The sequence below is a fragment of the Oncorhynchus clarkii genome, unplaced genomic scaffold, assembly GCF_045791955.1.
Source record: "Oncorhynchus clarkii lewisi isolate Uvic-CL-2024 unplaced genomic scaffold, UVic_Ocla_1.0 unplaced_contig_796_pilon_pilon, whole genome shotgun sequence".
Lineage (NCBI taxonomy): Eukaryota > Metazoa > Chordata > Actinopteri > Salmoniformes > Salmonidae > Oncorhynchus > Oncorhynchus clarkii.
Window position 1 is genome coordinate 1 of NW_027257956.1, and position 72,089 is coordinate 72,089.

General features: G+C 40.2%; 1 protein-coding gene and 3 long non-coding RNA genes across 4 annotated transcripts; all 4 read left to right on the plus strand.

The window, feature by feature from the left end:
- Positions 1–1,140: 1,140 nt before the first annotated feature.
- On the plus strand, positions 1,141–26,070 carry LOC139394254 (tetraspanin-8-like). Its single transcript, XM_071142279.1, has 8 exons — positions 1,141–1,358; positions 17,586–17,648; positions 17,813–17,932; positions 20,554–20,628; positions 21,089–21,184; positions 22,034–22,156; positions 24,074–24,157; positions 25,095–26,070. Exons 1-8 carry the CDS (start codon positions 1,302–1,304, stop codon positions 25,161–25,163), a joined length of 687 nt encoding a protein of 228 aa, XP_070998380.1. The 5' UTR covers positions 1,141–1,301; the 3' UTR covers positions 25,164–26,070.
- Positions 26,071–26,877: 807 nt separating this feature from the next.
- On the plus strand, positions 26,878–27,458 carry LOC139394259 (uncharacterized). The gene is made up of 3 exons (XR_011629809.1): positions 26,878–26,942; positions 27,098–27,154; positions 27,361–27,458. It is a non-coding gene; the product is annotated as an uncharacterized lncRNA (long non-coding RNA).
- A 2,967-nt stretch (positions 27,459–30,425) lies between these two features.
- LOC139394258 (uncharacterized) lies at positions 30,426–34,704 on the plus strand. The gene is made up of 3 exons (XR_011629808.1): positions 30,426–30,448; positions 30,570–30,650; positions 32,813–34,704. It is a non-coding gene; the product is annotated as an uncharacterized lncRNA (long non-coding RNA).
- Positions 34,705–42,177: 7,473 nt separating this feature from the next.
- LOC139394260 (uncharacterized) lies at positions 42,178–42,854 on the plus strand. Its single transcript, XR_011629810.1, has 3 exons — positions 42,178–42,249; positions 42,564–42,623; positions 42,837–42,854. It is a non-coding gene; the product is annotated as an uncharacterized lncRNA (long non-coding RNA).
- Positions 42,855–72,089: the final 29,235 nt, after the last annotated feature.

The following is a 72,089-nucleotide window of genomic DNA, read 5'->3' on the forward strand; positions in this document are numbered from 1 at the left end:
GCAGTAGGTACAGCTTGTGAGCCTTGATATTGTAGGTCATTGGCAGTAGGCGTAATTAGTTAATTGGACTCAGATGATAATTGTTACTGGCTGATTACACTGATGAACGAGCCAGCAGAGGACTTTGAGAGATTGGCTGAATTCCAAACAGACGACTATCGCCTACTCCCTAGCCACTCCTGTAGATCTGAAGTTATTGGAAAGGTGTAAGCAAAATGGTGAAAACTCAACTCAGCCTATCATAAGGCAAGGTGAAGCAATTAACATATTATTGCCTTCACCTATCTGATCATTTAAAATATCCAAGCAGGGCCTAGGTCACGTGTCAAACTCATTCCACGAAGGGCTGAGTGTCTGTGGTTTTTCACTCCTCCCTTGTACTTGATTGATGAATTAAGGTCACTAATTAGTAAGGAACTATCCTCCCCTGGTTGTCTAGGTCTTAATTGAAAGGAAAAAAACTAAAATCAGCAGGTCCTCCATGGAATGAGTTGAACACCCCTGGCCTAGGTGCTAGAGGTTGATTTGGAATTGGTCCCGTTGCCAAATCAAGCCCTTAACACCAGGACTTCCCAACCAATCTAATGAAGGAAAACAGCCCATTGTTCTTCAGAGAGGCAGGTGATGAGGACCATACAGAAAGCATATTCAGGGCATCATCCGAACTCTTTACCCAGGACGTCGCTGCTGTCGTTGTAGTTTGTATCGTCTATGTTTTGGCGATCAGTCTGCCACTGTTTCGCCCTGTGCTCTGAGTAAATTGTGCCTCTCAAGCGAGAGTCAGACCTGCTTGAACTAGTCTAACTTTATTTAACTACAAACAGAGGAGGGTGTTTGCTCTGGGGTTTCACTATCTAGAAGACTGAGGGTCAGGTTTTCAGAGGAGGGTGTTTGCTCTGGGGTTTCACTATCTAGAAGACTGAGGGTCAGGTTTTCAGAGGAGGGTGTTTGCTCTGGGGTTTCACTATCTAGAAGACTGAGGGTCAGGTCTTCAGAGGAGGGTGTTTGCTGTGGGGTCTTTATGTAGGAGACTGTTGTAGCCTGGACTGGACTGAGTAGTCGGTAACCACACCCACAGCTTTTAAATACGAGCTAGAGAGAGGGGACTGGTAGGAGCCTGGACTGGACTGACTAGTCAGAAACCACACCCACAGCTTTTAAATACGGGCTTGTGAAAGAACCCTCTCTCATACACACGCGCACACCTGCAACACCAGGGTGGGTCTGGAACAGAGGAATAGGGATTAACTTAACATTGGTTTGTCACATCACGTCTTTCCTGTCTGTTGGAAGGTTAGAAGATGGCTGTGAATAAGTGTATCAAGTACTCCCTCTTTCTCTTCAATCTACTGTTCTGGGTGAGTCCTATTAATCTACATTCTTTACTTTAACTATAGTGTTCTCCATTGGTTTGATGTAGGTTTTTAATCGTGTGTGTGTGTGGTATAGTGATGTTTGTTTGTTTGTTTAGTGATCAACTAGTAGCCAAGTACACATAGTAATCCATTTTAAAATCTGTTTACATGTCTGCTATGGAAATGAGATGACGTTCAAATTTCTATGGAAGCAATGTGTGAACATCACATGACTAAAAATTCATGAAGCCTTAGACAAACACTGACCACTCCCTCCTTCGTATGGTTTCTGGTCCATAGAGCCACACTGGCTTTTTCCATCTTCCTAAAGACATTATCAAATCAATGATAATTCCATTTTGCCACTCTCTCAGCCTGACCAGAGGGAGGTTATAGCCAGGTCATAGCAGGATAATGTATAGATGCACTTCTCAGATCTAAACCCTTCAAAGAATAATAACAATGACTTTGTCATTGGTCTCTGTCCTGAGTTTTTACAGGTAGTTGTTTTGGAAGACGTGACATGGTGATTTAATCTGTGTGCAGAAAGAAACCTTACAGCCAAGTCCCTTTTCTCTGTATGTTTTGTCAACTTCTTCTTAAACTAGTCTCCCAACCATAGCCTGGACAGGCAACGTAGGACATACAATATTCTACTACCGTTGATGTGGAAAATATCACTAAGTGTAGTGCTTCCTGTTTATCTGTCCTTAGCCTGTTGCCAGGACTTGTCCTGAGTTTTTGCGTATGTTTACATAGTTCTAATTCTGTCTCACCCCCCCCCCCCCCCCCCCCAGGTATTTAGTGGAGCTCTTAAATATTGGGTCGATATGGAGCCTAAGCAATATGTTACAACACTCCATCTAGGTGATCAGATGAAAGGCTGGAGCTAATCGGATGAATAAATAAAATATACAATTATGTCACTTTATAGAGCTGTTATCATTTGTTATACTATTCTTTCTCTGGAATGTCCTGTACATATCTATATTCAGTAGCCTAGGGGTTGTGTCTTGATGGGGTAGTGGAAAGTGTATTAAACTCATGTGCTGTTAGTAGCTAAACACTGTAGTGGGCACAGTACAGCACTGTAATGTAGCACGACAGGTTGGAGAGGTTCATCACTAATGTAATGTAGCATAACAGGTTGGAGAGTTGCAGCACTGTAGAGACTCGCAGGTTACAGCACTATGTACAGTTGAAGTCCGGAAGTTTATACGCACTTAGAGTGGAGTCATTAAAACTTGTTTTTCAACCACTCCACAAAGACGGATTATTTCACTTCTAATTCACTAATTCACTATCGCAATTCCAGTGGGTCAGAAGTTTACATACATTAAGTTGACTGTGCCTTTAAACAGCTTGGAACATTTCAGAAAATTATGTCATGTCTTTAGAAGCTTCTGATAGGCTAATTTACATAATTTGAGTCGATTGGAGGTGTGGCTGTATTTCAAGGCCTACCTTCAAACTCAGTGCCTCTTTGCTTGATATCATGGGAAAATCAAAAGAAATCAGCCAAGACCTCAGAATGTTTTTTTGTAGACATCCACAAGTCTGGTTCATCTTTGGGAGCAATTTCCAAATGCCTGAAGGTACCACGTTCATCTGTACAAACAATAGTATGCAAGTATAAACACCATGGGACCACGCAGCCGTCATACTGCTCAGGAAGAAGACGCGTTCTGTCTCCTAGAGATGAACGTACTTTGGTGCAGAAAGTGCAAATCAATCCCAGAACAACAGCAAAGGACCTTGTGAAGATGCTGGAGGAAGCAGATACAAAAGTATCTATATCCACAGTAAAACGAGTCCTATATCGACATAACCTGGAAGGCCGCTTAGCAAGGAAGAAGCCACTGCTCCAAAACCGCCATAAAGCCAGACTACGGATTGGAACTCCACATGGGGACAAAGATCGTACTTTTTGGAGAAATGTCTTCTGGTCTGATGAAACAAAAATAGAACTATTGGCCATAATGACCATCGTTATGTTTGGAGGAACAAGGGGGAGGCTTACAAGACGTAGAACACCATCCCAACCGTGAAGCACGGGGGTGGCAGCATCATGTTGTGGGGGTGCTTTGCTGCAGGAGGGACTGGTACACTTCACAAAATAGATGGCATCATGAGGATGGAATATTATGTGGATATATTGAAGCAACATCTGAAGACATCAGTCAGGAAGTTAAATCTTGGTCGCAAATGGGTCTTCCAAATGGACAATGACCCCAAGCATACTTCCAGAGTTGTGGCAAAATGGCTTAAGGACAACAGTCAAGGTATTGGAGTGGCCATCACAATGCCCTGACCTCAATCCTACAGATAATTTGTGGGCAGAACTGAAAAAGCATGTGCGAGCAAGTAGGCCTACAAACCTGACTGTTACACCAGCTCTGTAAGGAGGAATGGGCCAAAATTCACCCAACTTATTGTGGAAGGCTACCTGACACATTTGACCCAAGTTAAACAATTTAATGGCAATCCACTCAATTAGTATTTGGTAGCATGTAAACTTCTGACCAACTGGGAATGTGATGAAATAAATATTTTTCTCAAATTATTCTGATATTTCACATTCTTAGGATCACCACGTTATTTTAAGACAATTCATTTTTACTAGGATTAAATGTAAGGAATTGTGAAACTGAGTATAAATGTATTTGGCCAAGAACTTCCGACTTCAACTGGGTTTGCATTAGGCCTGAGGACATGTTTCAGTCCCATATTAATCTGGGTTTGCATTAGGCCCGAGGACATGTTTCAGTCCCATATTAATCTGGGTTTGCATTAGGCCCGAGGACATGTTTCAGTCCCATATTAATCTGGGTTTGCATTAGGCCTGAGGACATGTTTCAGTCCCATATTAATCTGGGTTAGCATTAGGCCTGAGGACATGTTTCAGTCCCATATTAATCTGGGTTTGCATTAGGCCTGAGGACATGTTTCAGTACAGTCCCATATTAATCTGTGTTTGCATTAGGCCCGAGGACATGTTTCAGTCCCATATTAATCTGGGTTTGCATTAGGCCCGAGGACAGGTTTCAGTCCCATATTAATCTGGGTTTGCATTAGGCCCGAGGACATGTTTTAGTCCCATATTAATCTGGGTTTGCATTAGGTCTGAGGACAGGTTTCAGTTCCATATTAATCTGGGTTTGCATTAGTTCTGAGGACATGTTTCAGTCCCATATTAATCTGGGTTTGCATTAGGCCTTAGGACATGTTTCAGTACAGTCCCATATTAATCTGGGTTTGCATTAGGCCTGAGGACATGTTTCAGTCCCATATTAATCTGGGTTTGCATTAGGCCCGAGGACAGGTTTCAGTCCCATATTAATCTGGGTTTGCATTAGGCCCGAGGACATGTTTTAGTCCCATATTAATCTGGGTTTGCATTAGGTCTGAGGACAGGTTTCAGTCCCATATTAATCTGGGTTTGCATTAGTTCTGAGGACAGGTTTCAGTCCCATATTAATCTGGGTTTGCATTAGGCCCGAGGACATGTTTTAGTCCCATATTAATCTGGGTTTGCATTAGGTCTGAGGACAGGTTTCAGTCCCATATTAATCTGGGTTTGCATTAGTTCTGAGGACAGGTTTCAGTCCCATATTAATCTGGGTTTGCATTAGTTCTGAGGACATGTTTCAGTCCCATATTAATCTGGGTTTGCATTAGTTCTGAGGACATGTTTCAGTCCCATATTAATCTGGGTTTGCATTAGGCCTTAGGACATGTTTCAGTACAGTCCCATATTAATCTGGGTTTGCATTAGGCCTGAGGACATGTTTCAGTCCCATATTAATCTGGGTTTGCATTAGGCCTGAGGACATTTTTCAGTCCCATATTAATCTGGGTTTGCATTAGGCCCGAGGACATGTTTCAGTCCCATATTAATCTGGGTTTGCATTAGTTCTGAGGACAGGTTTCAGTCCCATATTAATCTGGGTTTGCATTAGGCCCGAGGACATGTTTCAGTCCCATATTAATCTGGGTTTGCATTAGGCCTGAGGACATGTTTCAGTACAGTCCCATATTAATCTGTGTTTGCATTAGGCCCGAGGACATGTTTCAGTCCCATATTAATCTGGGTTTGCATTAGGCCTGAGGACATGTTTCAGTACAGCCCCATATTAATCTGTGTTTGCATTAGGCCTGAGGACATGTTTCAGTCCCATATTAATCTGTGTTTGCATTAGGCCTGAGGACATGTTTCAGTACAGTCCCATATTAATCTGTGTTTACCCCTGGTCTCATTAATTTATGAAACTGCTGGTAGGGGAGGACTGGGCTACGACTATTACCTCTGACCCTTAGTTGTTGGATAGAAGACAATGGTGCAAGTGTCACTTAATCATTTAGTCACTGTTCTACAATGTGCCAGTACTGCCCTAACTGGTTCTCACTCTGGGGTAACTGGGAAGGAGAACTCACTCTGGGGTGACTGGGAAGGGGACGAACTAATTCTACCTCCATTGATTCTGGAAGATGTTGTCTTTGTGACGACAGCAGAACAAACCTTCTCAGTTCCCACAGTTAAAGCAGGGTCGTTCCCACAGTTAAAGCAGGGTCGTTCCCACAGTTAAAGCAGGGTCGTTCCCACAGTTAAAGCAGGGTCGTTCCCACAGTTAAAGCAGGGTCGTTCCCACAGTTAAAGCAGGGTCGTTCCCACAGTTAAAGCAGGGTCGTTCCCACAGTTAAAGCAGGGTCGTTCCCACAGTTAAAGCAGGGTCGTTCCCACAGTTAAAGCAGGGTCGTTCCCACAGTTAAAGCAGGGTCAATCTCACAGTTAAAGCAGGGTCGTTCCCACAGTTAAAGCAGGGTCGTATTCATTAGTGCACTCCATAGCTAAAAACACAAATGAATGTTTCTCAATGGACAAGCCTCTACCGCTCCCTGATTTGGTCAGTTTCCTTCCGTTTGGTGTGTAATGAATACAATCCAGATATCTGGCTAAATATCACCAGGCACAGTGTTTAGTGTGTGGTTTGAACTCCTTCAACTTCTATATGACTGATGTAGGAGATGGTGCCAGAATGTTATTGCAGAAGTGTCTTCTAAAATGGAACACTTGTGCCGTTCTAGAATGGAAAGCCGTGTTGCTCAGTGTTCCTTAGTTGAGCATACCACTCGTCATGTACAGTGGGGCAAAAAGTATTTAGCCAGCCACCAATTGTGCAAGTTCTCCCATTTAAAAACATGAGAGGCCTGTTATTTTCATCATAGGTACACTTCAACTATGACAGACAAAATGAGAAGAAAAGAAATCCAGAAAATCACATTGTAGGATTTTTAATGAATTTATTTGCAAATTATGGTGGAAAATAAGTATTTGGTCACCTACAGACAAGCAAGATTTCTGGCTCTCACAGACCTGTAACTTCTTCTTTCAGAGGCTCCTCTGTCCTCCACTCGTTACCTGTATTAATAGCACCTGTTTGAACTTGTTATCAGTATAAAAGACACCTGTCCACAACCTCAAACAGTCACACTCCAAACTCCACTATGTCCAAGACCAAAGAGCTGTCAAAGGACACCAGAAACAAAATGTGTAGACCTGCACCAGGCTGGGAAGACTGAATCTGCAATAGGTAAGCAGCTTGGTTTGAAGAAATCAACTGCGGGAGCAATTATTTTCAGGCAGCCAATGTTGCCTCACTGCAATAACTGAACGCTTGGCTCGCCAGGAACGTTTTGTGTTGAGTTGGTTTACAAACAAAGGGTATTCAGTCTGAGGTATAAGGTGTCACCTGACCTTTGTGGACAGGTGCAATTACTATTAGGTGTCCCAAATGGAACCCTAGGATTCCCTATAGTGCACTACTGTTGACCAGAGGGGTATACTACAAAGCAGGATCAATGAGTTAACCTGCTAACTTTGAGAAACAACAGATTTATTTTTTCTGTTTTACTTAACGTTAAGAAAGCTAAACCTAGATGTGTGGATGAGGCCCTTAGACCGTCTCTAATCAGATTCCATTTGGGATGATATTCAGGCCAGTTAGCTGGTTTAACTCCTTGATCTTGATTGGAAGCATACTCCTCTGGGCCAATGGGTAATCAGATACCATTTGGGATGAAGTCGGACACAGTGAATGACCAGACAATAGCAAGGATCTGCTCACAACCTGTCCTTTGTCCGAGACTGGTGTTTTCTGCCTGTCCAGTCTTGGCAAGGGGACCGGCTCTTTATCTCAAGAATAAAACAAAAGCTTTGTGAGGTTGTTTTTTTTGTCTTGAGTTGCTTAGCAACAATCTGATAGGAAAAGCACAAGGGGGAACTGATACCTGCCCTGCCTTCTATTATCTGTAATGTGGTCTATTTACACGTCCCAGAAATCTAACTCCTTTATCAGAGGGATGGAACTGTTCATTGCATTTCCCCAAATTGTCTTACCACTCCACGTATTTGACCAGATGACTGGACCTACTGTAGGTTATAGTGTAATATATTAACCAGAGATGACTGTACCTACTGTAGGTTATAGTGTAATATAATAACCAGAGATGACTGTACCTACTGTAGGTTATAGTGTAATATAGTAACCAGAGATGACTGTACCTACTGTAGGTTATAGTGTAATATATTAAACAGAGATGACTGTACCTACTGTAGGTTATAGTGTAATATATTAACCAGAGATGACTGTACCTACTGTAGGTTATAGTGTAATATAGTAAGCAGAGATGACTGTACCTACTGTAGGTTATAGTGTAATATATTAACCAGAGATGACTGTACCTACTGTAGGTTATAGTGTAATATAGTAACCAGAGATGACTGTACCTACTGTAGGTTATAGTGTAATATAGTAACCAGAGATGACTGTTGGTTATAGTGTAATATATTAACCAGAGGTGACTGTACCTACTGTAGGTTATAGTGTAATATAGTAACCAGAGATGACTGTACCTACTGTAGGTTATAGTGTAATATAGTAACCAGAGATGACTGTACCTACTGTAGGTTATAGTGTAATATATTAACCAGAGATGACTGTACCTACTGTAGGTTATAGTGTAATATAGTAACCAGAGATGACTGTACCTACTGTAGGTTATAGTGTAATATATTAACCAGAGATGACTGGACCTACTGTAGGTTATAGTGTAATATAGTAACCAGAGATGACTGTACCTACTGTAGGTTATAGTGTAATATATTAACCAGAGATGACTGTACCTACTGTAGGTTATAGTGTAATATAGTAACCAGAGATGACTGGACCTACTGTAGGTTATAGTGTAATATAGTAACCAGAGGTGACTGTACCTACTGTAGGTTATAGTGTAATATATTAACCAGAGGTGACTGTACCTACTGTAGGTTAGTGTAATATATTAACCAGAGATGACTGTAGGTTAGTGTAATATATTAACCAGAGATGACTGTACCTAGGTTAGTGTATTATATTAACCAGAGGTGACTGTACCTACTGTAGGTTATAGTGTAATATATTAACCAGAGATGACTGTACCTACTGTAGGTTAGTGTAATATAGTAACCAGAGGTGACTGTACCTACTGTAGGTTAGTGTAATATATTAACCAGAGATGACTGTAGGTTATAGTGTATTATATTAACCAGAGGTGACTGTACCTACTGTAGGTTATAGTGTAATATATTAACCAGAGATGACTGTAGGTTATAGTGTATTATATTAACCAGAGGTGACTGTACCTAGGTTATAGTGTAATATATTAACCAGAGATGACTGTACCTACTGTAGGTTATAGTGTAATATAGTAACCAGATGACTGTACCTACTGTAGGTTATAGTGTAATATATTAACCAGAGGTGACTGTACCTACTGTAGGTTATAGTGTAATATATTAACCAGAGGTGACTGTACCTACTGTAGGTTATAGTGTAATATATTAAACAGAGATGACTGTACCTACTGTAGGTTATAGTGTAATATATTAACCAGAGATGACTGTACCTAGGTTATAGTGTAATATATTAAACAGAGATGACTGTACCTACTGTAGGTTATAGTGTAATATAGTAACCAGAGATGACTGTACCTAGTTTATAGTGTAATATAGTAACCAGAGATGACTGTACCTACTGTAGGTTATAGTGTAATATATTAACCAGAGATGACTGTACCTACTGTAGGTTATAGTGTAATATAGTAACCAGAGGTGACTGTACCTACTGTAGGTTATAGTGTAATATATTAACCAGAGATGACTGTACCTACTGTAGGTTATAGTGTAATATAGTAACCAGAGATGACTGTACCTACTGTAGGTTATAGTGTAATATATTAACCAGAGATGACTGTACCTACTGTAGGTTATAGTGTAATATAGTAACCAGAGATGACTGTACCTAGGTTATAGTGTAATATATTAAACAGAGATGACTGTACCTACTGTAGGTTATAGTGTAATATATTAACCAGAGATGACTGTAGGTTATAGTGTAATATAGTAACCAGAGATGACTGTACCTATATTATAGTGTAATATATTAACCAGAGATGACTGTACCTACTGTAGGTTATAGTGTAATATATTAACCAGAGATGACTGTACCTACTGTAGGTTATAGTGTAATATAGTAACCAGAGGTGACTGTACCTACTGTAGGTTATAGTGTATTATATTAACCAGAGGTGACTGTACCTAGGTTATAGTGTAATATATTAACCAGAGATGACTGTACCTACTGTAGGTTATAGTGTAATATAGTAACCAGAGATGACTGTACCTACTGTAGGTTATAGTGTAATATATTAACCAGAGATGACTGTACCTACTGTAGGTTATAGTGTAATATATTAACCAGAGATGACTGTACCTACTGTAGGTTATAGTGTAATATATTAAACAGAGATGACTGTACCTACTGTAGGTTATAGTGTAATATATTAACCAGAGATGACTGTACCTACTGTAGGTTATAGTGTAATATATTAACCAGAGATGACTGTACCTACTGTAGGTTATAGTGTAATCTATTAACCAGAGGTGACTGTACCTACTGTAGGTTATAGTGTAATATAGTAACCAGAGGTGACTGTACCTAGGTTATAGTGTAATATATTAAACAGAGATGACTGTACCTACTGTAGGTTATAGTGTAATATATTAAACAGAGGTGACTGTACCTAGGTTATAGTGTAATATAGTAACCAGAGGTGACTGTACCTACTGTAGGTTATAGTGTAATATATTAACCAGAGATGACTGTACCTACTGTAGGTTATAGTGTAATATATTAACCAGAGGTGACTGTACCTACTGTAGGTTATAGTGTAATCTATTAACCAGAGATGACTGTACCTACTGTAGGTTATAGTGTAATATATTAACCAGAGGTGACTGTACCTACTGTAGGTTATAGTGTAATATAGTAACCAGAGATGACTGTACCTACTGTAGGTTATAGTGTAATATAGTAACCAGAGGTGACTGTACCTAGGTTATAGTGTAATATAGTAACCAGAGGTGACTGTACCTACTGTAGGTTATAGTGTAATATATTACTGTACCTGTAGGTTATAGTGAGATGACTGTACCTACTGTAGGTTATAGTGTAATATATTAACCAGAGGTGACTGTACCTACTGTAGGTTATAGTGTAATATAGTAACCAGAGGTGACTGTACCTACTGTAGGTTATAGTGTAATATATTAACCAGAGGTGACTGTACCTACTGTAGGTTATAGTGTAATATATTAACCAGAGATGACTGTACCTACTGTAGGTTATAGTGTAATATATTAACCAGAGGTGACTGTACCTACTGTAGGTTATAGTGTAATATAGTAACCAGAGGTGACTGTACCTACTGTAGGTTATAGTGTAATATAGTAACCAGAGGTGACTGTACCTACTGTAGGTTATAGTGTAATTGTCACGCCCTGACCATAGTTTACTTTGTATTTTCTATGTTTTGATTGGTCAGGGTGTGATCTGAGTGGGTATTCTATGTTTCATGTCTTGTTTGTCTATTTCTATGTTCAGCCTGATATGGTTCTCAGTCAGAGGCAGGTGTTCGTCATTGTCTCTGATTGGGAACCATATTTAGGTAGCCTGGGTTTCACTGTGTGTTTGTGGGTGATTGTTCCTGTCTATGTGTTTTTCACCAGATAGGCTGTTTAGGTTTTCGTTACGTTCGTTACGTTTTGTTTTGTAGTATTGTATTGGAGATTCGTGTTTCGTATTATTAATAAACATGGATCGTAAACCACACGCTGCATTTTGGTCCGACTCTCCTTCGTATGAAGACGAAACTCGTTACAGTAATATATTAACCAGAGATGACTGTACCTATATTATAGTGTAATATATTAACCAGAGATGACTGTACCTACTGTAGGTTATAGTGTAATATATTAACCAGAGATGACTGTACCTACTGTAGGTTATAGTGTAATATATTAACCAGAGATGACTGTACCTATATTATAGTGTAATATATTAACCAGAGATGACTGTACCTACTGTAGGTTATAGTGTAATATATTAACCAGAGATGACTGTACCTACTGTAGGTTATAGTGTAATATATTAACCAGAGATGACTGTACCTACTGTAGGTTATAGTGTAATATATTAACCAGAGGTGACTGTACCTACTGTAGGTTATAGTGTAATATAGTAACCAGAGGTGACTGTACCTAGGTTATAGTGTAATATATTAAACAGAGATGACTGTACCTACTGTAGGTTATAGTGTAATATATTAAACAGAGGTGACTGTACCTAGGTTATAGTGTAATATAGTAACCAGAGGTGACTGTACCTACTGTAGGTTATAGTGTAATATATTAACCAGAGATGACTGTACCTACTGTAGGTTATAGTGTAATATATTAACCAGAGATGACTGTACCTACTGTAGGTTATAGTGTAATATATTAAACAGAGATGACTGTACCTAGTTTATAGTGTAATATAGTAACGAGATGACTGTACCTATATTATAGTGTAATATATTAACCAGAGATGACTGTACCTATATTATAGTGTAATATATTAACCAGAGATGACTGTACCTACTGTAGGTTATAGTGTAATATATTAACCAGAGATGACTGTACCTACTGTAGGTTATAGTGTAATATAGTAACCAGAGGTGACTGTACCTACTGTAGGTTATAGTGTAATCTATTAACCAGAGGTGACTGTACCTACTGTAGGTTATAGTGTAATATATTAACCAGAGGTGACTGTACCTACTGTAGGTTATAGTGTAATATATTGACCAGAGGTGACTGTACCTACTGTAGGTTATAGTGTAATATATTAACCAGAGATGACTGTACCTACTGTAGGTTATAGTGTAATATATTAACCAGAGGTGACTGTACCTACTGTAGGTTATAGTGTAATATATTGACCAGAGATGACTGTACCTACTGTAGGTTATAGTGTAATATATTAACCAGAGGTGACTGTACCTACTGTAGGTTATAGTGTAATATAGTAACCAGAGGTGACTGTACCTACTGTAGGTTATAGTGTAATATATTAACCAGAGGTGACTGTACCTACTGTAGGTTATAGTGTAATATAGTAACCAGAGGTGACTGTACCTACTGTAGGTTATAGTGTAATATATTAAACAGAGGTGACTGTAGGTTATAGTGTAATATATTAAACAGAGATGACTGTACCTACTGTAGGTTATAGTGTAATATATTAACCAGAGATGACTGTACCTACTGTAGGTTATAGTGTAATCTATTAACCAGAGGTGACTGTACCTACTGTAGGTTATAGTGTAATATATTAACCAGAGGTGACTGTACCTACTGTAGGTTATAGTGTAATATATTAACCAGAGATGACTGTACCTACTGTAGGTTATAGTGTAATATAGTAACCAGAGGTGACTGTACCTACTGTAGGTTATAGTGTAATATATTAAACAGAGATGACTGTACCTACTGTAGGTTATAGTGTAATATATTAACCAGAGGTGACTGTACCTAGGTTATAGTGTATTATATTAACCAGAGATGACTGTACCTACTGTAGGTTATAGTGTAATATAGTAACCAGAGATGACTGTACCTACTGTAGGTTATAGTGTAATATAGTAACCAGAGGTGACTGTACCTAGGTTATAGTGTAATATATTAAACAGAGATGACTGTACCTATATTATAGTGTAATATATTAACCAGAGGTGACTGTACCTACTGTAGGTTATAGTGTAATATAGTAACCAGAGGTGACTGTACCTATATTATAGTGTAATATATTAAACAGAGGTGACTGTACCTATATTATAGTGTAATATATTAACCAGAGGTGACTGTACCTACTGTAGGTTATAGTGTAATATAGTAACCAGAGGTGACTGTACCTACTGTAGGTTATAGTGTAATATAGTAACCAGAGGTGACTGTACCTACTGTAGGTTATAGTGTAATATAGTAACCAGAGATGACTGTACCTACTGTAGGTTATAGTGTAATATATTAACCAGAGGTGACTGTACCTAGGTTATAGTGTAATATATTAAACAGAGATGACTGTACCTACTGTAGGTTATAGTGTAATATAGTAACCAGAGGTGACTGTACCTACTGTAGGTTATAGTGTAATATATTAACCAGAGGTGACTGTACCTACTGTAGGTTATAGTGTAATATATTAACCAGAGATGACTGTACCTACTGTAGGTTATAGTGTAATATATTAACCAGAGATGACTGTACCTACTGTAGGTTATAGTGTAATATATTAAACAGAGGTGACTGTACCTACTGTAGGTTATAGTGTAATATAGTAACCAGAGGTGACTGTACCTACTGTAGGTTATAGTGTAATATATTAACCAGAGATGACTGTACCTACTGTAGGTTATAGTGTAATATATTAACCAGAGATGACTGTACCTACTGTAGGTTATAGTGTAATATATTAACCAGAGGTGACTGTACCTACTGTAGGTTATAGTGTAATATATTAAACAGAGATGACTGTACCTACTGTAGGTTATAGTGTAATATAATAACCAGAGATGACTGTACCTACTGTAGGTTATAGTGTAATATATTAACCAGAGATGACTGTACCTACTGTAGGTTATAGTGTAATATATTAACCAGAGATGACTGTAGGTTATAGTGTAATATATTAACCAGAGATGACTGTACCTACTGTAGGTTATAGTGTAATATAATAACCAGAGATGACTGTACCTACTGTAGGTTATAGTGTAATATATTAAACAGAGATGACTGTACCTACTGTAGGTTATAGTGTAATATAGTAACCAGAGATGACTGTACCTACTGTAGGTTATAGTGTAATATAGTAACCAGAGATGACTGTACCTACTGTAGGTTATAGTGTAATATATTAACCAGAGATGACTGTACCTAGTTTATAGTGTAATATATTAACCAGAGATGACTGTACCTAGGTTATAGTGTATTATAATAACCAGAGATGACTGTACCTAGGTTATAGTGTAATATATTAACCAGAGATGACTGTACCTACTGTAGGTTATAGTGTATTATAATAACCAGAGATGACTGTACCTAGGTTATAGTGTAATATATTGACCAGAGATGACTGTACCTACTGTAGGTTATAGTGTAATATATTAAACAGAGGTGACTGTAGGTTATAGTGTAATATATTAACCAGAGATGACTGTACCTACTGTAGGTTATAGTGTAATATAGTAACCAGAGATGACTGTAGGTTATAGTGTAATATATTAACCAGAGGTGACTGTACCTACTGTAGGTTATAGTGTAATATATTGACCAGAGGTGACTGTACCTACTGTAGGTTATAGTGTAATATATTGACCAGAGGTGACTGTACCTACTGTAGGTTATAGTGTAATGTATTAACCAGAGATGACTGTACCTACTGTAGGTTATAGTGTAATATATTAACCAGAGATGACTGTACCTACTGTAGGTTATAGTGTAATATAATAACCAGAGATGACTGTACCTACTGTAGGTTATAGTGTAATATATTAACCAGAGATGACTGTACCTACTGTAGGTTATAGTGTAATATATTAAACAGAGATGACTGTACCTACTGTAGGTTATAGTGTAATATAGTAACCAGAGATGACTGTACCTACTGTAGGTTATAGTGTAATATATTAACCAGAGGTGACTGTACCTACTGTAGGTTATAGTGTAATATATTAACCAGAGATGACTGTACCTACTGTAGGTTATAGTGTAATATATTAAACAGAGATGACTGTACCTACTGTAGGTTATAGTGTAATATAGTAACCAGAGATGACTGTACCTAGGTTATAGTGTAATATATTAACCAGAGATGACTGTACCTACTGTAGGTTATAGTGTAATATAATAACCAGAGATGACTGTACCTACTGTAGGTTATAGTGTAATATATTAAACAGAGATGACTGTACCTACTGTAGGTTATAGTGTAATATAGTAACCAGAGATGACTGTACCTACTGTAGGTTATAGTGTAATATATTAACCAGAGATGACTGTACCTACTGTAGGTTATAGTGTAATATATTAAACAGAGATGACTGTACCTACTGTAGGTTATAGTGTAATATATTAAACAGAGATGACTGTACCTACTGTAGGTTATAGTGTATTATATTAACCAGAGATGACTGTACCTAGTTTATAGTGTAATATAATAACCAGAGATGACTGTACCTACTGTAGGTTATAGTGTAATATATTAACCAGAGATGACTGTAGGTTATAGTGTAATATATTAACCAGAGATGACTGTACCTACTGTAGGTTATAGTGTAATATATTAACCAGAGATGACTGTACCTACTGTAGGTTATAGTGTAATATATTAAACAGAGATGACTGTACCTACTGTAGGTTATAGTGTAATATATTAACCAGAGATGACTGTACCTACTGTAGGTTATAGTGTAATATATTAAACAGAGATGACTGTACCTACTGTAGGTTATAGTGTAATATATTAACCAGAGATGACTGTACCTACTGTAGGTTATAGTGTAATATATTAAACAGAGATGACTGTACCTACTGTAGGTTATAGTGTAATATATTAAACAGAGATGACTGTACCTACTGTAGGTTATAGTGTAATATATTAACCAGAGATGACTGTACCTAGGTTAGTGTAATATATTAACCAGAGATGACTGTACCTACTGTAGGTTATAGTGTAATATATTAACCAGAGATGACTGTAGGTTATAGTGTATTATAATAACCAGAGATGACTGTACCTAGGTTATAGTGTAATATATTAACCAGAGATGACTGTACCTAGGTTAGTGTAATATATTAAACAGAGATGACTGTACCTACTGTAGGTTATAGTGTAATGTATTGACAGTGTGTAGAAGCTCATTGTGTCCCTGGCTTAAGAACAGAAGTTGCCATTGTTTGCTGAAATGACACTTTACAGTAGCTCTCTTGTCGAAGACTATACCCCAGTGTTTATTTTGGAAACAGCCCTCATTGCATTTAGCTTAAGTGTTGAGGTTTTCTGGTTCCTGTGTTTTTGAGTCACTGGATGCACGGGTGTGGAATGACGAGATGCAAGTCATGATGTCACAACCTCTCCTGCTTGGGCATGCCACTCCAGGCCACAAGGGGGGCTGTGTGGATGTGAGGACTCATATTTGGAGTTAATCTCAATCAGAATCTTATTTATTTTTTTAAATTTGAAGGGAATCTCGTTTTTGAAAGCCAAAATAATTACCAAATTCATAGTCCAGTCATCGCAGAATGTCTTCAACATAAATTTGGGTATATGGTATATAATCTCTCTAAATAATGAGCATTCATTCATGTAGCCTTGACATTTAACCTTATGTCTGTTGTGTTGACTGGCCCCAAAAAAATAGTTACATTAAATATTCAATGTATATGTAACCTGTCACTATCAGTTCTGACACCACGGGAGAATCTCTATTTCATTTCCTGGATTCCTCGCATCCTCTCCCCTCTGGATTTAAGAGGAGAGGATCTGAGGAATCAAGTTAATGCAATTGAGATTCTCCCATGTGGTCTAGAGTCCACTGTTAACCCAGGAAAGATATCCTCATGTGGGGGCTGGATGATGCTCTATTGTGATGGTGGTTCAACTGTAGTTCCTCAGAGTTGCCAGTAGATGTAGCTAGTGTGTTGAGTTGGTATGCAACAAGACCTGTTCCTTCAATCCCAGGGACATTGAAACGCACAACTTTCTAAAGTTGATTCTAGATAAAACGCTCATTTCATCTCATTTTGTTTTCCAGATCAGTGGCTGCATCATTCTTGGTGTCTCCATCTACCTCAAAGTGAGCAAGAATGGAAACGTGGTAAGGAAATGTCCAGTGTGACATTAAATTAATGACAACATCATCAAAAGCCCTCTACACAGTAAAAAATAACACCTTGAAACAAATGCATCCAGTCATATACACCTATTCAGCACATATCTACATGTAAAATGACTGAGTAACTGTCTGTCCCCCTCCCTCAGATAATGGATGAGGCAGTGCCGTTTGTAGACCTGCTGATAGCTGTTGGCGTCATCATCATGGTACTGGGCTTCCTGGGCTGCTGTGGAGCCATTAAGGAAAACCGATGCATGCTCATTCTGGTGAGGGGAAACACCACACTCCCTTACAATAGCCAACCCTCACATTTAAAATGTTACATTGTACACTGCACAGGATAATGCTGTCCCAATAGCCAACCCTCACATTTAAAATGTTACATTGTACACTGCACAGGATAATGCTGTCCCAATAGCCAAGCGGTTCTAGGTTCTAACCAAACCAGTCTCTTCATATGCAGTGCATTCGAAAAGTATTCAGACCTTGACTTTTTCCACATTTCATGTTACAGCCTTATTCTAAAATATATCAACTTTTTCCCCCAATCTACACAATACCCCATAATGACATCACAGTACCCCATAATGGCATCACAGTACCCCATAATGACATCACAGTACCCCATAATGACATCACAATACCCCATAATGACATCACAATACCCCATAATGACAAAGCAAAAACAGGTAGTAATAATGTAATAAAAACAATCCCTGTTACATAAGTATTCAGACCCTTTACTCAGGACTTTGTTGAAGCACTTTTGGCAGCGATTACAAACTTGAGTCTTGTTGGGAATGATGCAACAAGCTTGACACACCTGTATTTGGGGAGTTTCTCCCATTCTTCTCTGCAGATCTCTGCAAGCTCTGTCAGGTTGGATGGGGAGCGTTGCTGCACAGCTATTTTCAGGTCTCTCCAGAGATGTTTGATCGGGTTCAAGTCCGGGCTCTGGCTCGGCCACTCAAGGACATTGAGACTTGTCCGGAAGCCACTCCTACGTTGTCTTGGCTGTGTGCTTAGGGTCGTTGTCCTGTTGGAAGGTGAACCTTCACCCCACTCTGAGGTCCGGAGTGCTCTGGAGCATGTTTTCATCAAGTATCTCTCTGTACTTTGCTCCCTTCATCTTTCCCTCATTCCGGACTAGTCTCCTTGTCCCTGCCACTGAAAAACGTCCCCCACAGCATGATGCTGTCACCACCACGCTTCACCGTAGGGATGGTGCCAGATTTCCTCAAGACATGACGCTTGGCATTCAGGCCAAAGAGTTAAATCTTGGTTTCATCACACAATAATTTTTCTCATGGTCCAAGTCCTTTAGGTGCCTTCTAGCAAACTCTAAGCCTTTTTACTGAGGAGTGGCTTCCGTCTGGCCACTCTACCACGAAGGCCTGATTGGTGGAGTACTGCGAAGATTGTTGTCATTCTGGAAGGTTCTCCCATCTCCAGAGGAATTCTAGAGCTCTGTCAGAGTGACCATCGGGTTCTTGGTCACCTCACTGACCAAGCCCCTTCCCCTATTGCTCAGTTTGGCCGTGAGGCCAGCTCTAGGTTGAGTCTTGGTGGTTCCAAACGTCTTCCATTTAAGAATGATGGACGCCACTGTTCAATGCCACAGAATATTTTTTGGCTATCCTTCCCCGTATCTGTGCCTTGACACAATCCCGTATCGGTGCTAAACGGACAACTCCTTGAACCTCACGGATTGGTTTTTGCTCTGACATGCACGGTCAACTGTGGGACTTTGTATAGACAGATGCGTTCCTTTCCAAATCATGTCCCATTCAGTTGACCACAGGTGGACTCCATTCAAGTTGTAGAAACATATCAAGGATGATAAATGGAAACAAGATGCACCTGAGCTCAATTTCGAGTCTCATCACAAAGGGTCTGAATACTTATGTAAATAAGATTTCAGTTTTTTTAAATAAATTTGCAAAAATGCAAAACCTGTTTTCGCTTTGTCATTATGGGGTATTGTGATGTCATTATGGCGTGTTTGTATGTAGATGGAACAATGTGGAAAAAGTACCTACACACACAATCATTTATTTAACCTTTTCATACATGTCAGAGATGTCACTCTTGCAAAAGAGATGCCAAGTGTGAGCTGGTTTCCCAGGTCACCTATTGGAAAAGACTTCTATGGCCAGTTTTTCACAACTTAAAAGATCGGAATGATCCAGAGTCTGTTTTTGCTATCCAGGATCAGACGATTACAATCTGGCTATTTTTTCAGCCATTTTTTTCCCACTTTCCCATAATTGGATCAATCTGATCCAGATGGCAACATATCAAGATCACAGAATCCAGATTTTCAGTGCTTTGACTTGGCCCACACCTCACCATCTAATTGACATTGGGGTACTACTTCACTATTACAGGGACACAGAGATGAGTAACCTACATTTAATGAAAATAAGTCCAATTTAAAATGGAGCAAATCCCTTTTATATTGTGCCTTCAGAAAGTATTCAAGTAGGGTTTGGTGGATACTTTTATAAATGAGATTTCAATAAATGTGCAAATGTCTAAAACATTTATTTTTTGCCATTGTGCAGTATTGTGCATAAATGGGTGAGGTGGGGGGGCGGGGGATATGTTTAATCCATTTTGAGTTCAGGCTGTAACACAAATTTGGTAAATATTTTTTTTCGGTATCGAAAATAGCCTCATCACTACATTTGAATCCTGATTTTTTTAAAAGGTGATATTGGATTACCAAATTCTTATCTGAAGGATCACCAAATCCTTGACTGAAGGATCAGAGTATCATTTCAGTTTTGGAAAAACCCAAATCAGATTAAAATGTTAAATCCAGATATCTGTCCCCTTGCCTTAATGGGACAAATATCATGTGCGCGCGGTTATTGGTTTGTTTCAGTTCTTCATCGGGCTGCTCCTCATCTTCATCCTGCTGTTGATCGCCGGAATCCTGGGAGCTGTCGGAGAGAAGAAGGTAAGGAGGAAACGCTCACTGGTTGAATCAGCATTTCCACATTTCAATGAAATTACGTTGAACTAACGTGGAATAGAAGTTGAATTGAATTCTGTGCTCAGAGGGATGTCTCACACACCCACTGTTAGTGAGGGGAAGGTAAGGAGGACATCATCACCCGTGATGACCCACTCGGTGCGATCAGATTAGTACATTTTATTCATTTAGGAGAAGCTCTTATACAGAGCGACTTACAGGTGCAACTAGGGTGCCTTGTGCAAAGGAACAGCGACAGTTTGTCCCTTATTCGGCTCGGATTCTAACCTTCGACCTCTCGGTTCCTGGCCCGAAACTCTTAACCTGTTGGGACGTCAGTACCTTGACACTTGTTGAATGTGGTAATAAAACATGCTTTCCACACCTGTTTCATGTCTTTGTGTGACTCTCCTACTGGTCCATGACTGTAAATTGCCTCTTCCAGTCTCAGGTGTGGGTGAAGGAGAGTCTGGCGAAGCTGCTACCACTGAGGGACCAGAAGCCTGACGTTCAAACGGACTTGCAGAAACTGGAAGTGGAGGTACCATAGAGAATGATAGATTTTTTTTTTTACATGTCTAATTATGGTGTCTGTGAACACACAGGCAACGCCGTTGAGGTACTTGCTGTTTTGAAGTAGTACACTTCATCACAAGTTAAATGAGTTCTTTGATCTCTCCTGATGACCAAGTTGGACATGACTCCAACAGGGCCATCAGGAGGGATCAGCCAATGAAGTTGAAATCTCCCCCCCCCCACACACAATTCAAAACTCCTCAATGGCATTACCCATGATAACATAGTTAAGAACAAATTCTTATTTACAGTGATGGCCTAGGAGCAGAGGGTTAACTGCCTTGTTCAGGAGCATATTGTTCAGATTCTTGTCTTACCTTGTCAGCTCGGGAATTCAATCTAGCAACCTTTCAGTTGCTGGCCCAACGCTCTATCCACCAGGCTACCTGCCGTCCCCAAAAAGTGGTGGTTTCAGAGGTCCCAAGATGAATCACCTGGACATAGGATGTGCCACAAATGGTATCAATTCCCTGTAGTGAACTACTTTTGAGCAGGACCCATAGGGTCCTACTTTGTTTCCAAAGGGAACGGGGTGCAATTTGGGACGCAGTAATCAATGGTCCTGTCATGAATGTATGAATAATTATTGGTTAAACTTAATTAGTTGGGTCCAGATTAATTGTTCTTAATCGGCTACGAATGTTATTGGATTATTTTTGTCGACGAACTGAATGACTTTTTTTTAAAATGTTAGATGGGCTGCTACCTAAACAGATTGTAGTGAAATATTTTGCCACGGGAAAATGACAGTGTGCCTTTACTGAACACAACCCCTGTGTCGGTGAGACGGAGGTCTAACTCCTTTGTTTTTCAGGCAAAGTGCTGTGGACTGATCAACGGACCCTCTGACTGGGGCTCCACTGTCCCCAGCTCTTGTAACTGTGTTGACACCGCTCAGGCGTGCCAAAGTGCAGATGGACGCCAAGTGTACTCAACGGTAAGCAGACAATCACATATTATTAATAAAATACTATCTAGGAAACTCAAGGAAGGTGGCTTTACTTGGTATATAGGAAACATCAATAAACGCACATTACATTACCGCTGCACTACATTACCATTCCACTACACTACCACTACTCTACATTCCACTACACTACCATACATTACCATTACACTACACTACCACTACTCTACATTACCACTACTCTACATTCCACTACACTACCATACATTACCATACCACTACTCTACATTCCACTACACTACCACTACTCTACATTCCAATACACTACCATACATTACCATACCACTACACTACCATACATTACCATACCACTACACTACCACTACTCTACATTCCACTACACTACCACTACTCTACATTCCAATACATTACCATACATTACCATACCACTACACTACCATACATTACCATACCACTACACTACCATACATTACCATACCACTACTCTACATTCCACTACACTACCACTACTCTACATTCCAATACATTACCATACATTACCATACCACTACACTACCATACATTACCATACCACTACACTACCACTACTCTACATTCCACTACACTACCATACATTACCATTCCACTACACTACCATACATTACCATTCCACTACACTACCACTACTCTACATTCCACTACACTACCATACATTACCATTCCACTACACTACCACTACTCTACATTCCACTACACTACCATACATTACCATTCCACTACACTACCACTACTCTACATTCCACTACACTACCATACATTACCATACCACTACTCTACATTCCACTACACTACCACTACTCTACATTCCAATACACTACCATACATTACCATACCACTACACTACCATACATTACCATTCCACTACACTACCACTACTCTACATTCCACTACACTACCATACATTACCATACCACTACTCTACATTCCACTACACTACCATACATTACCATTCCACTACACTACCACTACTCTACATTCCACTACACTACCATACATTACCATACCACTACTCTACATTCCACTACACTACCATACATTACCATTCCACTACACTACCACTACTCTACATTCCACTACTCTACATTACACTACACTACCATACGTTACCATTCCACTACACTACCACTACTCTACATTCCACTACACTACCATACATTACCATTCCACTACACTACCACCACTCTACATTCCACTACACTACTTTACATTACCACTACACTACACTACCATACATTACCACTACACTACACTACCATACATTACCATTCCACTACACTACCACTACTCTACATTACACTACACTACCATTCCACTACACTACCACTACTCTACTTTCCACTACACTACCATACATTACCATACCACTACACTACCATACATTACCATTCCACTACACTACCACTACTCTACTTTCCACTACACTACCATACATTACCATACCACTACTCTACATTCCACTACACTACCATACATTACCATTCCACTACACTACCATACATTACCATTCCACTACACTACCACCACTCTACATTCCACTACACTACCATACATTACCACTACACTACCACTACCATACATTACCATTCCACTACCATACATTACCATTCCACTACCATACATTACCATTCCACTACCATACATTACCATTACACTACACTACCATACATTACCATTCCACTACCATACATTACCATTCCACTACACTACCACTACTCTACATTCCACTACACTCCTATAAACAGAACCTGTACAGGGAACTGATCTACAGCCACATGAAACCATAGAGGGTTCCAGGATGATACAACCCCGAACCGCAAAGCAGCGTCTTTGTACAGTTACCATGACCTGGTGTTAACTAGTGTTGACTGTTGGCTTTGTCCTCCGCAGCCTTGTGCCAAGTTTGTGACTTCCTTCATGGAGAAGCACGCAATCATCGCGCTGGGGATTGCATTTGGTATCGCAGTCTTGATGGTAAGAATCCAAAAGTTCAATCTCTATAACAAAGCCTCTATTAATACAGTATATTATGCATAACAAAGCCTCTATTAATACACTATATTATACATAACAAAGCCTCTATTAATACACTATATTATACATAACAAAGCCTCTATTAATACATTATATTATGCATAACAAAGCCTCTATTAATACATTATGTTATGTATAACAAAGCCTCTATTAATACATTATGTTATGTATAACAAAGCCTCTATTAATACATTATATTATGTATAACAAAGCCTCTATTAATACATTATATTATGTATAACAAAGCCTCTATTAATACATTATGTTATGTATAACAAAGCCTCTATTAATACATTATATTATGTATAACAAAGCCTCTATTAATACATTATATTATGCATAACAAAGCCTCTATTAATACATTATATTATGTATAACAAAGCCTCTATTAATACATTATGTTATGTATAACAAAGCCTCTATTAATACATTATATTATGTATAACAAAGCCTCTATTAATACATTATATTATGCATAACAAAGCCTCTATTAATACATTATATTATGTATAACAAAGCCTCTATTAATACATTATATTATGTATAACAAAGCCTCTATTAATACATTATATTATGTACTGTACCAGTCATATAAATGGAATACATTTGTATTGGTCTGTTTCATCTTCACTAACTCTTCTCATTGGCATTAAGATGGATATGTGCAATTCACTCAGTACTTAATAAATGTATCCTGGTCTCAGATCTGTTGGCACCTTCTTGGCAACGCCGATGGCCGTTTGTCATTGCCAATTAACAACCTGTTGGCAAGACTGTACAAATGGATCTGGAACCAGGCTAGACACCACAAACTGATGTGGGACCGGGCTATAGCCTGGTAGTGAATGGGTTGTGACGTACCTGTTTTGTGTTTCAGCTCTTTGGAATGGCCTTCGCCATGACCCTGTACTGCCAGATTGGGAAGAGGGACGCCAACACTGCCTAAAGCAGCAACACGTGGTACCACTTGATCTGGGGCTGTGGTCAAGGTGAATTAGAAGTCATCAATTCAGGAAGTCAACTGAAATTACAATACAATAAAATGAAGAAGAAAAAAAAACGATCTATTTTCAATGATTTCTCAAACTGAAAAGCAGAAGTTATTTATTCCAAGTTTTTTTACATTAGCAGTGTTAAATACAATTCACTTCCTCAATTGACTGGCTTCAATTCAAATGGACCCCGATCATGACTTGATCAAAAGCTGGCTTTGACATATCCCATACAGCATGCTTGGAACATGTATTTGATACTCAACTTTGGGGTTTAAATCTAGTCCATTCAGGAAGTACACTGAAATTCCAGTTCTCTTCAATCAGGAACATTTTGGAATTAGGTTTGCTTTGTGAATGGACTGGAACCCCCAACCTGCTGAACTATGGACCACAATGCATCATGTGTTTCTCCATCATTTTACCTGCATCAAATGATGCTGTGATTTTAGATTTCAGATCTTTTGTTAAAATTATGGCAGTTTCTTCACTTGTGAAGTTGGTTGATCCATATGTCATTGAACATGAATTAGTGTTTTTTTCTTTAAAGGAGCTCTGTCATTGTACTGCTCTACGTCTCTCTCTGAATGGAGGGCTTCGCTGTCCATACACTGAACTGTGTATTATTCATGCTGAAATGTTGAACTTTTTCCCCCCGTTTTATTGCTATCATCTCGTAGATATTAAAGTCTGACGGTAAATATTGATCACGCTGTATATACATTTAACCTGTTGTATATTTGAGTTGTATAATGATTGCAGTACATGTCAGAATGTCTTCTGTTCAAGGCCTGTGACCAATGTCTTTATGGATGTTCCCCTTTTTTGAGGCACATCAGAAATAAAGAAGTAGTAACTCAATTGGTTTCCTCATTTGCATCCCCGCCTCCAGCCCGCCTCTTCAGAGAACAACTTTGACTCATTAAGAAATCCAGTCTTAAACTCAGAAGGAGGGCTGAGTTACGTAATAGATCTAGGTTCAGTTACATAATAGATCAGATTTCATGGACGGTGGGGGAGATCTGATCGTAGGTCAGATTACATGGACGGTGGGGGGGGAGATCTGATCCTAGGTCAGATTACATGGACGGTGGGGGGAGATCTGATCCTAGATCAGATTACATGGACGGTGGGGGGAGATCTGATCCTAGGTCAGATTACATGGACGGTGGGGGGGAGATCTGATCCTAGGTCAGATTACATGGACGGTGGGGGGGAGATCTGATCCTAGATCAGATTACATGGACGGTGGGGGGAGATCTGATCCTAGATCAGATTACATGGACGGTGGGGGGAGATCTGATCCTAGATCAGATTACATGGACGGTGGGGGGAGATCTGATCCTAGATCAGATTACATGGACGGTGGGGGGGAGATCTGATCCTAGGTCAGATTACATGGACCTGGGTTGTATTCGTTAGGCACCAAACTGAAGACAGATAACAAACTGGGAGGGACTAACTGAACCTGTCCAATAAGAAACACTTAGGTTTTTATTTTTTATATGTGCATTATATATGTGTACCAATGAACACCAACCTGATGTCTAAGAGGAACTCTGTAAAATCACTGTCAAGACACTTGTCGGTTACAGGAAATGACATAAAACCCAGAGTTCTTCCTTCAATGCACATTCTCTCAGAGACCGAGTCAGAGGTGAGACCAGAGCTGCAACATGTGTTGTTCCTGCTCTATTAGAGGCTGGCTGATTTTCTTCACAATCCTACAAGTGGTAACGCAACACTTAAATATTATGTTATTGTGTTGGATTTATTTTTAATCTATCAATAACGGAAACTATTTTTAATACATCTAAAAAATGGTGTCCAATATTATGAATATATTAATTTTATTATCGTTTTTCTCCCTAAATGTATTTTTCTTCAGATTGGTGGCATGAGTTTCATTGTCACCCCTTGGAAGTATTACAGGAGCAGAGAAAATGTAAGTAACATTTTCTAACCTGTTATTTTCCACTTGTAGTAACTGCATTGGAACAAACTACTACTACTAAAGTGTTGATTTCACTGTGTGTTAATGTTGAAGGACCTAGATGAACGTCTGTCTCCAGTCTGATGGGTGTGTGTTAATGTTGAAGGACCTAGATGAATGTCTGTCTCCAGTCTGATGGGTGTGTGTTAATGTTGAAGGACCTAGATGAACGTCTGTCTCCTGTCTGATGGGTGTGTGTTAATGTTGAAGGACCTAGATGAACGTCTGTCTCCAGTCTGATGGGTGTGTGTTAATGTTGAAGGACCTAGATGAATGTCTGTCTCCAGTCTGATGGGTGTGTGTTAATGTTGAAGGACCTAGATGAACGCCTGTCTCCTGTCAGATGGACTATCTTCACAGCAGGTGTGGTCTCCTTTCTCCTTGGCATCACGGGTCTGCATGGAGCTCGTAAGAAGAACAAGAACTTCCTGATCACGGTACGCTCAGTTCTTAAAGGGGCAATCTGGGATTCAAACATTGCCATCATCCTGATGCTATTTTGTAAACCGCTGAGGGATGGGGCTTGAAAAATGTAACCACTCTCAAACCTGGAAGATGGTTGAACTGAGCTCCTGAGGCTTTATAAGTTATATTCTTCAATAATAAATAGCTACATAGTGTTAATTTAAAAGTCCAAAAACCGATGGCTCAATCCCAGATATCCCCTGTATTAAAGCCAAAATCTCATTGGTATAATCAACAAATGAAATACTTATTATTTGACCCGTTCAACTAAGACCAAGTCAAGTACATCATGGGGTACAGTGTACTGCCCCAAAATATATAATGTTTATTATTTTCTTTACTCATGGGGTGATGCAGTATTCAGTTGGATCTTGTCTGCGATGCTTTGGACTGGGGTTTCTGACCTACTACCTTCCACCACAGGTAGGACAGAATTACAGGTTCAAGTCCATAAAAATGTAATTAAACAAATGTTTAAAAACAACGTTGGTATTTAATTAATTCTGTGTCCAACCCCCCCCCCCCCCCCCCCCCCCCAGCTTCCAAATATGATGAAAGCCTGGTGTGAAGGGTACATCCCGTTGCACACAAATGGAAGAGATGTGGTACCAGGACTGACGGAACTGCAAACCACTGTAAGTTATTATCTAACAGGATGTGGTACCATGACTGACGGAACTGCAAACCACTGTAAGTTATTATCTAACAGGATGTGGTACCATGACTGACGGAACTGCAAACCACTGTAAGTTATTATCTAACAGGATGTGGTACCATGACTGACGGAACTGCAAACCACTGTAAGTTATTATCTAACAGGATGTGGTACCATGACTGACGGAACTGCAAACCACTGTAAGTTATTATCTAACAGGATGTGGTACCATGACTGACGGAACTGCAAACCACTGTAAGTTATTATCTAACAGGATGTGGTACCATGACTGACGGAACTGCAAACCACTGTAAGTTATTATCTAACAGGATGTGGTACCATGACTGACGGAACTGCAAACCACTGTAAGTTATTATCTAACAGGATGTGGTACCATGACTGACGGAACTGCAAACCACTGTAAGTTATTATCTAACAGGATGTGGTACCATGACTGACGGAACTGCAAACCACTGTAAGTTATTATCTAACAGGATGTGGTACCATGACTGACGGAACTGCAAACCACTGTAAGTTATTATCTAACAGGATGTGGTACCATGACTGACGGAACTGCAAACCACTGTAAGTTATTATCTAACAGGATGTGGTACCATGACTGACGGAACTGCAAACCACTGTAAGTTATTATCTAACAGGATGTGGTACCATGACTGACGGAACTGCAAACCACTGTAAGTTATTATCTAACAGGATGTGGTACCATGACTGACGGAACTGCAAACCACTGTAAGTTATTATCTAACAGGATGTGGTACCATGACTGACGGAACTGCAAACCACTGTAAGTTATTATCTAACAGGATGTGGTACCAGGACTGACGGAACTGCAAACCACTGTAAGTTATTATCTAACAGGATGTGGTACCATGACTGACGGAACTGCAAACCACTGTAAGTTATTATCTAACAGGATGTGGTACCAGGACTGACGGAACTGCAAACCACTGTAAGTTATTATCTAACAGGATGTGGTACCAGGACTGACGGAACTGCAAACCACTGTAAGTTATTATCTAACAGGATGTGGTACCAGGACTGACGGAACTGCAAACCACTGTAAGTTATTATCTAACAGGATGTGGTACCATGACTGACGGAACTGCAAACCACTGTAAGTTATTATCTAACAGGATGTGGTACCATGACTGACGGAACTGCAAACCACTGTAAGTTATTATCTAACAGGATGTGGTACCAGGACTGACGGAACTGCAAACCACTGTAAGTTATTATCTAACAGGATGTGGTACCATGACTGACGGAACTGCAAACCACTGTAAGTTATTATCTAACAGGATGTGGTACCAGGACTGACGGAACTGCAAACCACTGTAAGTTATTATCTAACAGGATGTGGTACCATGACTGACGGAACTGCAAACCACTGTAAGTTATTATCTAACAGGATGTGGTACCATGACTGACGGAACTGCAAACCACTGTAAGTTATTATCTAACAGGATGTGGTACCAGGACTGACGGAACTGCAAACCACTGTAAGTTATTATCTAACAGGATGTGGTACCATGACTGACGGAACTGCAAACCACTGTAAGTTATTATCTAACAGGATGTGGTACCATGACTGACGGAACTGCAAACCACTGTAAGTTATTATCTAACAGGATGTGGTTTTATATGATCAGTTAAACTGGTCTAAACTAGATCTTAAGAAACCTTCCACACCCATGTCATTAAATGTTTCACTTTAATCAACAACAACAACAACAACAACAAACAATCAGAAAAACTGATAGGTTGTCCCGAAAGTACTTTTCAAATAATTCTGTTAAATATTGAATTAAATTTGAATTGCCTTGCCGTTCGTCTTGTTTCTTGTTTCACTCTTCTTAAAACTCTGAACAGGGTGAATGCTGTGGATTGTTCCATGGGTATAAAGATTGGGGTTCTCCTGTCCCCTCCTCGTGTACATGCAATCCTCTCCGACAAGGGTCCTGTGTTTTTGCTGAGTTTAGACTGGGTCTTACATGTACAGAAATTACACTGGGGCTGTCTGTACATTCACTGTATATTTGTATGGACTGAACACTGAAATTTGTGTATTTTCTCCCTGCATACAGCATGGCTTTGTTTACAAACAAGTGAGTGTTGGTTTTCCTTATACGTACAGTAGTCTAGTTAGTCTAATTTAATAGCTAAACATAACATAGAGCTGTTGGTGTTATTATTCCTTGTGTAATTCCTTTGTTGGTATTATTTCAGCCTTGTATGGATCTAATTGTGAAGATTTACATGGACATGAATATTGTGAGGAACACCTGTATTTTCTACGTGGTCGTTACGGTGAGTAGAATAGCACAACCAGTCTGAGGTCCTGAGAGCTCTGGACAAGGTTTTTATCAAGGATCTCTATGTGCTTCTTTTTTTTGTGTGGGGGGGGGGCTCCCGAGTGGCACAGCAATCCTATGCACTGCATGAGTGCTAGAGGTGTCACTACAGACCCTGGTTCGATTCCAGGCTGTATCACAACCAGACGTGATTGGTTTCCCCATATAGCGGCGCACATTTGACCCAGCGTCGTCCGGATTAGGGTTTGGCTGGGGTAGGCCGTCATTGAAAATAAGAATTTGTTCTTAACTGACTTGTCTACTTAAAAAAAAATACAAAACTTTGCTCCGTTCATCTTTCCCTCAATCCTGACTAGCCTCCCAGTCCCTGCCACCATGTTACAGATCGCATTCACACTTCTCCAGAAGTTGCATTGTATGCATGTACGTTCTCACCATAAAACCAGGATGTTGAATCATTCTAATAAGTTAGGTTTAAATCAAATTCTACAAAAAACAAGCAATCTGTTTGTTTCTTCAACAACAACAAATACATGTAAAATGTAGCCTAATGATATCATAAAATAAGACATGACGTAATGCTGTTGAACCTTTGTTACCTAGGCCTAGGGTAAGGGTTTTTGGATACAAAATAAATGTAAAAATAAATATGAAAATAAACAATTGTTACAAGAAAAATAACTTCTAAATACGAGGTTCTCAGGTATTCACCAAGATGTTCAACTGTCGTTTCATGATGGGCATTGACACATGTAGTCCACATCCTGGAGGGGGTTTTACACACGTCGCCTACATCCTGGAGGGGGTTTTTACACACGTCGCCTACATCCTGGAGGGGGTTTTACACACGTCACCTACATTATGGAGGGGGTTTTACACACGTCGCCTACATTATGGAGAGGGTTTTACACACGTCACCTACATTATGGAGGGGGTTTTACACACATCCAAAACAGGAGCTGCAGTGCTAAAATAATGTAGGTCTGTCTACAACACATGGATACAAAGGGAATATAATGTAGGTCTGCCTACAACACATAGATACAAAGGGAATGTAATGTAGGTCTGCCTACAACACATAGATACAAAGGGAATATAATGTAGGTCTGCCTACAACACATAGATACAAAGGGAATATAATGTAGGTCTGCCTACAACACATAGATACAAAGGTAATATAATGTAGGTCTGCCTACAACACATAGATACAAAGGGAATATAATGTAGGTCTGCCTACAACACATAGATACAAAGGGAATATAATGTAGGCCTGCCTACAACACATAGATACAAAGGGAATATAATGTAGGTCTGCCTACAACACATAGATACAAAGGGAATATAATGTAGGTCTGCCTACAACACATAGATACAAAGGGAATGTAATGTAGGTCTGCCTACAACACATAGATACAAAGGGAATATAATGTAGGTCTGCCTACAACACATAGATACAAAGGGAATATAATGTAGGTCTGCCTACAACACATAGATACAAAGGGAATGTAATGTAGGTCTGCCTACAACACATAGATACAAAGGGAATATAATGTAGGTCTGCCTACAACACATAGATACAAAGGGAATGTAATGTAGGTCTGCCTACAACACATAGATACAAAGGGAATATAATGTAGGTCTGCCTACAACACATAGATACAAAGGGAATATAATGTAGGTCTGCCTACAACACATAGATACAAAGGTAATATAATGTAGGTCTGCCTACAACACATAGATACAAAGGGAATATAATGTAGGTCTGCCTACAACACATAGATACAAAGGGAATATAATGTAGGCCTGCCTACAACACATAGATACAAAGGGAATATAATGTAGGTCTGCCTACAACACATAGATACAAAGGGAATGTCACTGTTCTGCTCCTATCAACCTTGATATTTTAAGGAAGCTTCGCTGATTAAGATGCCTTTCCAAGCGGTCTCACAAGCCAAACACTTTATTGACGGCCATGACTATCCTTCTTAATTACATTGGGCAGGGGAAAAAAAGAGAACAGCCTTCATTGAGAGGAAGGGAAGATATGCTTGATTTTTAATAAAATCAGTATTAAACAACACATCTGTTTACAATATACAAGCCATATCTTATAGGTTGAAAATAAAACCCATTTCAATTGTCTCTTACTTGCAGGCCATTGTAATGCTTCTGGCATTGGTAATGACCCGTAGAATCCAAAAAGCCTCCTCGGCTGAGGTGACCATGGATCTTAGCTATAGAAACGCACCCAACATGGAAATGGCAACTACTCCTCAAGCTCCTCCCATGCTGCCTGCCACACAAGCTCATCCCATGCTGTCTTCAACACAAGCTCCTCTTCATGCCAGCTCTTATTACCAGCCACCTCCTCCGTACCAGTACGATGGGAAACACTAGAGGGACGTGACTGACCTGCGAACCCATGTTGAATTTCCTCATTGGTTACAACTGGACCAGGGTTGGGTTTAAGGCTAGGGTTAAAGTTAGGGTTGGGGTTAAGGTTAGGGTTGAGGTTGGGGTCAGTTTTAGCTTTTGCCTTCATTGGACTGCCAATGTGTTGCACCCCAATATGTCTTAGTAAAGGCTGAGCACACAGATGCTCAGTTCACACAGATGCTCTTTCAGTGATGTGTATGAAGGGTTAATGTTTTCATGTTTTCATGTTTCTTGTTTTCATGTTTCTTGTGGAGGTTGTCAGGGCTGCTTTGTTATTTCCCATCATCCTGTTCAACAGTGTTGTGCCTCACATGCAGGTATACGCAGTACGTGCAGATCAGTGCTGGAAAAAAGACCAAACCACAGTACTTTGTTTCAGAGGAATGGAAAGCAATGCTTGTCGTGAGAAAATAAACCACAAGAGTGTAGATGGGACAAACAAGGGTCTTCCAACTATTCAAAAAGTCCCTTTGGTTTTACTCTGTTTAAATGTAGAACAATACAACCAAACTGCACCTTCACAGAAGTGATTACTGTGGTCAAACTAAGATGTAGAAATGCATCCTAAATTGTACCCTATTCCCTACATAGTGCCCTATGGGCCCTGGACAAAAGTAGTACACTACATAGGGGATAGGGTGCCATTTTGGACATAGTCGTAGTCTTTGCGTGACCTAGATGAGCATTTGCATGTTTTCCACTGAAGAAGGAAGTGACTGGCATGTTGTTTTACCCCCAAAAATAAATAATAAATCAATCAAATGTTAAAGGAGGGACGACTCATTAAGAAATCAGGGCTGATATTTATAAATCTTCTCAGAGACGGAAGGTTGATCTCGGATCTGTTTTTTTCTCCTTCTTATAAATAAGATAACATGTGTTGTTGGTGTTACATGGACAATGGGGGGGGACCTTGATCCTAGATCAGTACTTCTACTTCTCAAAGGCTTTATGAATATGGGCCTGGTTCCCTTTACATTGGGTTGATTCCTCTGTACAAAAGGTGCTATGTTGAACCTAAAAAGGTCACTTCGTCTCCCATACGAGAACCTTTTGAAGAACTATTTTTGGTTCCAGGTAGAACCTATTTTGTTCCAGGTAGAAGAACCCTTTTGAGTTCCGTGTAGAACTCTTTCCACAAAAGGGAACCAGAAAAGGGTTCTACCTGGAACCAAAAAGGGTTCTCCTATGGGGACAGCTGAATAACCATTCTGGAAGCCATATTTCTCTGTATTGTAAGTATGGAATCCACCTGGGCTTCATAGGTCTTCCTCGGTACCATTACTGAACTATTGAAACACGTAATGAACTAGGAACATTCCTGGGTCATGTTCATTAGGCACTAAATTAGGTCAGGTTTAATTAAGACGAGGGTTAAGTTTAGGGTTGGGGTCAGTTTGGGTGTTTGCCTTCATTGGACTGCCAATGTGTTGCACCCCAATATGCCTTAGTAACGGCTGAGCACTTCTGTTAATGTGAGACAATTTGTTTGTGGGTTCTGGAAGTAACGTGCCCGAGGGAAGGGGCCCATTTCATTGTCAAACAATCACCCACGTGAATCACCCGTTTTCCTGTCTGGTAACTCCTCTAACATCAAATAAACTTATTTTCTAAATACTTTGTCTCATTTTCTAAAGTTGTAAACTCTACTGTTTAATTCAGTTAATCATTTGTTGTCTTTCAGTGATGTGTATGAAGGGTTAATGTTTTCATGTTTCTTGTGGAGGTTGTCAGGGCTGCTTTGTTATTTCCCATCATCCTGTTCAACAGTGTTGTGCCTCGCAATATGGGGCGGCAGGGTAGCCTAGTGGTTAGAGTGTTGGACTAGTAAACGGAAGGTTGCAAGTTCAAACCCCCGAGCTGATAAGGTACAAACTGAACAGGCAGTTAACCTACTGTTCCTAGGCCGTCATTGAAAATAAGAATTTGTTTTTAACTGACTTGCCTAGTTAAATAAAGGTAAAAAAAAAAATAAAAAACACATGCAGGTACAGTGCCTTGCGAAAGTATTCGGCCCCCTTGAACTTTGCGACCTTTTGCCACATTTCAGGCTTCAAACATAAAGATATAAAACTGTATTTTTTTTGTGAAGAATCAACAACAAGTGGGACACAATCATGAAGTGGAACGACATTTATTGGATATTTCAAACTTTTTTAACAAATCAAAAACTGAAAAAATTGGGCGTGCAAAATTATTCAGCCCCTTTACTTTCAGTGCAGCAAACTCTCTCCAGAAGTTCAGTGAGGATCTCTGAATGATCCAATGTTGACCTAAATGACTAATGATGATAAATACAATCCACCTGTGTGTAATCAATTCTCCGTATAAATGCACCTGGACTGTGATAGTCTCAGAGGTCCTTTAAAAGCGCAGAGAGCATCATGAAGAAGATGGAACACACCAGGCAGGTCCGAGATACTGTTGTGAAGAAGTTTAAAGCCGTATTTGGATACAAAAAGATTTCCCAAGCTTTAAACATCCCAAGGAGCACTGTGCAAGCGATAATATTGAAATGGAAGGAGTATCAGACCACTGCAAATCTACCAAGACCTGGCCGTCCCTCTAAACTTTCAGCTCATACAAGGAGAATACTGATCAGAGATCCATGATCACTCTGGATGAACTGCAGAGATCTACAGCTGAGGTGGGAGACTCTGTCCATAGGACAACAATCAGTCGTATATTGCACAAATCTGGCCTTTATGGAAGAGTGGCAAGAAGAAAGCCATTTCTTAAAGATATCCATAAAAAGTGTCGTTTAAAGTTTGCCACAAGCCACCTGGGAGACACACCAAACATGTGGAAGAAGGTGCTCTGGTCAGATGAAACCAAAATTGAACTTTTTGGCAACAATGCAAAACATTATGTTTGGCGTAAAAGCAACACAGCTCATCACCCTGAACACACCATCCCCACTGTCAAACATGGTGGTGGCAGCATCATGGTTTGGGCCTGCTTTTCTTCAGCAGGGACAGGGAAGATGGTTAAAATTGATGGGAAGATGGATGGAGCCAAATAGAGGACCCTTCTGGAAGAAAACCTGATGGAGTCTGCAAAAGACCTGAGACTGGGACGGAGATTTGTCTTCCAACAAGACAATGATCCAAAACATAAAGCAAAATCTACAATGGAATGGTTCAAAAATAAACATATCCAGGTGTTAGAATGGCCAAGTCAAAGTCCAGACCTGAATCCAATCGAGAATCTGTGGAAAGAACTGAAAACTGCTGTTCACAAATGTTCTCCATCCAACCTCACTGAGCTCGAGCTGTTTTGCAAGGAGGAATGGGAAAAAATGTCAGTCTCTCGATATGCAAAACTGATAGAGACATACCCCAAGCGACTTACAGCTGTAATCGCAGCAAAAGGTGGCGCTACAAAGTATTAACTTAAGGGGGCTAAATAATTTTGAACGCCCAATTTTTCAGTTTTTGATTTGTTAAAAAAGTTTGAAATATCCAATAAATGTTGTTCCACTTCATGATTGTGTCCCACTAGTTGTTGATTCTTCACAAAAAAATACAGTTTTATATCTTTATGTTTGAAGCCTGAAATGTGGCAAAAGGTCGCAAAGTTCAAGGGGGCCGAATACTTTCGCAAGGCACTGTATACGCAGTACGTGCAGATCAGTGCTGGAAAAAAGACAAAACCACAGTACTTTGTTTCAGAGGAATGGAAAGCAATGCAAGCATTTGTGAGAATTGTAACCACAAGAGTGCAGGTGGGGCACACGTCCAACTATTGAAAAAGCCCCTTTGTTTTTACTCTGTTTAAATGTAGGACTTTATTACCGAACTGCAACCTGGCGGAAGTTATTACTATGGTCATAATAAAATGCAGGACTTCATCCTAAATTGTACCCTATACCCTACATAGTGCCCAATGGGCCCTGGTCAAAAGTAGTGTACTATATAGGGAATAGGGTGTCATTTGGGATGCAGGTGTACTCTTTGTGTAACTTAGCATTTGCATGTTTTCCAATGAAGAAGGAAGTGGTTGGAATGTTGACTGACATCTCGCTCAGGGTGAAGTTTCCCCTAGGTACAGATCTAGGATCAGGTCCCCCTCCCCCAATCCTAACCTTAACCATTGGTGAGGAAAATGCTAAACAGACCCAGGATCGGAGTCTCGGGGTAACTTCAGCCTGCAATCTCTGTGAGGGACACACTCCAACACTCTGACATCATTTACAAACAAAGCATTTGTGTTTAGTGAGTCCACCAATCAGAGGCAGTAGAGATAACCAGGAGCGTTCTCTGCTTAGTGAGTCCACCAGATCAGAGGCAGTAGGGATGACCAGGGATGTTCTCTGTTTAGTGAGTCCTCCAGATCAGAGGCAGTAGAGATAACCAGGAGCGTTCTCTGTTTAGTGAGTCCACCAGATCAGAGGCATTAGAGATAACCAGGGACGTTCTCTGTTTAGTGAGTCCACCAGATCAGAGGCATTAGAGATAACCAGGGACGTTCTCTGTTTAGTGAGTCCACCAGATCAGAGGCAGTAGAGATAACCAGGGACGTTCTCTTGAATTGGACCATTTCCTGTCCCTCTTCAAAATGTAATGAGAACTTTTGGGTGTCAAGGAAAATGTTTGGAGTAAAAAGTACAGCATTTTCTTTAGGAATGTAATGAAGTAAAAGTTGTCCAAAATATAAATAGTAAATGTGAAGTACAAAAAACAACTTAAGTAGTACTTTAAAGGTTTTTACTTAAAAAAAAAATATATATATATATATATATTTCACCTTTATTTAACCAGGTAGGCCAGTTGAGAACAAGTTCTCATTAATAACTGCGACCTGGCTAAGATAAAGCAAAGCAGTGCGACACAAACAACAACAACAACACAGAGTTACACATGGAATTTGAACAAGCGTACAGTCAATAACACAATAAAAAAAAAAAAGAATAAAGTCTATATACAGTGTGTGCAAATGGTTTGAGGAGGTAAGGCAATACATAGGCCATAGTAGCAAGTCATTATAATTTATCAAATTAACACTGGAGTGATAGATGTGCAGATGATGATGTGTAGGTAGAAATACTGGTGTGCAAAAGAGCAGAAAAGTAAATAAAAACAAATATGGGGAGGAGGTAGGTAGATTGGGTGGACTATTTACAGATGGACTATGTACAGCTGCAGTGGTCAGTTAGCTGCTCAGATAGCTGATGTTTAAAGTTAGTGAGGGAAATATAAGTCTCCAGCTTCAGTGATTTTTGCAATTCGTTCCAGTCATTGGCAGCAGAGAACTGGTAGGAAAGGCGGCCAAAGGAGGTGTTGACTTTGGGGATGACCAGTGAGATATACCTGCTGGAGCACATGCTGCAGGTGGGTGTTGTTATTGTGACCAGTGAGCTGAGATAAGGCAGAGCTTTACCTAGCATAGACTTATAGATGACCTGGAGCCAGTGGGTCTGGCGACAAATATGTAGCGAGGGCCAGCCGATTAGAGCATACAGGTCGCAGTGGTAGGTGGTATATGGGGCTTTGGTGGCAAAACGGATGGCACTGTGATAGACTGCATCCAGTTTGCTGAGTAGAGTGTTGGAGGCTATTTTGTAAATGACATCGCTGAAGTCGAGGACCGGTAGGATAGTCAGTTTTACTATGGTATGTTTGGCGGCGTGAGTGAAGGAGGCTTTGTTGCGGATTAGAAAGCTGATTCTAGATTAAATTTTTGACTTGGGACGTTTAATATGAGTCTGGAAGGAACGTTTTCAGTCTAGCCAGACACCTAGGTATTTGTAGTTGTCCACATATTCTAAGTCAGAACCGTCCAGAGTAGTGATGCTAGTCAGGCGGGCGGGTGAGGGCAGTGAACGATTGAAAGCATGCATTTAGTTTTACTAGCATTTAAGAGCAGTTGGAGGCCACGGAAGGAGTGCTTTATGGCATTGAAGCTCGTTTGAAGGTTTGTTAACACAGTGTTCAAAGAAGGGCCAGATGAATACAGAATGGTGTCGTCTGTGTGGAGGTGGATCAGGGAATCACCCGCAGCAAGAGCGACATCGTTGATATATACAGAGAAGAGAGTAGGCCCGAGAATTGAACCCTGTGGTACCCCCATAGAGACTGCCAGAGGACCGGACAACAGGCCCTCCGATTTGACACACTCTGTCTGAGGAGTAGTTGGTGAACCAGGCAATGCAGTCATTTGAGACACCAAGGCTGTTGAGTCTGCCGATAAGAATACGATGATTGACAGAGTCAAACGCCTTGGCCAGGTCGATGAAGACGGCTGCACAGTACAATCTTTTATCGATGACGGTTAGGATATCGGTTAGTACCTTGTGCGTGGCGGAGGTGCACCCGTGACCAGCTCGGAAACCGGATTGCACAGCGGAGAAGGTACGGTGGGATTCAAAATGGCCAGTGATCTGTTTATTAACTTAGCTTTGCAACCAACATGGAAATGGGAACTATTCTTCGAACTCCTCCCATGCTGTCTTCCAAGGAAGTTGCTCCCATGCTGCCTTCAACACAAGCTCCTCCCATGCTGCCTTCAACACAAGCTCCTCCCATGCTGCCTTCAACACAAGCTCCTCCCATGCTGCCTTCAACACAAGCTCCTCCCATGCTTCCTTCAACACAAGCTCCTCCCATGCTGCCTTCAACACAAGCTCCTCCCTACGCCAACGTGTATGACCCGCCACCTCCTCCGTACCATGAGGTTGGGAAAAACTAATGGGACGTGACTGACCAGAGAACTAATGTTGAATTTCCTCATTGGTTTAAAATGAAGGTAGGGTTTGGGGTTAGGGAGTGTCACATGTTTCCCAGTGGAAACAGTTTGCGCATATATAATGCCAACATTTTGTGACATTTTTTCTTCTTTTTGGTGTTCGGGAAGGCTTTTTTCCGGCTGTACAAGCACACAAAATGTTTTCTTGAGGCAAGTCGAAGTTCGGTAGCCGAAGTCTACGCCCCTTCATTGGTGATTTGTCAACAGTAGTACTCCTAGTAGGAGTGGATGGGATTCCTCAATTAAGTGTTTGTTGTCATTTACAGAGTGATGGATAGTTTTCATGCACATTTTTTCATTGAGAAATACTGCAACAAACATCTTAGATAGATGTAAAATTGTGTGACTATGACCTCTGCAAAAATGTCAAAATGCATTACAGATTTCTTGGCTATGAGTCAGAAAGTTACAGGCGCACAAATATCATAGCCCCAAGACATGCTAACCTCTCACCATTACACAACACGGTTAGATCTTTTGCAGATCTGATCTGATTGGTCAAAAGACTTGGCTGCCTGTGTAAACGCCCCCAAAGTGCTGCAGTGGCCTTGAGTAATCTTATCCCACCCTTTCACATACTTTCTAACAGGTGTCTGTCTGCAGTTGTGGCGTTGATCCGGAAACATCTAAAACTTCACTTCAATGCTACTGAATTTGGCTACTACGACTGAAATATTTTAGAAAATAATTAAATTGAAAGGTATTTATGTTCTTCTGTTTAATGGCAGTGCCTTGACTTGGACGTCTGATTACAAATGGCATTCCTATCTGAACTCGTCAGCTCATTGTTATTCTGTGCAGAGCAGAGAGAAGGATCCAGATTCTTTACAGAGTGAGGTACTGGACTTGTGTATCCACTGAAAACAAATATTTGCAGCTTATTATTTCAAGTTATTGTGCTGCCTGAGTTATATCAACTTTAAATGTTCAGATATCTTAACCTACACCACATTTATTTTGATTAAAATAGAGTACCAGTCAAAAGTGTGAACACACCTACTCATTCAATGGTTTTTCTTTATTTTTTAAACTATTTTCTACATTGTAGAATAATAGTGAAGTCATCCCAACTATGAAATAACACATATGGAATCCTGTAGTAACCAAAAAAGTGTTAAACAAATCAAAATATATTTTAAACTTGAGATTTTTGGTTCCAACCGCCGTGTCTTAGTGAGATGCAGAGGAGGTGAACGGCCGATCTCTGCATGTGTGGTTCCCACCGTGAAGCATGGAGGAGGAGGTGAACGGCCAATCTCTGCATGTGTGGTTCCCACCGTGAAGCATGGAGGAGGAGGTGAACAGCCAATCTCTGCATGTGTGGTTCCCACCGTGAAGCATGGAGGAGGAGGTGAACAGCCGATCTCCGCATGTGTGGTTCCCACCATGAATCATGGAGAAGGAGGTGTGATGGTGTGGGGATGCTTTGCTGGTGACACTGTTGGTGATTTATTTCGAATTCAAGGCACACTTAACCAGCATGGCTACCACAGCATTATACAGCGATACGCCATCCCATCTGGTTTGCGCTTAGTGGAACTATCATTTGTTTTTCAACAGGAAAATGACCCAACACAGGCTGTGTTAGATGACCTGGCCTCCACAATCACCCGACCTCAACCCAATTGAGATGGTTTGGGATGAGTAGGACCGCAGAGTGAAGGAAAACCAGCCAACAAGTGCTCAGCATATGTGGGAACTCCTTCAAGACTGTTGGAAAAGCATTCCAGGGACGCTGGTTGAGAGAATGCCAAGAGTGTACAAAGCTGTCTTCAAGGCAAAGTGTGGCTACTTTGAAGAATCTAAAATCTAAAATATATTTTGATTTGTTTAACACTTCTTTGTTGACTACATGATTCCCATGTGCTATTTCATAGTTTTTTTTATGAATGTACAATGTAGAATAATAGTAAAAATAAATATTGAATGAGTAGGTGTGTCCAAACCTTTGACTAGTACTGTAGTGCAGTGTATCTACTCTGTTTTCATGGAATTCACTAGGAAGAGTAACCTACAGATGCTGTTCTCTCCAATCCCACCCAGACAAGTGCTGTGCGTCTCTTAGGCCAAATAAAACCCAAGTGTTTTCCACTGCCAAGAAGAAAAGAAAACTCCTTATTTTGATCCATTTCTTCTGCCGTAGTTGGTAACCAAGGGCTTTCTGCCAACTAACGTAGTAGTTAAAGAAACAACCTTCCAAACTTGGTCATTTTCCACCCTCCAACAGAAACAAGTTGAAGGATCCCCTTTAAACACAGTAAATCACCCCCAGAGTCTTGTGTTCAGTCCATTATCCGTCCAGTTATAGTTTGAAGCAACTGTTTTGGGATCGAGGACGTGTTTAACGCACTATGGGGAATGGCAGAACGTACACGAGAGGACTGTGTATCACTTTCAATGTCCTGCTTCTGGTACGTACTGGTTTGACCTACCAGGTCTGACCTTCTTTTGTTAATGAGTTATTTGGTTAATTGGTTATGTTATGTATTCATCATTATAACAGTGTATAAATCATATTAAAAACACCTGTGTAAACATTTAACATCTGAAAAGGGGTCATATTAAAAACAAACTGTTCGTCTAAAATACAATAACAAAATGTAAAACATATTGAAGTATATCTATATTGTGTAAATAGCAGTGTAGTGTGTTTCCAATAATGGCATCTTACATCTTAATACATTTGTAACGTACCGTAACAGACCTAAAATATCTATACTTGCAGGTATCTGGGGTATTTCTGTTCGTAGTTGGGGTTTCATACAGCTTCCAACACCCTCCTGAGGTAACAACTCTACAAATGTTTCAGAACTCAGAGAGTTTCTTCTTATGAAATAATAACACCATTTACAATTCATTGTAAATGAACAAAGTCGTCAGGTCATTTAACTGACCTTTAAAATGACCTGCTGTGAAATTGACATTGTAAAAACCTACAGGACGTCACCTAAAGTGATGTTGACAGCAACACAGACCTGTATTATTTGTGTGAGTGCAGTTTGACCATCGCAGTACCCTCCATGAGATGTACGTACTAAATGTGTTTGGACCCATGACGGTGCTGTTCTCCATCCTGGGAGGCTACGCTGCCTACAGAGACAAGAGAATACAGCTGATCCTGGTAAGTTGTCTCTAAGGCGCCGTTTAAACAGGCAGACCAATTCTGATCTTCTGCCCAATTATAAGCAAGAGATCTGATTTGATTGGTCAAAATACCAATTAGTGGCGAAACGATCAGAATTGGGCTACCTGTGTAAATGCAGCCTAACACAATTGGGATCAATTACATTTCAAGTCCTGTCAATTCAGAATGTACAATGACATTCCAATTCCAAGTCTTTTCAATGCTTTTTAACAAGGAAAAGTTTGATTTTGGAATTGGAATTAGATTTTAATTCTGAATTGACTGGAATTGAAATGGAATTGGCAACAACCCTGGTTTATAAGAGCTTAGTCTCATAGGCAACAACCCTGGTTTAAAATAGCTTAGTCTCATAGACAACAACCCTGGTTTAAAATAGCTTAGTCTCATAGGCAACAACCCTGGTTTATAAGAGCTTAGTCTCACAGACAACAACCCTGGTTTATAAGAGCTTAGTCTCATAGACAACAACCCTGGTTTATAAGAGCTTAGTCTCATAGACAACAACCCTGGTTAATAAGAGCTTAGTCTCATAGACAACAACCCTGGTTCATAAGAGCTTAGTCTCATAGACAACAACCCTGGTTTATAAGAGCTTAGTCTCATAGACAACAACCCTGGTTTATAAGAGCTTAGTCTCATAGACAACAACCCTGGTTAATAAGAGCTTAGTCTCATAGACAACAACCCTGGTTTATAAGAGCTTAGTCTCATAGACAACAACCCTGGTTTATAACAGCTTAGTCTCATAGACAACAACCCTGGTTTATAAGAGCTTAGTCTCATAGACAACAACCCTGGTTAATAAGAGCTTAGTCTCATAGACAACAACCCTGGTTCATAAGAGCTTAGTCTCATAGACAACAACCCTGGTTTATAAGAGCTTAGTCACATAGACAACAACCCTGGTTTATAAGAGCTTAGTCTCATAGACAACAACCCTGGTTAATAAGAGCTTAGTCTCATAGACAACAACCCTGGTTAATAAGAGCTTAGTCTCATAGACAACAACCCTGTTTTTTAACAGCTTAGTCTCATAGGCAACAACCCTGGTTTTTAACAGCTTAGTCTCATAGACAACAACCCTGGTTAATAACAGCTTAGTCTCATAGACAACAACCCTGGTTAATAAGAGCTTAGTCTCATAGACAACAACCCTGTTTTTTAACAGCTTAGTCTCATAGACAACAACCCTGGTTTTTAACAGCTTAGTCTCATAGACAACAACCCTGGTTAATAACAGCTTAGTCTCATAGACAACAACCCTGGTTTTTAACAGCTTAGTCTCATAGACAACAACCCTGGTTTTTAACAGCTTAGTCTCATAGACAACAACCCTGGTTTATAACAGCTTAGTCTCATAGACAACAACCCTGATTCATAAGAGGTTAGTCTCATAGACAACAACCCTGGTTTATAAGAGCTTAGTCTCATAGACAACAACCCTCGTTAATAAGAGCTTAGTCTCATAGACAACAACCCTGGTTTATAACAGCTTAGTCTCATAGACAACAACCCTGGTTTATAAGAGCTTAGTCTCATAGACAACAACCCTGGTTAATAATAGCTTAGTCTCATAGACAACAACCCTGGTTAATAAGAGCTTAGTCTCATAGACAACAACCCTGGTTCATAAGAGCTTAGTCTCATAGACAACAACCCTGGTTTATAAGAGGTTAGTCTCATTGACAACAACCCTGGTTTTTAACAGCTTAGTCTCATAGACAACAACCCTGGTTTTTAACAGCTTAGTCTCATAGACAAAAACCCAGTTTTTTAACAGCTAAGTATCACATACAACAACCCTGGTTTATAAGAGCTTAGTCTCATAGACAACAACCCTGGTTCATAACAGCTTAGTCTCATAGACAACAACCTTGGTTTTTAAGAGCTTAGTTTCACAGACAACAACCCTGGTTTATAACAGCTTAGTCTCACAGACAACAACCCTGGTTTTTAGCAGCTTAGTCTCACAGACAACAACCCTGGTTTATAAGAGCTTAGTCTCACAGACAACAACCCTGGTTTATAATAGCTTAGTCTCGCAGACACACAACCCTGGTTTATAACAGCTTAGTCTCACAGACAACAACCCTGGTTTATAATAGCTTAGTCTCACAGACAACAACCCTGGTTTATAACAGCTTAGTCTCATAGACAACAACCCTGGTTTATAACAGCTTAGTCTCACAGATCAGAGTAATATGGTTGATTTGTGTTATTATTCAGATTCATCTGATTGTTTAGATTTGATTTGAAAATTATAATAAATGATTAGGACAGGGTTTTTTTGGTGGGGGGGGGGGGGGGGTCTGCATGTTGTTAAGCTGTCTCTGTATCTCTCTGTCTATCTGTCTCTATCTCTATATCTCTCTCTATCTCTCTCTCTCTATATATATATATATATATATATATATGTATCTTTCTACAGTATGTTGTCTTCATGACCTGTGAATTCATAGCCATCGTAATCATCGCTGTGCCGATGCTTCGTGCCCAACCAAAGGTATCCACTTCCTCCCCTAAAAATGTCATTGACTTTTTAACAATTAAAAAACGGTTGTTATGTTAATGAACAGTGTGTGATGTTATAATAACGTGTTCTTTATTCATTTAAGATGGAGGAGATTCTGGACAGAAGGTTTCACTCTGTGACTCCTCTTCACGATACTGAACCGCAGGTCCAGAGGGAGCTGAACAAACTCCAGGCATCAGTAATAATCAATCAATCAATCAATCAATCTGGCTTCAGATCTGTATTATCTTCAGCCAACTTATCTAAATATTGTTAACATTGCCAGATCTGGATCGACTTTAACACCGTCATTATTACCATAAAATCAATTTATTGACAACGGTAGACAGAATAGTTGGCAAAAACATACAGAGGTGGACCAGACTAATTGTTTGCTGTTGTACAATATTGTTGTTTGTTGTTGTACAATATTGTCGTTTGTTGTTGTACAATATTGTCGTTTGTTGTTGCACAATCAAACAAATATTGATATTTGAAAATTAGTGATCTTTTTTGGTTTGTTTGTTTGTTTCTGTGGTTTGTCCATTAGGATCAATGCTGTGGACTGCGTGGCCACTCAGACTGGGGTTGTCACATTCCACTCTCCTGCTACTGTCCTCCACTCCCTCCAGACAACTCATTGGACAGTAGTCTATGTGAGACTGTAAATCTAGGCCTACAGAACACTATGGTGAGCTTACCTACAGTACCTTCCTGTTAGGAGATGGACAAGGAGAGCTAAGGCTGTCTTAACAGTGGAGACATTTTAGATGCACAGAGATGACTAATAGCAGCAGCCAACGGATTGAGATAAACAAAATATAAAATGGAGAAACAAGACAGCCTTGGGACCAGCCTTTCGTCATTTAAATGATAAACAGCTGAGGGATGGGTCTGGAGAAATGTAACCCCTCTCCAACTCATAGACAGAGCTATGGATGCAAGGACTGACCATCCATGATATCAACATTATAGGCTGTACAGTGTTTGTCTACAAACATTGGAGTAAAACAAGCTTGTGTTTGGGGTTCTGATGGGGTCATGAGAAGTTATATTCTTAAATCATTTATTTTAATTTTACCTTTGTTTAGCTAGGCAAGTCAGTTAAAAAACAAAATTATTATGTACAATGATGGCCAAGGAACAGTGGGTTAACTGCCTTGTTCAGGGGAACAGTGGGTTAACTGCCTTGTTCAAGGGCAAAATTACAGATTTATACCTTGTCAGCTCAGGGATTCAATCTAGCAACCTTTCAGTTTCTGGTCCAACGCTCTAACCACTAGGCTACCTGCCTCTAACCACCTAGGCTACCTGCCTCTAACCACTAGGCTACCTGCCTCTAACCACTAGGCTACCTGCCTCTAACCACTAGGCTACCTGCCTCTAACCACCTAGGCTACCTGCCTCTAACCACTAGGCTACCTGCCTCTAACCACTAGGCTACCTGCCTCTAAACACTAGGCTACCTTCCTCTAACCACTAGGCTACCTGCCTCTAACAACTAGGCTACCTGCCTCTAACCACTAGGCTACCTGCCTCTAACCACTAGGCTACCTGCCTCTAACCACTAGGCTACCTGCCTCTAACCACTAGGCCACCTGCCTCTAACCACTAGGCTACCTGCCTCTAACCACTAGGCTCCCTGCCTCTAACCACTAGGCTACCTGCCTCTAACCACTAGGCCACCTGCCTCTAACCATTAGGCCACCTGCCTCTAACCACTAGGCTACCTGCCTCTAACCACTAGGCCACCTGCCTCTAACCATTAGGCCACCTGCCTCTAACCACTAGGCTACCTGCCTCTAACCACTAGGCTACCTGCCTCTAACCACCAGGCTACCTGCCTCTAACCACTAGGCTACCCTGCCTCTAACCACTAGGCTACCTTCCTCTAACCACTAGGCTACCTGCCTCTAACCACTAGGCTACCCTGCCTCTAACCACTAGGCTACCTGCCTCTAACCACTAGGCTCCCTGCCTCTAACCACTAGGCTACCCTGCCTCAAACCACTAGGCTACCTGCCTCTAACCACTAGGCTACCCTGCCTCTAACCACTAGGCTACCCTGCTTCTAACCACTAGGCTACCTGCTTCTAACCACTAGGCTACCTGCCTCTAACCACTAGGCTACCTGCTGCCCTGATGTCAGTGGGTATATTTAATACATGTACAAGTCCAAAACTGGATGTAGCAACTAAGGATAGAAGCTTTAAACAGACTCAAAAGAGTCTACAGAGGCTTGTGGTGACCCATAAAGGAGTTTGATCCTGTTTCTCTGTCTGTGTTTTTCTGAAGCTAAACTGTCAGCACAATAACACACACGGACAAACTACAACTTCAGTGTCCCAGGAGCGCTGGGTGTACAGCAAGGTAAAGCAGTCGAATTTAAACCTTGGTTAATTTTTGTATTTTGATGCCACAATCTTCGGGGGAAAGCTAGCTAGCATTGGGCTAAACTGACTCCAAAGTTACAAGATAAATCACAAAAAAAAAATGAAGAGATCTGTTACCACAGAGATACTATTCAATTATTTAATATGTAATTGTAATATATAATGAATTCTAATATCTAATTATATGGCTGTTACAATGCCATCTCTGTCTGTTCCAGCCTTGTGGTCCCATCCTGAAGAGACACATGAACTTCCTGATTCAGATCATGATCGGATTCATCTCTACATTTGCCACCATTATGGTATGACCACTGACTTGTATCGTTTTCATGTTTAATTAATGTTGATTCATGTTTTAGTGTGAAGCAACTGTTATTGTTTTAATGTTGATTCATGTTTTATTGTGAAGCTACTGTTATTGTTTTAATGTTTAATGATGATTCATGTTTTATTGTGAAGCTACTGTTATTGTTTTAATGTTTAATGTTGATTCATGTTTTATTGTGAAGCTACTGTTATTGTTTTAATGTTTAATGTTGATTCATGTTTTATTGTGAAGCTGCTGTTATTGTTTTAATGTTTAATGTTGATTCATGTTTTATTGTGAAGCTGCTGTTATTGTTTTAATGTTAAATGTTTATTCATGTTTTATTGTGAAGCTACTGTTATTGTTTTAATGTTAAATGTTGATTCATGTTTTATTGTGACGCTACTGTTATTGTTTTAATGTTTAATGTTTATTCATGTTTTATTGTGAAGCTACTATTACCGCCCCAGGTGTTATGTCTTTAGATGCAAGACAAGTGTAGCATTTAGTACAACTATGGTTCAATATCACAATGTAGACTCTTTGTTGTGGATATGAGTGGATAAAAAGCACATTATTCTGTGCACATTTCTATATATTATATCATGTTTTGTTATTGTTTTGTTTTTTTACTGTTAAAACAAAGGTAAAATCAAAATAACGTGAAAGTGTATAACATTTCCAACGTGTTATACATTGTAAATAAACTGGAACCTTGAAACTTGATCTGTTCCACTGTATTCCAGATTGCTGCCATAGTGATGTCTCTGGTAGTGCTGGCCCTCCAGATTCGGTCCACAGAGCCACCGCTCAACGACAGCCTCGACAGAGTCAAGTACCAACTCAGTCCTCTAGCTGTCACCTGACCTCAGCGTCAACACCACAGATAACCCTGCTCTGCACGAGGACGAGAACTTTATTCATATATACCAAACTGTTATCCTCCTGCTGGTATTTTGTTTGGAACACTAGCTACAGTGAAAAACAAACACACGGCTAAATTCCAGTGCCTGAAACGTTCCAGTGCCTGAACTCAAATGAAAAAAAAAAACACACGTTACCTAATATGGGTACACGTATAAACTGTGTTGCAATTTTATTTGCAGTTGAGTTGCTTTGCTAACGTTATTTGCTGAGGGGTGTTACACAAAACACACTCATCTCACCTCTTCCCTGCTGTACAGTTTGGTTAAAGTCTGGGTTTCGTTTGATTTCCTGTACATGATAAATGCCAATTGTTCCCCTCAGATCTAACTATTGTACCTTGTTGTTAAAGTGCATTGAAAAATATATGAAACTGCATGTTAATAATGAGTGTATATAAGTGTGGTATGACAATGGTGAATGAACAAGCCATTATGAATATCTGTTCAACATGGTGAAAGGTTTGTCATCCTCACAACAACAAGCATCATGTCAGTAAACAACCAGCTCAGAGTTAATAAAATGATATGATTTAAATCATTACTGCTCGTTGTAATTGTGTCAGAATAATTTCCAGAGATGTGCTATGTTGCTATGGCCAAGTAAGTGGAAACTGGCAGTTATGATTGAACAATGTGATTGGATGAACATAACCTCAAAGAGAGTCCATATAAGAAGATACACAGGGGAATGGAAACACTTTGGGAAGGAAATCTAAGCAAAGATATATATTCAATCCACTAGTACAACAAAAATGTGCATTTAACATAAAAACGTATTTATATTTAGTATTTTGACAAGGTTTATTGGCGCCATTTTACATTGCCATAGAAACGACTGACGCCAATGCGTCACTGGCAGGAACCAGCAGATTGTCTGATTGAGATTTTGCGCGGAGAGTGAATCGAAGAGAGGTACCGTTAACCGGTCATGACTGTTGTTGACGAGGCTAGCGTTAGACACTGGACAACTTTGTTACAACTCTAGATGAAGGTAATAAGTTAATTGCGTCTGAAGTGTTTTGTGTAACACCCCTCAGCAAATAACGTTAGCAAAGCAACTCAACTGCAACTAAAATTGCAACACAGTTTATACGTGTACCCATATTAGGTAACGTGAGTTACTGTAACGTTGCGTAGCTTCCACCTCAAATAGTCAAGTACTGAAATACATTTTGTTGCAGATTTGGTTTTGTAGTGTTTTGTTAGATCCACCTCATTTAGCTAGACTGAAATTGACATAACTAATGTTTGCCGAAAAATAAATGTCCCTGTATTGTGTAGTGTGTGTGTTATAATGGATGTGTTTCTTGTCCCAGTCCTACTGTTATAATGGATGTGTTACCTTGTCCTACTGTTATAATGGATGTGTCACCTTGTCCTACTGTTATAATGGTTGTGTTACCTTGTCCTACTGTTTTAATGGATATGTTACCTTGTCCTTCTGTTATAATGGATGTTTCCTTGTCCTACTGTTATAATGGATGTGTTACCTTGTCCTACTGTTATAATGGATGTGTTACCTTGTCCTACTGTTATAATGGATGTGTTACCTTGTCCCAGTCCTACTGTTATAATGGATGTGTTACCTTGTCCTACTGTTATAATGGATGTGTTACCTTGTCCTACTGTTATAATGGATGTGTTACCTTGTCCTACTGTTATAATGGATGTGTTACCTTGTCCTACTGTTATAATGAATGTGTTACTTGTCCCAGTCCTACTGTTATAATGGATGTGTTACCTTGTCCCAGTCCTACTGTTATAATGGATGTGTTACCTTGTCCTACTGTTTTAATGGATGTGCTACCTTGTCCCAGTCCTACTGTTATAATGGATGTTTTACCTTGTCCTACTGTTATAATGGATGTGTTACTTGTCCCAGTCCTACTGTTATAATGGATGTGTTACCTTGTCCCAGTCCTACTGTTATAATGGATGTGTTACCTTGTCCCAGTCTTACGGTTATAATGGATGTGCTACCTTGTCCCAGTCCTACTGTTATAATGGATGTGTTTCTTGTCCCAGTCCTACTGTTATAATGGATGTGTTACCTTGTCCCAGTCTTACTGTTTTAATAGATGTGCTACCTTGTCCTACTGTTATAATGGATGTGTTACCTTGTCCCAGTCTTACTGTTTTAATAGATGTGCTACCTTGTCCTACTGTTATAATGGATGTGTTACCTTGTCCCAGTCATACTGTTATAATGGATGTGTTACCTTGTCCTACTGTTATTATGGATGTGTTACCTTGTCCTACTGTTATAATGGATGTGTTACCTTGTCCTACTGTTTTAATGGATGTGTTACCTTGTCCTACTGTTATAATGGATGTGTTACCTTGTCCTACTGTTATAATGGATGTGCTACCTTGTCCTACTGTTATAATGGGTGTGTTACCTTGTCCTACTGTTATAATGGATGTGTTACCTTGTCCCAGTCCTACTGTTTTAATGGATGTGTTACCTTGTCCTACTGTTTTAATGGATGTGCTACCTCTTCCTACTGTTATAATGGATGTGTTACCTTGTCCCAGTACTACTGTTTTAATGGATGTGTTACCTTGTCCCGGTCCTACTGTTATAATGGATGTGTTACCTTGTCCTACTGTTTTAATGGATGTGTTACCTTGTCCTACTGTTTTAATGGATGTGTTACATTGTCCTACTCTTATAATGGATGTGTTACCTTCTCCTACTGTTATAATGGATGTGTTACCTTGCCCTACTGTTATAATGGATGTGTTACCTTGTCCTAATGTTATAATGGATGTGTTACCTTGTCCTACTGTTTTAATGGATGTGTTACCTTGTCCTACTGTTTTAATGGATGTGTTACCTTGTCCCAGTCCTACTGTTATAATGGATGTGTTACCTTGTCCTACTGTTTTAATGGAGGTGTTACCTTGTCCTACTGTTTTAATGGATGTGTTACCTTGTCCTACTGTTTTAATGGATGTGTTACCTTGTCCCAGTCCTACTGTTATAATGGATGTGTTACCTTGTCCTACTGTTTTAATGGAGGTGTTACCTTGTCCCAGTCCTACTGTTATAATGGATGTGTCACCTTGTCCTACTGTTATAATGGATGTGTTACCTTGTCCTACTTTTTTAATGGATGTGTTACCTTGTCCTACTGTTTTAATGGATGTGCTACCTACTGCTGTGCTGTGCTGGATACTGTGTATTCACTAACTGTCTGAGTGATGGGATTTTTTATATAGCATCTGTGACATATGTTGGTGTGTGTATTTAATCTGCATCTTAACTTCTTAAAGTGGCAATCGGCAGTAGAAACAACAACACAGTGTCTCCCTGCTCCTCTTTCGGTAAAAAGCTGAGGGATTGGGGCTGGAGAAATGTAACCAATCTCAAATTCATAGACAAGGACTGACCATCCATGATATCAACATTGTTATCCTGTTTCTATGATCTGTTTCCACTACCATATAACCCGGTTAGCTTTGGATAAAGGTGTCTGCTAAATGGTATATTATTAAAGTCTACGTTGACTCTGCCAACTAGTTGCCGAGTGTAGTTACCATTCCTTTCCAATAATGGCAGCCAACGCATGTTGAAGTCAATACTCTAACGACAGGGACACCGGGATAGTGCGCACTGAAAGTGGTATTGTCTTCAAAGCAAGTTAATCTGGTTACGTTTGAACCTGTTGTTATAGTGGACAAGCTAACTAATACAATGTTTTACATAAGGCGCGGACATTAGGTCTATGTCTTGGGCTCGAGTTACGAAATGAATTGTATACAGTGCCTTTTCGTCTGTGTATGCGCGCATTCTGGAAGAAACAGCACACGCAGGGATGAGCCGCCGTGCAGCTCGTCCAATTCTCCCTTGTGCAGGCAGATAGGTTGAACTGGCGATAAACTTTGCTCGTCAAACAAAATCATAAGAAAAGTTAGTCTGATACCGAAACTAAATCACAATGTATATATAAGGAGCATGCCCCATCATTGGTTAGAATGAGATGTCATGAATCATGATGCTGTCTGCGATTCAAACTCCTGTCGTCTAATCTAATGGTAAATGTGTTACCAACGTGCCAAACAGCGCTGATAATAAACAGCGTTATAGGATACTTTTATAGTGTAACGACCCTGGGTTTATAAACGCGGATATCGACCCTGCCGTTCGAGCATGCTTTTGGGGCACTGTCGATAGCGCGCTGGACTTCGGGCTAGAAGGTCGAGGGTTCGAGACCTGCTCCCTGCCTGTTTCATTACAATATATTGAACACCTACCCACTACTGATATTAACTTTAAACAATTTATAATCAAGCAACATTTCACCAATTATTTAGCTGGCATACCGGCTGCTGACTGGTCGAGTAACCGCTTCGGCCAGGAAGTCCTTCATAAAGATTATTGACACGTCCAATAAATACATCACCAGACAGACTGACAGGAACCGTTGACTGGATGTACAGCAATACAGCCACCATCCGCTGGGATTTTGTGCTGAATCGCGACAATCTCTCTACAACACACACACTCATACTCTAGCCATTACCTGGCAGCATCCCCACTCACACCAGTTTGTGTTTGCCTAGGCGGACCCTCTAGCTGAGGTGTTTCAGACTGTGTTGTTACTGCTAAGAGAACAAACTCTGATCTGGGGCAACGCTCGGCTCAAACATGAACGGTTTCAGTTGGTTTATTGGCTCCCTAACTAACAATTATTTATGTCTCTGGAATAAACTCATTCTCAGACTTGGAGCTACTCTGTAAATTCAGCCATTTTGGGGAGTTCCACAATGCTCTCCCCTGCCACTGACGCAACAATGCCAATCCGGCGATTTACAGTTCCGGTTATCAGGCGTTCTAAATCCTAGTGTTTCCGTCACCCTTTATATGAGAGCTGGTTCCCTTAGAAACGCCTGATCATTTTAGCTTAGCATGTCATGGCTGCCAAGCTAGCTGCGGAGAACCATTCAGTGCAGTACAGCACTTCCTTTGACATAAAGTTATTTATGACAAATATGGATATGTGTCAGTTTGTCACTTTCATGGTCATGTAGGGAAGATCTACTCAGCTACTGAATAAACTGTCTTGAAGATAGCTAAATGTTTTTACGATTTAGATTTAGATAAAACGTACCAACAAGGGACGACGAGTTTGTCACTTTCCCCATCAACAACCATCTTGACCAAATCCGGTCCTGCTCTGCTAAACATCATGTAAACGACCGTGACAGGACGTTCCTGTCAGAAACCCTGCCTGTTTTAACGTCATTTACGGTAGATACGCAGATGAAAGACCGCCCTCCCCACAAGCAGTGGTATAATTAAAGCAGTGCGTGCCGTTGAAACAGTCTGACTTGAGAATAAGGGTCTAGATAAGCAAGCAAGTAGATACTCTGTGTGCCCAACATAATTTTTAACAGCTTGTTTTGCTCTTTGATTCTGTTCACAATGGCACAGGTCAACAGATGTCTGAAACAGCTGTTCTTTGGATTCAACATGTTGTTAGGGGTAAGCAATATTAAGATGAGATAACCTCGTCCATTTTATTGTTCATTAAGTGTACCTGTTGTTGGTTTATTCATAGATTTTTCTGCCTGTGTGTCTTTTAACCTCTTTATTTTTTATTTATTTTTATTTATTATAAAGTAGTTCTGTTGTTTGACTACTTTCATTGTGTATGTTTCTAACTTTTCTTGATGTATTAATATATTGCATTGTAAATTGTGACCTGGTTTTCATGGTGTTTCAGATTGCAGGGTGTGTCCTATTGGTTTTGGGAATGACATGGTTTTCATGGTGTTTTAGATTGCAGGGTGTGTCCTATTGGTTTTGGGAATGACACTGTTTTCATGGTGTTTCAGATTGCAGGGTGTGTCCTATTGGTTTTGGGAATGACACTGTTTTCATGGTGTTTTAGATTGCAGGGTGTGTCCTATTGGTTTTGGGAATGACACTGTTTTCATGGTGTTTTAGATTGCAGGGTGTGTCCTATTGGTTTTGGGAATGACACTGTTTTCATGGTGTTTTAGATTGCAGGGTGTGTCCTATTGGTTTTGGGAATGATCGCAGCACCACATAATACAGAGGTGAAATTATCCAACTAATTAACAACACAAACAACAACTGTACAATTTAAGTCTCCCCCCCCCCCCCCCCCCCCCCCCCCCATGACAATGCTTGTGATCCTGTTTTCCAGCATGACCAAGGAGAGTCGATTGGCTTGACATGGATTATATCGACTGCAGTTGTTTCTGTGCTGCTCTCTTTACTTGGAGCATATGGTGCATACCAAGAGAACACTGTGATACTGAGATTGGTGAATACTTGGATCTCATTGACTCAATACAAAACCGTTTTAAAACATCACATTATTAGCCTTTGTTGACCATAGTGTTTATACAATACAAAACCGTTTTAAAACATCACATTATTAGCCTTTGTTGACCATAGTGTTTATACAATACAAAACAGTTTTAAAACATCACATTATGAGCCTTTGTTGACCATAGTGTTTATACAATACAAAACAGTTTTAAAACATCACATTATTAGCCTTTGTTGACCATAGTGTTTATACAATACAAAACCGTTTTAAAACATCACATTATTAGCCTTTGTTGACCATAGTGTTTATACAATACAAAACCGTTTTAAAACATCACATTATTAGCCTCTGTTGACCATAGTGTTTATACAATACAAAACCGTTTTAAAACATCACATTATGAGCCTTTGTTGACCATAGTGTTTATACAATACAAAACCGTTTTAAAACATCACATTATGAGCCTTTGTTGACCATAGTGTTTATATAATACAAAATAACACTTTTCCTGCAAGAGACAACGATATGGTTGCATGGTAACATTTTTTTAATTCAATGTGGCAAAAAAAATATATATATATAATAACATTTTAAAGAAATGTATTAAACAAAACTGTGTGATTGTGTATGATTTACTAATTGTTTGTTTTTGCCCGAAAATTTGTATTTTGTTTTCAGTTCCTTGGAATAATAGGCTTTGGATCAATCCTTTTTCTTATTTTGGGATTTAAAGTGTCTCGTTCAATGCCTGAGGTAAACTTTTCTTTAGATATTTAAAAGTCTATTGCATTATTATTATTTTTTTTTAAATGCATTGATTTTATGCCGATACATCACCAACACAGTTTATCTTAAACTAAGCTGTTATACAGAAGGGTTTGAAAGTTCTCTAGACACAAGCTATTGTTATTATTTATTATTCTTTCACAGTTTATATTTTGTACATTTACTTTGTGGCTTGATTAACACTTTTTAAATTAAATATAAAAGCATCTTAAATTGATGAATCCTCTCAAAATGTGTATTTTTTTTCCCCTCGTTATTTAAGGCCATGCAACTGATTAAAGAAAACCTCCCTGCCATTACATCAGAAATGATGTCTGATGCAGAGCAGCGACAAACTATCATGGCTCTACAAGTACAAGTACTGTGGAAGTCTACATATTGTCCACAATTATTCATATTCATAAATAGGTTGCAAAATGTCCTAAATTCCCAAGTTTTCCATAAATCCTGGATGCAGGATTCTGGATATCATGTGTAATGGATGTGAAACGGCTAGCTTATTTAGCGGTGGTGCGCGCTAAATAGCGTTTCAATCGGTGACGTCACTCGCTCTGAGACTTTGAAGTAGTGGTTCCCCGCGGCTCTGCAAGGGCCGTGGCTTTTGTGGAGCGATGGGTAAACGATGCTTCGTGGGTGACTGTTGTCTGTGTGCAGAGGGTCCCTGGTTCGCGCCTGGGTAGGGGCGAGGGGACGGATTAAAGTTATACTGTTACATTCCCTTGGTAATCTGGGAATCTTCCAGACAGGATTTCTGGAAACCATGTGAATTTTTTTTTAAATTACCAGAATTTTGCAACACAATTCATAAAGAAGTCTTAATCTGTCATGATCAATTTGTAAGACTAGCAATATAAATTTCTCACTGTTTCTCACCTTGTGTTCATCTTGTGTTCACTGTTTCTAATCTTGTGTTCACTGTTTCTAACCTCGTGTTCATCTTGTGTTCACTGTTTCTAACCTTGGGTTCACTGTCTCTAACCTTGTGTTCATCTTGTGTTCACTGTTTCTAACCTTGGGTTCACTGTCTCTAACCTCGTGTTCATCTTGTGTTCACTGTTTCTAACCTCGTGTTCATCTTGTGTTCACTGTTTCTAACCTTGGGTTCACTGTCTCTAACCTCGTTTTCATCTTGTGTTCACTGTTTCTAACCTTGGATTCACTGTCTCTAACCTCGTGTTCATCTTGTGTTCACTGTTTCTAACCTTGGGTTCACTGTCTCTAACCTCGTGTTCATCTTGTGTTCACTGTTTCTAACCTTGGGTTCACTGTCTCTAACCTCGTGTTCATCTTGTGTTCACTGTTTCTAACCTTGGGTTCACTGTCTCTAACCTCGTGTTCATCTTGTGTTCACTGTTTCTAACCTCGTGTTCATCTTGTGTTCACTGTTTCTAACCTTGGATTCACTGTCTCTAACCTCGTTTTCATCTTGTGTTCACTGTTTCTAACCTTGGGTTCACTGTCTCTAACCTCGTGTTCATCTTGTGTTCACTGTTTCTAACCTTGGGTTCACTGTCTCTAACCTCGTGTTCATCTTGTGTTCACTGTTTCTAACCTTGTGTTCACTGTTTCTAACCTTGTGTTCATCTTGTGTTCACTGTTTCTAACCTTGTGTTCACTGTTTCTCACCTTGTGTTCATTGTTTCTCACCTCGTGTTCACTGACAACTGTGTTTGCTGCTGCAGGGTAAGTGTTGTGGAATAATGAGTTACAGAGACTGGGATAGCAATATCCCAGAGACCTGTCAATGTTCTAGTTTCAAGTCAGACCCATCCCAATGTATGGAGGTTCAAATGACTAAAGATGGCGGCAACTGGGTAAGTAAAAAAACATACGTCAGCTGTTTTAAATGGTGCTAGGATATTTTAATCCTAACTGTGATTTGAGCAGGAATAACTCCCGGCAACCAACTAATTCAATTACGAGGAATGCTACATATAATAAAAACAATTTACAGGACAAGTCAAAAGTTTGGACACACCTACTAATTCAAGAGTTTTTCTTTATTTTTACTATTTTCTACATTGTGAAGACATAGAAACTATGAAATAACACATATGGAATCATGTAGTAACCAAAAAAAGTGTTCAATAAATCTAAATGGATTTTAGATTCTTCAAAGCAGCCACCCTTTGCCTTGATGACAGCTTTACACACTCTTGGCATTCTCTCAACCAGCTTCACTTGGAATGCTTTTCCAAAAGTCTTAAAGGAGTTCCCACATATGCTGAGCACTTGTTGGCTGGTTGTCCTTCACTCTGCTATCCAACTGTCAAAGGAATTTAACAATTCCTATATGTGTTCATTAACCAATTCAATTAAAATCATTCTGTCTGTTTCTAAGAATTTGTAAGATCCTTATTTGCATGAAATAGACAGAGACCAGTTAGCCAATAGTATTTATTCTCAGAGCGCGCTGCTCATAGAACCCTGTACAACAGTTTATATATCAAATATGGCGTCATAGGTTATAAAATGAATCTCCTCCTCTCGACCAGGAAAAAGCAGGTTCAAAAGTTCATTCCAACTTTCTAGCGCACACACGACACACACTATATCTGGATTAACTCCTGAAGTCTCACCATAGTTTATCCCTACTTAGCAGACAGTTCCAGATACGGAAAACCTGGAGAGGCTCTTGCTGTCTTATTTGATCGCCACAGAGTTATAGTTGAGTCGGTTCAAGCATAGGTTAATGATCTTCTTTGCTTACTTTAGACATACACAATACATCCTTCCACAATGGTTATCATTTCCATTGACCCCTTATCCATGCTACATAACCTCTTTCTTAGGACCTACCATTATTAATCATATATTGTAAAACAGGGTAGAGTTTAATTAGTTATAGTTCTATTTAAATGTAGATATTGTTTAGTCATTATTCATAAAATTCCTAACACAAACTCATCTCAAACCATCTCAATTGGGTTGAGGTCGGGTGATAGTGGAGGTCAGGTCATCTGATGCCGCACTCTATCACTCTCCTTCTTGGTTAAATATCCCTTAGACAGCCTGCAGGTGTGTTGGGTCATTGTCCTGTTGAATAACAAGCGAAAACCAGATGGGATGGCGTATCGCTGCAGAATGTTGTGGTAGCCGTGCTGGTTAAGTGTGCTTTGAGTTCTAAATAAATCACCAACAGTGTCACCAGCAAAGCACCCCCAAACCATCACACCACCTCCTCCATGCTTCACGGTGGGAACTACACATGCAGATATCATCCATTCACCTACTCTGCGTCTCACAGACACAGCAGTTGGAACCAAAAATCAGAAATTTGAACTCATCAGACCAAAGGACAGATTTCCACCAGTCTAATGTCCATTGCTCGTGTTTCTTGGCCCAAACAAATCTCATCTTATTATTGGTGTCCTTTAGTAGTGGTTTCTTTGCAGCAATTCGACCATGAAGGCCTGATTCACACAGTTTCCTCTGAACAGTTGATATGTGTCTGTTACTAGAACATTGTGAAGCATTTATTTGGGCTGCAGTTTCTGAGACTGGTAACTCTACTGAACTTATCCTCTGCAGCAGAGGTAACTCTGGGTCTTCCTTTCCTGTGGCGGTCCTCATGAGAGCCAGTATCATCATAGCTCTTGATGGTTTTTGCGTCTGCGCATGAAGAAATTTCTTGACATTTTCCGGGTTGACTGACCGTCATGTCTTAAACTATTGATGGGCTGTCGTTTCTCTTTGCTTATTTGAGCTGTTCTTAACATAATATGGACTTGGTCTTTTACCATATAGGGCTATCTTCTCTATACCACCCCTACCTTGTCACAACACAACTGATTGGCTCAAAAGCATTAAGAAGGAAAGAAATTCCACAAATTATCTTTTATCAAGGCACACCTGTTAATTGAAATGTATTCCAGGTGACTACCTCATGAAGTTGGTCAAGGGAATGCAAAGAGTGTGCAAAGCTGTCATCAAGGCAAAGGGTGTCTACTTTAAAGAATCTCTCAAATATATTTGGATTTGTTTAACACTTTTTTTGGTTACTACATGATTCCATATGTATTGTTTCATAGTTGTGATGTCTTCACTATTATTCTACAATGTAGAAAATAGTCCAACTAAAGAGAAACCCTTGAATGAGGTGGTGTGTCCACACTATTGACTGGTCCTGTAGGGCAACTAAAGAGAAACCCTTGAATGAGGCGGTGTGTCCACACTATTGACTGGTACTGTAGGGCAACTAAAGAGAAACCCTTGAATGAGTAGGTGTGTCCACACTATTGACTGGTCCTGTAGGGCAACTAAAGAGAAACCCTTGAATGAGGTGGTGTGTCCACACTATTGACTGGTCCTGTAGGGCAACTAAAGAGAAACCCTTGAATGAGGCGGTGTGTCCACACTATTGACTGGTACTGTAGGGCAACTAAAGAGAAACCCTTGAATGAGGTGGTGTGTCCACACTATTGACTGGTCCTGTAGGGCAACTAAAGAGAAACCCTTGAATGAGGTGGTGTGTCCACACTATTGACTGGTCCTGTAGGGCAACTAAAGAGAAACCCTTGAATGAGGTGGTGTGTCCACACTATTGACTGGTCCTGTAGTCCAAAGACATTTGAATCCCATAATGTTGTTTTGAAACTTTTTTTTCTTGCGTTCAGTGTTACTTCAGGGAAGATCTGACAAATCTGAAATGATGTGGATCTACAGAGAGGTAATGCTTCTTCTTGTTATTGTTCAAAACAACACTATGCAACACATTCGGAAGTATTCAGAACCTTTCCCCTTTTCCACGTTATGTTACATTAAAGCCTTATTTTAAAATGGATTTATATATATTTATATATATATATTAATATTTCTGCAGCATTGAAGCCCCCAAGAACACAGTGGACTATATCATTCTTAAATGGAAGAGGTTTGAAACCACCAAGGCTCTTCCTAGCGACGGCCGGCATTACTGAGCAACTTGGGGAGAAGGGCCTTGGTCAGGGAGGTGACAGAGCTCCAGAGTTCCTCTGTGGAGATGGGAGAACCTTCCAGGAGGACAACCATCTCTGCAGCACTCTACCAATCAGGCCATTATGGTAGAGTGGCCAGACGGAAGCCACTCCTCAGTAAAAGGCATATGACAGCCGGCTTGGAGGAGTCCTGCAGAGATGGTTGTCCTCCTGGAAGTTAAAGGATTCTCAGACCATGAGAAACAAGATTCTCTGGTCTGATGAAACCAAGATTAAACTCTTTGGCCTGAATGCCAAGTGTCACGTCTTGATGAAAACTGGCACCATCCCTATGGTGAAGCATGATGGTGATAGCATCATGCTGTGGGGATGTTTTTCAGAGATTAAGAGTCTGAGAGATTAGTCAGGATTGAGGGAAAGAGGAACGGAGCAAAGCACAGCGAGATTCTTGATGAAAACCTTCTCCAGGGCACTCAGGACCTCAGACTGGGGCGAAGGTTCACCTTCCAACAGGACAATGGCCCTCAGCACACAGTCAAGACAACGCAGGAGTGGCTTTGGGACAAGTCTCTGAATGTCCTTGAGTGGCCCAGCCAGAGATTGGAATTGAACCCGATTTAACATCTTTGGAGAAACCTGAAAATAGCTGTGCAGCAACGCTCTCCATCCAACCTAACAGAGCTTGAGAGGATCTTCAGAGAAGAATGAGAGGAACTCCCCAAATACAGCTGTACCAAGTCTTACCCAAGAAGACTCGAGGCTGTAATCACCGCCAAAGGTTCTTCAATAAAGTCTTCAGTAAAGGGTCTGAATACTTATGTAAAAGTGATATTTCGGGGTTTATTGTTTTATATAAATTTGCTAACATTTCTAAAAACGTTTTTTTGCGTTGTCGTTATGGGGTAATGTGTGTAGATTGATGAGACAAAATAACAATTAAATCATTTTTTCTTTTAATACTTTCCGAATGCACTGTATATTACTTCTAAAACACGCTACATTTAGAGGAATCATTCTCCACTGTACCCTACTGTACTGAACTACTCTACCCTACTGTACCCTCTACTGTACCCTACCCTACTGAACCCTACTCTACTGTACCCTCCTCTACTGTACCCTACTCTACCCTACTCTACTGTACCCTACCCTACTCTACCCTACTCTACTGAACCCTACTCTACTGTACCCTCCTCTACTGTACCCTACTCTACCCTACTCTACTGTACCCTACTCTACCCTACTCTACTGTAATGAACCCTACACCACCCTACTCTACTGAACCCTACTCTACTGAACCCTACTCTACTGAACCCTACTCTACTGTACCCTACTCTGTACCCTAATCTACTGAACTCTACTCTACTGTACCCTACTCTACTGTACCCTACCCTACTGAACCCTACTTTACTGTACCCTACTGAACCCTACTCTACTGTACCCTACTGTACTGAACCCTACACCACCCTACCCTACTCTACTGAACCCTACTCTACTGAACCCTACTCTACTGTACCCTACCCTACTGTACCCTACCCTACTGTACCCTACTCTACTGTACCCTACCCTACTGAACCCTACTTTACTGTACTGTTACGTATCTCTTTTGGCCCGACAGTCTAGGGGGGATGGTAGTGAGACCCGTAACATAACTCATGTAAATTATAATAGTGACAAAGTAAAAGTGAACGAATACAGTGGGTGGTCCGCCCAGTTCTAACTAGTGTGTTTTAACAAAGTTTACCTACGGGTAGTGTATGCCCATGGGCGACTTGTCTTGGTTTCCCCTTTTCCCACCAGCAAACACCATTAGCAAAAACAATACTCACAGGAGATGACAAAGTGATTTGGAGGTGCTCAAACAAAAGAAGAGGTTAATTAATACACAAAGAGCGAGATCTACATACATGGCATTTACAAAGAGATTGTGCTACTGAAATCTATCAAGAGCAGAGATCTACCAACATGTCATTTACAAAGATTGAGCTCTCCTGAAATCTATAAAGAACAGCTATCTACCAACATGGCATTACAAAGATTGAGCTACTGAACAAACAAATGATGGGGTTTTTAAACCATGGGGAAGGAACTGTGATAGGGTAGGAAACAGGAGGAGGTGTGTCTTCTGATTGATGGGTTGATTGTTGACTGATTGGGGAGTGATGATTTTCACCTGTGAGGGGAGAAGGAGAGAAAAGAAACACACACAGGATACACACAGACACAGGATACACACAGACACAGGATACCTGTATCCGTAACACTCCCACCCTTAAAAGAGCAACCCTAGGGGGGATTGCGACTACAGTATTTAAATGAACACTCACAACAAATCAACAACCTTGCAAAACATACTGAAATCATCTTCACACACGAGACAAAGCATCTGCCAACACATTATCTGAACCCTTTTTGTGGCGGATCTCCAAATTATAATTTTGTACAATCAGCGCCCAACGCATAAGGCGCTGGTTCTGGTTGTACATTCGGTGGAGAAAAACTAAGGGGTTATGGTCAGTATACACAATCACTGGTAGGGCACTGGAACCAATGTATACTTCGAAGTATTGCAGAGCCAACAACAAAGCAAGAGCTTCTTGTTCTATTGTCGCATAGTTTGTTTGACATTTATTAAATTTACGTGAAAAATAACAAACGGGATGATCTACTCCACTCTTGTCCTGCTGCAGTAGAACAGCACCAGCACCTCTGGCACTAGCATCTACCTCAAGCTTGAACGGTTGTTCAAAATCCGGAGCAGCAAGTACAGGGGTACTACATAATAGTGCTTTCGCTGATTCAAAAGCTCTCTTACAATCAGGGGACAACACAAATGGTCTTGCCGGACTGAGCAAATCAGTCAATGGAGCAACTACCGCAGAGAAATTTTTACAGAAGCTACGGTAATAGCCAACCATCCCTAAAAAGCGGCGTAGCTCTCGTCTAGTGGTAGGTGCAGGGAATGCAGTTATAGCCAAGACCTTGGCATCAACAGGGCGCACCTGTCCATGGCCAACCTCTTTACCGAGATAGGTAACAGTAGCCTTCCCAAACTCGCACTTTGCCAAGTTCAGGGTTAGAGAAGCAGCTGCCAACCGTTCACATACTACCCTTAGCAAGTCAACATGATCTGACCACGTAGACGAATAAATCACTAGGTCATCAAGGTATGCACTACAATTAGGAACGCCAGCTAATACAGAGTTAACCAGTCGTTGGAAAGTGGCTGGTGCATTTCGCATCCCAAAAGCCATGACTGAGTACTGAAGGAAGTTGTCTGGGGTCACAAAGGCAGAAATCTCAGAAGCACGTGAAGTTAACGGAACCTGCCAGTAACCTTTTAAGAGGTCCAACTTGGTCACATACTTAGCAGCACCAATAGTGTCGATACAGTCGTCCAGTCTGGGTAACGGGAACGAATCTGGCATTGTGACAGAATTTACCTTTCGATAATCCGTACATAACCTGGACGTACCATCAGGTTTAGGAACCAGAATGCAAGGAGAACTCCAAGGGCTTGAACTTGGCTTAGCCAGGTCATTCTCCAACAAATATCTCACCTCATCCCTCATTATCTTCCTCTTGGAAGCGTTGATACGATATGGGTGTTGCTTGATAGGTGTAGCATTTCCAACATTAATGTCATGTTCCAACACATTTGTGCGAGTAGGAACGTCATTAAAGAGACATGGAAAACTGTGTAGTAGCCTCACAATATCATTAGCCTGTCCATCCGTTAAATGAACCAGACCTATGACTGGATAGACAGCAGCATTTCTGAGTTGGCAATCTAACACACTGCTGCTGAGTATTGCGCAACTCCAAGCCATCAACATCATCAATATGACAGTCCACTATCATTGCAGTAGTAGCAGAGGAGACAGCAGTACCTTCCTCTGTTTTTGAACTATCTAACTGTGTGATGGGTCGGGTGTGAGACTTCAGTGTCTGATGCCATCTTTCAAGCGCACCCTGAGACTCTGGGTGATAGGCGCTTGATACACGGTGCGTAATTGATAAGGATTTCAACACCTGCTTGAAGAGCTTGGATAGGAAATTGGTACCTTGATCGCTTTGTACCACCTTAGGTAACCCGAATGTCGTGAAGAATTTTATTAAGGCTTTACTCACTATCGGAGCTGTAATCCTTCTCAGAGGAATAGCCTCGGGGTATCTTGTAGCCATACACATTATCGTTAACAAAAACTGGTTACCCGATTTTGTCTTCGGTAACGGTCCGACACAATCAACCACCACATGCTCAAATGGTTCACCTATGACAGGTATAGGACAAAGAGGAGCAGGAGGAATAACCTGATTTGGTTTTCCTGTTATCTGACAGGTGTGGCATGTCCGACAGAACTGAGCCACATCTTGTTTTAAACCTGGCCAAAAGAAATGTCGAAGGATCCGATCATACGTCTTTGTAATTCCTAAATGACCAGACCACTGGTGATCATGAGCAAGGGATAACACATTTTGTCGAAAGGCTGTAGGAATCACTATTTGGTAAACAGCATTCCAATCTCCACCCGCGTCAACATGGGATTTCCATTTACGCATGAGGAGATTACCATCAATGAAGTAAGCCACATTCTTCTTCTTCACCTCTTCTAACGAGACAACACTAGAAAAACATTTAGCAAGCTTGTTGTCAACCTTTTGGTTAGCAATCAGCTGCTCACGAGTGACTGGTAATTGTATTGCATCAGCAATAACTTCAACGTACTTTAATTCTTTCCTGAGCTGTTTGTCAGAGGTGATCAGCTTCTCAGAGGTATCACACAATCCATCCTCTTGATCATCCTCTTTGAACAGAACAGTGTTCGACAAATCTATCACGTCACCCTCTTGTAGTGCCTGAGCACGAGTGATAGCACAAGCGGGGAACACATGTGGATAACTCTGTGCCAACTCATTCGAGAGAGAGTGGTCACTTTTATCCAATACTTCCAATACGGGTACTACCTTTCCTCCGGCAATATCGTTACCCATTATAAAGGTCACACCTTTCACTGGCAACTTAGGACGTACCCCCACTCTGAATATTCCACTGATTAACTCAGAGTGTACTTTCACAAAGTGCAACGGCACTGGGACAAAACCCATTTCAATACCCTGCACTAACACACTGGAACCACAGTATGTATCGTCAGATAAGGGCAACACATCAGACAATATAAACGACTGCGCCTATAATAGTGACAAAGTAAAAGTGAACGAAATAACCACGACAACCGAAATAATACCGTCAAACTCAGGGTTTATTATAAACACACGGTAATGGGGGGGGGAGCAGGAAAAAGGGGCTGAGCTGGACCCAAGGAAAGAAACAAATATGCAAAAACACCCCTAAGCTAGACTAGCCTATTTCAACAACAGCTAACTAACCAAAAATACAGTGGGTGGTCCGCCCAGTTCTAACTAGTGTGTTTTAACAAAGTTTACCTACGGGTAGTGTATGCCCATGGGCGACTTGTCTTGGTTTCCCCTTTTCCCACCAGCAAACACCATTAGCAAAAACAATACTCACAGGAGATGACAAAGTGATTTGGAGGTGCTCAAACAAAAGAAGAGGTTAATTAATACACAAAGAGCGAGATCTACATACATGGCATTTACAAAGAGATTGTGCTACTGAAATCTATCAAGAGCAGAGATCTACCAACATGTCATTTACAAAGATTGAGCTCTCCTGAAATCTATAAAGAACAGCTATCTACCAACATGGCATTACAAAGATTGAGCTACTGAAATCTATATAGAACAGCTATCTACCAACATGCCATTACAAAGATTGAGCTCCTGAACAAACAAATGATGGGGTTTTTAAACCATGGGGAAGGAACTGTGATAGGGTAGGAAACAGGAGGAGGTGTGTCTTCTGATTGATGGGTTGATTGTTGACTGATTGGGGAGTGATGATTTTCACCTGTGAGGGGAGAAGGAGAGAAAAGAAACACACACAGGATACACACAGACACAGGATACACACAGACACAGGATACCTGTATCCGTAACAGTACCCTACTGTACTGAACCCTACACCACCCTACCCTACTGTACCCTACTCCACTGTACCCTACTCTACTGAACCCTACACCACCCTACCCTACTCTACTGAACCCTACACCACCCTACCCTACTCGACTGAACCCTACTCTACTGAACCCTACTCTACTGAACCCTACACCACCCTACCCTACTCTACTGAACCCTACTCTACTGTACCCTACTCTACTGAACCCTACTCTACTGAACTCTACTCTACTGAACCCTACCCTACTGAACCCTACTCTACTGTACAATACTCTACTGTACCCTACTCTACTGAACCCTACTCTACTGAACAATACTCTACTGTACCCTACTCTACTGTACCCTACTCTACTGAACCTTACTCTACTGTACCCTACACCACCCTACCTTACTCTACTGTACCCTACTTTACTGTACTCTACTGTACCCTACTCTACTGAACCCTACTCTACTGAACCCTACTCTACTGAACCCTACTCTACTGTACCCTACTCTACTGTACCCTACCCTACCCTACCCTACTCTACTGTACCCTACCCTACCCTACCCTACTCTACTGTACCCTACTCTACTGTACTGTACTCTACTCTACTGCACTCTACTCTACTGTACTCTACTGTACTCTACTGTACTGTACTCTACTCTACTGCACTCTACTCTACTGTATTCTACTGTACTCTACTGTACTGTACTCTACTCTACTCTACTCTACTGTACTCTACTGCACTCTACTGCACTATACTCTACTGTACTCTACTGTACTCTACTCTACTGTACTCTACTCTACTGTACTCTACTGTACTGTACTCTACTCCACTGTACTCTTCTGTGCTCTACTCTACTCTACTCTACTCTACTCTACTCTACTGTACTCTTCTGTACTCTACTCTACTGTACCCTACTCTACTGTACCCTAGTCTACTGCACTATACCCTACTCTACTGTACTGAGCTCTACTCTACTATACTGTACTCTACTCTACTGTACCCTAGTCTACTGTACTGTACTGTACTGTACAAGTTTACTCTACATGAGTTTCTTACAATTGAAGAGAGGGCCCATGAACTCTTGATCGATTGATCTTGGTCTTGCAACCACTCAAGACCACATAAAGAACCACCTTGTCATGGTCTCAACTCATACTGGGTCTTGAGTCTATGGGTCCCATAGACCCATTGGGACCAATGTCCTGGTATACATCTTGGTCTTGGCTCCTGGATATTACCTTAGTCTTTGTTTTACAAACCACAGGCAACCCAATTTGATGGAAGCATAGAAATCCCCACCCAGTTGACTACTTTTAAATGGTGGAAGCAATGTGGCGCAATGTCTATACCAACACAAAGTGATATCCTTCTAGACTAGAGTCCTCCTTTTACTGTATATCTAATGGACCAATGAATGTAAATATCAATATCTAATGGACCAATGAATGTAGATATCAATATCTAATGGACCAATGGATGTAAATATCAATATCTAATGGACCAATGAATATCAATATCAATATCTAATGGACCAATGAATGTAAATATCAATATCAATATCTAATGGACCAATGAATATCAATATCTAATGGACCAATGAATATCAATATCTAATGGACCAATGAATATCAATATCTAATGGACCAATGAATATCAATATCAATATCTAATGGACCAATGAATATCAATATCAATATCTGATGGACCAATGAATGTAAATATCAACATCTAATGGACCAATGAATGTCAATATCAATATCTAATGGACCAATGAATGTAAATATGTAAATATCAATATCTAATGGACCAATGAATGTAAATATCAATATCTAATGGACCAATGAATGTAAATATCAACATCTAATGGACCAATGAATGTAAATTGCAATATCTAATGGATCAATGAATGTAAATATCAATATCTAATGGACCAATGAATGTAAATATGTAAATATCTAATGGACCAATGAATGTAAATATCAATATCTAATGGACCAATGAATGTAAATGTCAATATCTAATGGACCAATGAATGTAAATATGTAAATATCTATATCTAATGGACCAATGAATGTAAATATCAATATCTAATGGACCAATGAATATCAATATCAATATCTAATGGACCAATGAATGTAAATATCAATATCTAATGGACCAATGAATATCAATATCAATATCTAATGGACCAATGAATGTAAATATCAACATCTAATGGACCAATGAATGTAAAGATCAACATCTAATGGACCAATGAATGTAAATATCAATATCTAATGGACCAATGAATGTAAATATCAACATCTAATGGACCAATGAATGTAAATATCAACATCTAATGGACCAATGAATGTAAATATCAATATCTAATGGACCAATGAATGTAAATATCAATGTATGTGTCTCTCCTCTCAGCCCTGTGGTCCTTTCATCTTGGAGAACTTCGACTCAGCTTTTAAGACCGTACTTGGATTCTTCCTTGGATTCGGTTTGTATGCTGTAAGGAATAATATGTGATAATTTTGCTAATACATTATACATAACTGTCACGCCCTGGTCTTAGTATTTTGTGTTTTCTTTATTAATTTGGTCAGGCCAGGGTGTGACATGGGTGATTATGTGGTGTGTTTTGTCTTGGGGTTTTCGTAGATATTGGGATTGTGGTATAGTGGGGTTGTCTAGAAAAGTCTATGGTTGCCTGAAGTGGTTCTCAATCAGAGGCAGGTGTTTATCGTTGTCTCTGATTGGGAACCATATTTAGGCAGCCATATTCTTTGAGTGTTTGGTGGGTGATTTGTTCCTGTCTCAGTGTTCTGTTTGCACCAGATAAGGCTGTTTAGGTTTTCACGTTAGGTTTCTTGTTTTGTATCGTTCGGGTTTATCTTTTATTAAAGATGAATCAAAAATAACCACGCTGCATTTTGGTCCTCCTCTCCTTTGACGGAAGAAAACAATAACACATTTTCAACCAAACTCAGTTTAACTCCTTTTGTCATTTTTTGTTGTTTATCTCTGATTTACCCGTCCCTCTCATGTTTGCTTGAATTCCAGCCATACTGCCTTATGGGTAATGTAGTTTTGTAATATCCTTCCCACGGTGTATTGGGCAAGTGTTATCCGGCGTGATGATTCGTCAGGTCAAGAAGGTGCAGTCTACTGACGTCCCTGAGACTATAGAAGATGGATATCGTTTCACACCGCAATTCTAGGCAATTCGCCATGTGGAGGGAGTTGCGGGAGTTGAACCGACGACCTTCTACCCATAACCAGGGATGAGGTCAGGGTTTCAGGTTTTTTGGCATCCTGGCAAGCAGCGAGGAGTAGAAGGAGCTTGAACAACGTGAGACGAGGTGCAACCAGATAAAGAAGATGAGCGTTCGGGAACGAAAAGGCACAACTCACTGCTCACAGTTATAAATGATGTCATTTTGGAGTCACTGTTACTGTAAATCAAATATGTTTTAATGAATAATCCTGAATGAATCGTGAGTAAGGATGAGTGAGAAACTTACAGAGGCGCTAATATCACAACTCACTGGTCACCGTTATAAACATGACGCTTCGTTTATCTCATTTGTGTGTAACATATATTTTTTTTTAAATCATAATAAAGTTTAGTCTGTCCATAGCTTTTCTGATCATTCTGATACAGTACATTAAAACGGAGCAAAACGTCATGATTTTAACTCAACTTAGATTAGTAACGTATCAAAACATCATGATTTTAACTCAACTTAGATTAGTAACGTATCAAGCTTTTAACTAAGAACCAAAGTCATGCCTTTTTTTAAAACCTTTTAAATTCAGGCTAGAAGAGTAAGAAGTGACCTTAGTGTGTTCTTAGTGTGTCCTTAGTGTGTCCTTAGTGTGACCTTAGTGTGTCCTTAGTGTGTCCTTAGTGTGACCTTAGTGTGTTCTTAGTGTGTCCTTAGTGTGTTCTTAGTGTGACCTTAGTGTGTTCTTAATGGGACCTTAGTGTGACCTTAGTGTGTCCTTAGTGTGACCTTAGTGTGTCCTTAGTGTGACCTTAGTGTGACCTTAGTGTGTCCTTAGTGTGTCCTTAGTGTGACCTTAGTGTGTCCTTAGTGTGCTCTTAGTGTGATGTTAGTGTGTCCTTAGTGTGACCTTAGTGTGTCCTTAGTGTGACCTTAGTGTGTCCTTAGTGTGTCCTTAGTGTGACCTTAGTGTGACCTTAGTGTGCTCTTAGTGTGACGTTAGTGGGACCTTAGTGTGACCTTAGTGTGACCATAGTGTGACCTTTAGAGTGAGACATTATGAAGCACTGTAATAGGGACGTTCTGCTCTAGACGCACTGTCGTGGAAGAATCAGAATTTGTTGGTAACATATGTAAGACGTTTTATATTCATCAAATGTGTGTAAATTACTTCTCATCAAGAATGTTATTTTTGTATAGTACTGTGGCAGGGTTTGCAGTATCTGTTCTATGTCAAGACTAAGTTGCATGGTCAAAGTATCATCATGTGTAAACATATCTCTTGGCTCCACAATGTCTGTGTGCCAGTCAGTGTGTCTCTGTGATCTTGTCAAGATAGGATTGGTTGTATTTAGAGTTGGTTGTATCTAAATGACAATTTGATATATGCCTGTTGATATGGAGGGTTGGTTTATGGTTCTGGGGTTTGAGAAAGGAGACAAAGCTGAACGATGAATTATGCGGATGCTGTCTTATCCTGTGTGTGTGTCTTTACTATAAAAGGACCTCATTTGAAATGTGGAAGGGGGCTCTCAGAGAATTCATGGTTAGACACTGAATTGCCTGAGAGTCACAGGATTGTGATAGAGCTCATATAATTAAAAGATGGACTTTGATAACTAACTCTGACTTGTGTTGTGGTTTGCTCCCATGATTTGGTAAATAGAGGACATTTCCACGACAGTCCCAAACGGCATCCTCTTCTCTACTACCCCATAAGGGC

What these genes read in the sequence shown, in the direction of transcription:
- LOC139394254 (XM_071142279.1), top strand. Translation starts at nt 1,302, where the DNA reads ATGGCTGTGAATAAGTGTATCAAGTACTCCCTCTTTCTCTTCAATCTA. An exon ending in TGCAGAAACTGGAAGTGGAG is followed by an intron (nt 21,185 to 22,033) that starts GTACCATAGAGA and finishes TTTGTTTTTCAG; the next exon opens with GCAAAGTGCTGTGGACTGAT. An exon ending in GACGCCAAGTGTACTCAACG is followed by an intron (nt 22,157 to 24,073) that starts GTAAGCAGACAA and finishes TGTCCTCCGCAG; the next exon opens with CCTTGTGCCAAGTTTGTGAC.